The sequence below is a fragment of the Haliotis asinina genome, chromosome 3, assembly GCF_037392515.1.
Source record: "Haliotis asinina isolate JCU_RB_2024 chromosome 3, JCU_Hal_asi_v2, whole genome shotgun sequence".
Lineage (NCBI taxonomy): Eukaryota > Metazoa > Mollusca > Gastropoda > Lepetellida > Haliotidae > Haliotis > Haliotis asinina.
The window spans coordinates 56,658,779-56,730,867 of NC_090282.1; the positions used below are offsets into that span (position 1 = coordinate 56,658,779).

At 38.9% G+C, this 72,089-nt stretch overlaps 2 protein-coding genes across 2 annotated transcripts; one reads left to right on the forward strand and one right to left on the reverse strand.

The window, feature by feature from the left end:
• Nucleotides 1-10,431: 10,431 nt before the first annotated feature.
• On the forward strand, nucleotides 10,432-45,607 carry LOC137276916 (putative ammonium transporter 2). The gene is given in 9 exon segments (XM_067808565.1): nucleotides 10,432-10,594; nucleotides 27,078-27,344; nucleotides 35,148-35,430; nucleotides 35,942-36,013; nucleotides 37,749-37,808; nucleotides 39,602-39,678; nucleotides 41,657-41,770; nucleotides 44,057-44,178; nucleotides 44,912-45,607. Coding segments are annotated over 9 exon segments (1,848 nt in total). The 3' UTR covers nucleotides 45,602-45,607.
• A 20,760-nt stretch (nucleotides 45,608-66,367) lies between these two features.
• LOC137278928 (uncharacterized) lies at nucleotides 66,368-68,916 on the reverse strand. The gene is made up of 2 exons (XM_067811428.1): nucleotides 68,875-68,916; nucleotides 66,368-66,937 (listed from the first exon to the last, which is right to left on the reverse strand). The coding sequence occupies exons 1-2, from the start codon at nucleotides 68,914-68,916 to the stop codon at nucleotides 66,368-66,370; spliced, it is 612 nt and encodes a 203-aa protein (XP_067667529.1).
• Between the last annotated feature and the right edge of the window lie 3,173 nt (nucleotides 68,917-72,089).

Below are 72,089 nucleotides of genomic sequence, written 5' to 3' on the forward strand. Positions count from 1 at the left end.
TATTTGTAAGAACGTCCGCTGAAGCGTGTTTACTCGACGTATGTATGAATTGGTTTTATTCTCTAAGGACAGGCGTTAAAACCACTTCAATGTGCTGTTTATCTGTAGCTGAACTGTTCGATAACCATTGTCGTTGCTGTCATAGAAGCAACATCAACACACAAGGTGGAAATAGCTCAGCTCGGTTAGGACGGCGTTTTCAAAGTCTGTTTTGTACAAATGACCTTTTGTTTTCTCCAAGAATTGCCTTTAATGATAGCATTCGTTAATAATCAGAAGCGCGGTCCAACTATCAAACAGTTCATTCTGTTTGATCAACCAGAAAACCCAGGAACGTAATAAACGTATCCATAGATACAAGTGATCCCACTGATAATCGTTCTCAATGATTAAAATGTATCGGAACGTTATCATCATCTTATAATACCGTTGCCTATTACAGGCATTCCCTGTACTGGATATACACTAACAGGACATATCTTTGGACATAAAAATAAGAAAAAAAAACAGACGTATTTAGCATCGAAGCTTGAGGTGGGTGGGGAAGGGTGATTAATCGGGTTGTGGTGAATATGTGGTGGGGTGCTGGTGGCTATGGACACACACATTTAAGAGAACTGAACACCACTAGGGGAGCATTTGTTGCAGAAATGTCAGTGTGTCACAGTGTGTCAACTGTCATGCGTTTCAGCACACCTAACAAAATCCAATACGGTTTTGATGTCTTTACATTCATTTTTTGAGATTAAACATTCTCCCTAACGTGCTGCTCACTGGTTGTAAGTGAGTGCGTGAGTTCTGTTTTACGCAGGACTCAGCAATCTTTCAGCTACGTGGCGGCTGATAAATTGTAACATAATCACGTTACCCTGTCTCAAAGACACCTGACGTCTTCTTTCCCGTTTGCTTTCACTGCATATACATGTATTTCTCACGGAAGGGATCGTTTCCATCAAACCAGGGTCTCAGTGCCCTTTGGATATGAAAGGGATAGCGTGATACAATCACTAGGCAAATATCAACGGTGCTGCATTTCTGTGATATGTTTGGTAAACAAAGGGAACGGTCGATAATCATGTCTCATTTCCTTTTATGCCATTGATGCAATGAGAATTTTCTATTTACCATTTTATGTAAACTAACAATGGCTGACGGCCGAGTACAAACTTTAATTGCTTTTTAAAGGAACAGACAATGCGTTACTGAAGCCTTTAACGGATTCTCTTTTAACATTCTAAAAACTAACAAAGATTCTGCGATTCTGAAATAGCTATGTAAATCTAATCAACCATCATTTGCAGTTTTAAAAAAGTATCCTTCAGACCAAATGAAAGTACATTGTGAAATGTCGACATTGTACAATTTGACCGTATGACTATGGCAGCTCATGTCGCAACTTCACATAAAGGCCAGGCGATCTGTCTGTCATAAGGCCTAAAGCAACTAATTTAATGTTATCACTGGCAACATTATCGTGGTATCGTAAAAATATGGATTTGCATCGGATATAATATTTTTATGCTAGCTTTAAATCATTTTGTGATACTTTTACTGTCCTTCGCTGACAGTATTTTACATATGATAAATGTTTTCTGCATTTAGCACTAGTTGTAGTCACGATATGTCTCAAATATTGCCGACGTCACTTTAAATCTTAACTCACTTACTCATTCACTCAGATAAACTCATGGCCAGACTCATGTTTGGACATTATCGACTCTACAATGACACAGCTGATGCCAAACTTTTCATCTTGATCTTATCCTGAGAGAGCTGAAGTTTTCACAAATAAATTAAGCTGTCACTGCACCCAGAGTGTCAGAGATATTCCTCTTCCATTCATTTTGTAAAAAAAATGTAACCTATAACAAACCTGGAGAAATCAACTTGTATTAGCTAAAGAAAACAATCACATTTACATTTTCGATCACCAATACATTAATCTGACTACTTGCAAGTCAAGGTGAAATTGCTGTGATTGTGTCGGTTATTTATTTATTTATTTATTTATTTATTTTATATTATTATCTTTATTCCCATGCCAATGACGCACAGGAAATATTTCTATGTGGACGATGTATCTGTACACGAACTTTATCACACGTGACAGACGAACTGTATTCCTTTTGATGGGCACTGGACATTTGTAACATTCTGGTAAAAACAAATACGTAACGTTATGCCTCGACAAATCATGATTAAGCGCCATCCATGGCAGTTATGCTGAAATATCTTGGAAACTTGTCTTCAAATATTTGTGACCTCTAGACAGTATTTCGATTGAAATTTCACAAGTACTTGAGTACTGATTGTTCTGCTGATGTGATCTTCGGCCAATCCAAACGTGCCTGCGTTCTGTGTGGTTTAAGTGGGATGCAAATGCAGATGCTCCGGGACAGGAGATAAGCCCTCTATATGGAGTAGACATTTTGAACCCACTGCAGGTCTTTTCTGAGAGTGATACCTTCTCCTTGTAGTCAGCAGAAACACGTCTTTCCGTTGCATGATGGAACGAAGGTGACCACCTGCATTTCCCTGAATAGCTGTTTGAATGAAACAAAGGCATTGCACTGACCCACTTAACGTGTAAATATTTCTTTAAAACATTAATAGACGTCCCCGAGGACCCTGTTTTAGGTATGCCATACATATGTGCACCTTTTTGTCATGTGGCATCCAAGGTTTTCAAGTACATGGTGCACAAGACTGCAGACACACGCACGCACACAATGTACATACAAATCCATTATATATTTACCTTTTAGAAAGGATTCTGACCACCATGTTTGCAACATGTTTCCATGAGTAAATATAGGGTTGTATAATGAGATATTTAAAGAACCCAAACATCACTGATTGCGCCTACGTTGCAGTAGTTTGTAATACAAAGATGTTCACATGTGCCAAAACAAAAAAATATAACATATTATACTCTGTTAATGCCATATAGCATATTAAAGAATATTTTACTGCATATATTCGTTAAATAATCAGTGTTTTTCATGTTAATGGAATTATTGTGGATATGTAATATACCTTTGTTCATGTAACTTTGTAAAACAAAGGGAGTATGTTGACCACAGTGAAAGTGTGGCCATGCACCAGGCCCTCTGATGGTGCAGGAGGGGATCCTGGTGGTTGAGGGCAATGGGAGCAGGACCAGTGTTCCTATTGCTCAACACACCACTTCGGCCCTGACTTCACCTAGACGGGTGGTTGAATGGGCCCGGTTCAACCAATCGGCTGGTCATGCCAAGCGTTGTACGTGGATTTTATGTCATTGCACAGAATTTGATTTGGAATTGTTTACATTTTAGTCTTAGCTCCCTTTGTTCATAGAATATTATTTGAACATGAACTTTGCCTAGAGTCTTATGCCCAGTAGGCGGTGGCTCATGGGCCAATCTGGTGGAAATGTGAATATGTTTAATGTTTCTGCTGGAGTATATCATCCGAGTATCTTTGGTGCTGTAAGCTGGAGGCCCGCTTGCTTTAGCATTGTCCTTGTGAAACTCCGTGGTGGGTGGGGTGCTCGGATGACGAACCAATATACCAATAATCATGGATTACCAAACCCCCAACAAAAAAAACCCAAACGTCAAATGGAAAATGATGATCAACATCGACCCTCTATACAAATTGATCACTGGCCACTTTTTTGATTATTGAGACCCTTGACAAGAGTCCTTTGAAATTAAATCCCTTTGCAATTTCAAAAGGTATCTCTGGCATTGCAGGTGAGGTAAAAGATATAAAAATTTAACGCTTGCGATCAGGTTCACTGCTGATTGAATGTAGCAGAAAACAACAAGCTACCAACCTGCTATCAACTGATATGTTTGTCGGAGTCCCGGTATTAGTTTCTGCCCACAGAACACTGAATACAAGCAGAGGTATAGTTCGAGACCGTGAGCATCTTCTAGCAGACATGACTGAGCTTGATGTAATGTCCGAGATGAAAGATCAAGGAGTATCTTTCGTCAAACGTTTCACAACACGGAAAAGTAATGAGACTGTCCAAACCAACACATATCTGTTTTCATTTTCAGCTCCAACACCTCCAAAGTCAATCAAAGCAGGTTACTGCAATCTGAATGTTGACTTATATATTTCAAATCCTCTGCGCTGCTTTAAGTGTCAAAAGTACGGACATGGTGTTAATACTTGCACATTGTCTGTTATATGTGCTCACTGTGCTGAGAATACACATATAACTGAAGATTATGACAGTATTCACCAAAAATGTGCAAACTGTTCAGGAAATCATTCATCCTTTTCGAAAGAATGTCCCATTTGGAAAAGGCAAATGGACATTTACAAAATCAAATTTTCCAGGAACCTCAGTTTTGCTGAAGCAAGAAAGATTGTACAATCTACTGAGCACACTGAAACGTACGCCTCTGTCACAGAAAACATCTGAAACCTTATCAAAAGGAACAACTACGCCAGTACTAACTTCGTCAAGCTCATGTCAGACTGACCTGACATGGGTAAATTCAGATATTCCCCAGTCTATCTCTTCTGATCTTCCACAGTCAATCTCAGAACAGTCTACTCAGACAGATACAGCTCAGTCTACACAAAAGACCGTATCTCCTTCATCAAAGTCTTCTTCCGATCACAAATCATCATCGTCACCATCTCAGTCACAATCAAAGTCTCAATCGACAGCTGAAAGTCAGCCACCTGTTAAAAGTAAACCGAAGCCTAAGCCTGATGCTTCAAAACAACAAAGTGGCAGAGCTCCTACGGGGTCACAAAACAAAACGTCTCTGAAAACGTCCATTCTAGGGCACATAGCTTGTCGCCCTCCAAAAGATATCCCCCTAAAAGATAGTTTATTCCAAAAATATTGTACAGTGGAACTGCAGAGGATTAAGGACTAATTTACATGAGTTACAGCTTTTAGTCTAAGATTTTACACCTTCAGCGTTATGTCTCCAAGAGACATATTTAGAACAAACAGGTACATTTGACCTTCGTCATTTCAATGCATATCATTCTTTTTCACCTCCGGGTGATAGGGCCACTAGCGGATCATCCATTCTAGTCAGACAAGACGTTATTCAAAGCCCTGTTTCACTTAGTACTAATATGCAGGCTGTTGCAGTGAGAATTACTTTACATGTAGCGTTTACACTATGCTCACTCTATATTTCGCCATCTTCGACGTTTGCCAAAACTGATCTTCAGGCTCTATATGACAAACTCCCGAAGCCCTGTATTATAATGAGAGATTTAAATGGGCACAACCCACTCTGGGGTAGTGCAACTACAAACACTAAAGGTAAATTGTTGGAGGACTTTTGTTCTGACAATGATTTATGTATTTATAATGATGGTTCCAACACATATTTACACCCTGGGACAGGGACCTATTCTGCTCTTGACTTGTCATTAACAAATTCAGAACTACTAAATGAATTCGAATGGTCAGTCCACGATGACCTCTGCGGAAGTGACCATTTTCCTACTGTATTAAAAGCTGTAACTCCATCCGATGTTCCTCCATCATCAGGACGAATTAGAAAGGCTAACTGGGCTTTATAGGAGACACTGTGTGCTGAAAAACTTAAACCTGAACGTTTTATTGACGTTCCTGATACTATTAAATGCATTTCTGATGAACTGCATTCTATAGCTGATGAGTGTATACCAAAGGCCTCTGTAGTTCCACACATAAGAAAACCATGATTCAACGATGAGTGCAAACAAGCTAGGAAGGCAAGGAAAAAAGCAGAACATTATTTCCGTCGCCATCCCATGGTGCATAATTTCAATAAAGTTAAGATTTTAAATGCTAAAGCACGGCGTACTTTTAAACAGAACAAACGCAAATCTTGGCAAAATTATGTATCCAAAATAAATTCTCGGACACCCATGTCCAAGGTATGGAACATGGTCCAGGAAATCAAAGGTAAAGGTACTAAATCTACTGTCCATCATCTTAAACATGGAAATCAATTGCTTACTGATAAATCAGATATTGCTAATAAACTGGGTAAAACCCTCGCTAAACACTCTTTCTCCTCAAATCATGTACCAAAATTCCATCAATATAAAAAAACAACAAGAAAAGAAAACTATTAATTTCAATTTCGATAACGGGGAAGATTATAATGAAACGTTTTCTATTCATGAACTCCATACTGCTCTTGATCAAGCTCATGACACTGCTACAGGAGCTGATAGCATACATTATCAACTCCTGAAACATTTACCAGAATCCTGTCTGGAAACTCTCCTAAATATTTTTGATGATATTTGTACATCGGGTAACTTTCCTCCTTCATGGCGTGACGCTACAGTAGTACCAATACCTAAACCTGGACGTGATCATACGGATCCATCCAATTATCGTCCGATTTCATGAACTAGCTGTGTTTGCAAGACCATGGCACGCATGATAAATAATCGACTTTTTGGTACTTGGAAACAAATAATCTCGTAACAGATATACAGTGTGGTTTCCGTAAAAACAGAAGTACTGTCGACCACTTAGTGCGACTGGAATCATTTGTTAAAACGCACTAATTAATAAACAACACGCTGTGTCTATCTTTTCTGATCTCGAAAAAGCATATGACACAACCTGGAAATATGGTATTCTGAGAGATTTATATAACTTTGGCTTGCGAGGTCGTTTGCCTGAATTTATTGCCAACTTTTTAAATAACAGACAATTCCAGGTCCGTGAGGATTCTACCCTGTCTGATCAGTACAATCAGGATCAGGGTGTTCCACAAGGCAGTATTTTGTCTGTCACTGTTTTTAGCATCAACACCAACAGTCTATCAAAAGTTTTAAACGATTCAATTGATGGATCGTTATTTGTGGATGATTTTAATATTTCTTGTCGTGGTAAAAAGATGCATACCATTGAACGGCAATTGCAGATGTGTTTAAACAAGATTAGTAAATGGTGTCTTGAAAACGGCTTTAAATTTTCCAAATCGAAAACTAACTGCATACATTTTTGTCATAAATACAAACCACATAAAGACCCTGAACTGTCTCTAGATGGGACGCTCATTAAAGTTGAAAAGGAAGCTAAATGCTTGGGTCTAATCTTTGATTCACATATAACGTTTTCACCACATACTAAAACACTTAAAACTAAATGCCTGAAAGCACTTGACTTGTTGAAAGTTGTTTCAAATTCAAAATGGGGAGGGGATCAAGCTACCTTTCTCCATCTATATCGATCACTCGTTCCTTCTAAACTTGATTGTGGCTCCATCGCCAATGGTGGAACCTGCAAAAGCAGTCTTAAACTTGATCCTGTCCATCACCAAGGTCTAAGACTTTGTCTTGGGTCCTTCAGAACTTCACCTACTGACAGTCTTTACGTTGAAGCCGATGAACCATCTCTTGCACGACGCCGTAACACATTATCTTTACAATATATCACAAAACCATACTCTAACGAATCTAACCCTGCATATAACCGTGTCTTCAATCCTCTTTCTGAGGATTTATATTGCAAAAAGTCTTCTCTTGTTCCACCTCTTGGACTCAGAATAAAACCGTTTATTGCTGCTGCTGGTATTGAGCTGGACAATGTAGCTCCCTTCCGCCTTCTTTCCTCTCCTGCTACTGGCCAATACCACATCGTCTTTTGTTGCTTACCCAGTCACGTAGGTATTTCTGGGAATGTGATGGCCGATCATGCTGCCAAGGCAGCACTCAACAAGTCTGTGACACCACTTCTTCTTCCATATTCAGATTACAAAGCATGCATTAGAACGTATATCCGTGATCAGATGCAGAAGATGTGGGACACTCAAGTTGGTATCAATAAATTACATGAAATAAAACCGTATAATCGATACACCTACTTGTTTTCTCAGTCCAGATTTGAGGAGGTCATCATGCGACGATGTCGTATTGGCTACACAAGATATACATATAAATATTTGCTTAAAGGTGAGGATCCTCCGTTTTGTATCCCTTGTGATGGAAGAATCACAGTCAAGCATATCCTGCTTGACTGTGTTGAGTATTCCATCACAAGGGATCAGTATTTTTAAAAGAATTAGATTTATTGACTGAATTGTAAACAGATAAATATTTTATTATTGGAAGTTTAAATTCATAACTGTGCTTGTTAGTGGCTGTATCCTCAAAGAGGGTTGAAGTACTGTAAAACTATTGTCCTCCTGAGAGGGTACGTAAGACCACAAACAATCAAAGTAAATTCAAACTTTCCACGTTTTTAATCGTAGCATAAGTGTCTTTTTATTTGCATTGCAAAGGTACCGTAAGTCCCCAGGGTCCCTAGTATGGTGATCTATCTTCAGTTGTTAGCAATCTATAGCCCATTTTTATCCCAATGTCCTCTGTAGATAAATTGTTTTAGGTATAGTTACTACTTTTATGTTCTCATCTGTGATATTCTAGTTGTTTTGCTGTCCTTCGTTGACAGGGTTTATAATAGATATATATTTCATTTCAGTATTAAATGTTCTCGTCACGATATGGCTGCTCTCTGGTATTTACTGGATTCATTTAATACTGCAGAGTATCGGAGATGACATCAGCAGCACGTAATATTGGAATAACATGCAGATGATCATTGAAGAAAAAACACTTGTTTATGGAGAACCGAATGAGAGAATGTTATACGAAAGCAAACGATTTTTTGTAATGTGTCAGATCGGTTATAACTTAGTTCAAAAATCAACTTGTCAATATGTTTTTATGGGAACAAAATACCAAGACATCGGGTACACAGTTAAATAGTCAGCAAGGTATTGCCAAGTATTTACAGGCAGGCAAAACCGTTCTATTTGTAGCGCTGCGGAGTAAAATTTCCTCCGAATACAGCTGTAAGCATACAAGGACCAGTACTGAAATACGGATAAGCAAGGAATTGGCATGAAATGTCCTATTTGTCTGAAAATACATATTTGATATTTCACTAGAGTAATAGTCCAAACGTCCCTTCCGGAGACTACATATCTGGCGACCCAGATTCCTAGCGGACGCCTGAAGTTGAAGCTAATGGAAAATCGTCATCCCGTGGCTTCATAAAAAAATGAACCCTTTAACATCAGTTTGTCTGTTTACTCTGTGCAACAAATTTGTCCTGAGATACGAAGATACAAGTATCTTCCATAAATATTCCACTCTTCTTTTGTGTGTAAGCTATCAAAGCGCAGGCGTTAGCTTTACTATTGGTTAAACATTGTCAAAATCGATGGTCGCTTTGTTTTCAGTTCTGTGATGATCTTGATGGTGTGATGTAAACAATTACCTTGTTACTGGCGTTTCACCACATGTCGAAAGTATGTGATTGACGGTACATATCAATTCAGCATGCTGTCTCGATCAGCAGAATTAGATATCGACTCGACAGAAAACATCGTCTTGCTTTACAAGTGGCGTGTGATATTACCTACAATTTCTTTTTAGAACTAAATGAGCATCCTGCTACACAACAATATGTCATGAACTTTATCTCGTACACATTCAGACATTGATGGCGTGTTTTAAGGATACGCCAAATGTTCGACTGATATGAGAATCCCCCAATTCAATCATCATATCCATTTTGAAGTTTTGTTTTGTTCAGAGAACCGTAATAATAATATCATCTGTAGCAGGTCATATGTAATATTTATACTCGTCAAATATGAATTGAGTGATGTCATGACATAATCTAAACTACATATGTGAACCGAGAAGTACCATTTTAATAGGGATGGTCATCAATATGTACTTGTCTGCAAATGTCACCTTCACTGTTTACTAAAGGTCATGTAAATAATGAACATCTAAGATTACCGCAAAAGATTCTCCTCAAACTAGCGGCATCACACCTTCCTGAGTTCTGAGGGGCAGTTCCTGAACTAGGTCGGGAGGTGCAGGCGGTGGTACAAATGACTTGGTTTGCACTGGAATAGGCGTGATTCTTAGAAACAGCTGACTCTTGAAGACAGTAATCCGCACGTGATCAGTCGCAGTAGTGGCCATACGTTTATCACTAATCGAGGAGCTTCTCGTGTGAACTGAGATATCAGCAAGGGCTTCCCTACAAGTGTTGCCTTACCTAAAGGTATTTTCTACTCAAGGGAGGATCTGTTTCAAAGGAAGGAGAAGGCCCTGGCACTAACTCGATCAAACGTTTCTGAGAAGAACATGTGAGAGGACATTTGTGAGTGATGTCATAATCCAGACGGATATGAAATACTTATAAATGATAATTGCATGTTAATGGAAGCCGGTACCAAACCAGCACATCAATAGCATCAAGTGTGAATATGTGACGAACACAAGTCAGCTTGTGTTAACATGATGGCTCATGAAGATAAGCACAAATATCAAATGTTTTAGTTGCTAAAAGCATTCTGGATCGTCATAGCTAAAGGTGACAGCTGTTTTTCAACAATCTATGCTTTCGTGACGGAAGGACAGGTGTAATAAGAGCACATGTGACACACCTCCAACACCATGTCCAATGCAGCATGGGCCAATGACACTTTTAGAGATGTGACAACACATTTATCCCTAGGAAAGAATTTTCGGGTTCAGTCTCATGACGATGCAACTTGGATACTTAGCAGCGCTTTTGTGGTTTTTACGATGCAGTCAGGTAAGTGATATTAATTACTTATCAATTTAAAGCAGATTTATTTCTCTGTGCACTATTCATTCCAGCATGTTACAACACCTAGTCATTGTTTGCGTAACCGTAGACTGTAGTGTGTACCTAGGTGTATATTATACCTGTAGTTTAATGAGTGTATTGTTTAATTATTCAAGAAAATGAAGCCATGGAACCCTTGTCAGAAGAGCTTAATTAGAGATTACACTCTCCATTCTACCTGGTTTCTGAAGTAGACTTAGAGTAGAATTGATCTGTCAATTTCTTCATAATTCGTTATCGTTTATTTCAAATTCTACATGTAATTAGTCAAATTGGTCCTAATTGTATATATCAATACTCTTAGTGTAATCTTTCGCCTCATCAACCCATTTGACTGCATATTGATTGCGAATTAACAAGACACAATTATTGCCATACGTATTGACAGAATATGAAGTATGTTTCTCTTCACTAATGACCAAGTATTTCCATTCGTGTTGCACTGCTTATAGAATCCGATTAACACGCCATTAGCTACTAATCAAAGCACATACAATCAAATCTTTAGAATACACGAAACCAAGGAGGTTTCTTAGGTTACAATATGAAGAATGGGTACGACTGTCAAGATTAATAGCAATCGAAAATGCAATTATGTATGCTTACCGCGTGTCCAACCCTACTAAATGATCGTGAAAGATAACGTTACGTTTTCAGATTGACTTAGGCTCTTAAAATATAAGAGCTATCGCTTGGTGTATGTTCCTGAACAATGGATAACTCCGCTACTACGCAGATAGGTCTGTCGAGGGGCGATCCTTCTCATGATGAAGACCCTTCATCAGATAGTATATGGATACTTTCAAGCACATTTGTCATCTTCGCGATGCAGTCAGGTCGGTCTTTTTTTTGGAAGGTGTTTCCGCATAAAGTGTTGGGGGAACTACACTTTTTGACGACTTTACTGTGACCGACTTTTTATTGAATAAGGAGATCTGCAATATTCCACTTGAATTTGTGATCATGTACTTTGTGAAGAGGTTTAAACTAATATGTGAGAACTGCACATTATCTGGCGACTTATAAATGGCCGAATTGTAATTATTGAATGGGGATGTACACGTTTATCATTTTTACGTATACCATAGTCGCAATGTTCCATGAATTTGTGATTACGTACTGTTTGAAGAAGTTGCAGTTTGACCCTAAATCTTACAGCATTTATATTAGATTATGTAAGTGATGAAACTGATGTGTTGTTAGTGTTGACACCTTAATGAGCTGGCATCGTAAAGAGAGGAAACATGACCAATACGCATTTGAAAATAGCCACCGATAGACGGCCTAGTTATAAACGACTGAAAGGAAGTTATGCTGATGGTAACGAGTAATTCTAGCTACTGAAGGCTGTAGCGTAATCATAAATGTCACTTCCCGCGTGTCTTGGAAACAGATTAAAGAGTCTTGTGCGTGCAGAGAGGTATACATTGCAATAGATGAGTCTCAAATGTTGCTTTTCTGTAATCAATACACAGAGACAGTAGTTTTGATACGAAGTAGTTTAGTCTGAAGGAATAGTTCTTGTAGGAATGCCTCTTCGTTGTGATGATGATGACAATTTTATTTATTTAAATGTTTGATGCAAAGGACAAACTATGTTGATTAATGATGTTTAATAAATAATGTTGTATTCGTAATGGAGTTACTTTGTCTTGACACATCAAGTTAACAGAAGGAAAATAAGCACAGATGCGAATTTTGATATTTACTGTGTTTGCGATAGATTTGGGATATATCTTTTCATGATCGCGTATCTGATTGAAAAAATATAGATCCTGTCACTGGTAGGCGAATAATAAGGTGCCCAATTTACATATATTACATATATATTGTTGGTCTCAGCATCTTATAAAACTCTTGCCAAACATAATGCTCAAATGAGTACTTACGATTCTATGTGAACCTTTATGCTTCCAGCAGGTTGATGCCATGCCATGTTTGTGTTGTTCAGATTGCCGTGATTTACACAATGAATCTTAAGTGCAATTGAAAACAAAGCTATCGAACAACGCCCCACTGTCCTTAACATGCTTACGATCAATTTGAGCTTCCCAGGGATTGGGTTTACGGTCAACAGAAAGACTAGCAAATCAATACCATATGCCATTATCGTCTTTACTATTGCTATTCAATATCCCAACTGGAAGTAAAACTAATGCAGAAAGTGTTATATACAGTTAATGACCAATGACATGATGTAGTGACTGATATCCCGTGGCAGCATAACCATTTGTTCCAGAAATCTGGTATCTGTCACCGGTCTTTATGTGGTGTGATGTCTGCGAAGCAAATGCACAATAGAGGTGCTATATGTTCCTGTCTGCCTTCAGGAAAAACCTTGTTAGGACCATTCTGTTTGGCAATTACGATATTACCAAAACGTCATTGGCACAGGCCTCTATGAAAACCACAGGCACAAATACCGTCACCAATTAATCATGCTGACAATGTAAACATATACCACACGTGTAATATTTACCATAAATTGCTAGGTCACACAATCAAATGTTCTCGTCGCGATGTGGCTGACATATTGCTGATGTGGCGATGAATTGTAACTCACTCATTATTCCACCTGTGAGTGATCTCTGTGGTGGTTATCTGTCTCAATGAGGATTGATTTCAAGATCTCACATATCAGTAGGCATAATAGCAGTGCCCAGTTTGTATGGTGAAAAACGCCGAGCTCTTCCTAGTCTAGTCTTTCAGTCTGTATCAGATATCAATAGCGGTTTCAAACTTGAAATGTGTTGTTGTAGTACGTGTAACTGCTTATAGTCTATGGCTAGACGTGGTATCGTCAGTGTGGTAAAACAAATAATTTGTAATATGTTGTTTCTGCATTGACATTTTTACATCGACGGTGGACAAGTATTGATGTTAAGCCTTTGCATTCATTTAGTTGCTAGGGGCAAAACTAAATTACTATGTATACGATTATATACAATCACAAAATGCCCAGGATATCCTCAGCATATAGAAACAGGACCTTGACGAACATTTTCGGAGTGTAAATTCCTTAGTTCACTATGATTTATTGCGGTTCTGGTTTATTGAAGAAGCTCTTAGCCTGCATATATTTTCCACACAGATTGCATCTTCTTGCAAATGAACATTACGTTGATAGAGTAGTACGTTTTCATTTCAATTACAGACAGTAAGTCCTCTCAGCGATTGTCATGTTATGGCATTCAAAGATCTATACAGTTAAAGGCCTAACTGAAAAGGTACACATCTGTTATCTCGTACACATCTTCACGAGATACAGCGCACGATGACTTTGCCTGTGGGAACCTGGTGATTATTATCCGATAATCGTAAATAAGTTGTCAGATTCTTTGTTTTTGTTTTGATGCAACCTTTATGCAACAAACCAACCAAAATACCAAGTGTTTGCGTTGCGTGTGTATGCGCATGAGCACAACGTGCCACTTTACGGACGCTATTACATTTTCAAGCTGCATTTTGTTTTCATGCCCCTCCTAGGTATTTGAAGGAATTTCAGCAAATTTGAAGCAATTGCATTTAAAATGTAAACAAACGCAACCCACACGCGGAACAACTGCAGCGATGTCGGTAGTTTAGCGGTATTAACATAGGCGCAACGCCCGTATCGGAGGCAGTGTCAGTAAAACACGCTCGACCATCTTCGGGGATTTCTAGGCTCCGTTCCGTGACTTTTGGCGTCCGGAAATTCACACTTCAAAAGCATCTGCAGAAGAGTGTCATAAGTCATGCCCCTGGAGGTTAGACGGAATCTGCTAATGAAACCATTATTGGTAGACCGCTGATCTAGTCCGTATTATTCCATATAAAAATCTATGAATTAGTTTATGAGCCTAAAGTATTCTTCCTTTGAAGTACAATGGACACATTAAAACAGTTTCCAAACACATTTGTACAAAAAAATTGATGTTATGTCCAGAGCACGTTCATCATGGGCACGATGCTCAGTTGTAAACAACCTCCAGGAGCATGACACTCTTCTGCAGTGACGAACGTTTCCTAAAAAAAATAATGTATAGCCACAACACCACCTCATACCTAAACGCATTCAACAGGGGTGGTTAAAGATGAATAATTATATAATGAAATATTAGGAACTAAAAACAAAACTCTACGAGATGGGCACCTTCCCGTGACGCCGTGTTTGATGTATGGGTTTCCGGACACGACCGACAGGTCACGTAACTGAGCCGAGAAATCTCAGTGTTTCGAGTATTACCGACAGTGCTTCCGATAGGGGCGTTGTGTTTATGTTATTACCGCTAAGCTACCGACCGACATCGCTGCAATTGTTCCGTGAGTGGGCTGCGTTTGTTTACATCTTAGATGCAATTCCTTCAAATTTATTGTAATCCGTTCAATTACGTAGGGTGGGCTGACTTTATGGAAGTTGTGTTCGTATTATATATATATTGCAAATAAAGCATGAATACTTACCGAGTAATTCTCATTTCTGAAGGTTAAATTGTGTGAAGCCAATGTCTCATGTCTCCCGCTGTCATGTATCTGGAATATTGATAAAAGCGACGTAAGACCATACTCAGTCATTGCTGAACCCATTATAGGTTATTCAGCTTGAACCTCAACTGTAAAATAAAACCTCAGTGATTTGTTAAGTATTTTTCATGAAGGTTAAGCTAAAAACACGTTATCATGTAAAATGGTATAGTTTTAGCATAGTTCTATCTGTTATGGTTTACAGTGATATTTACACGTCATGTCATTGATATATTGAAATCAATGTTGTGGCAGTAGTCCACATTTTAAAAACCTACGAGATATAATTCGAATGTATTTCTATGGGCCTCCAAACGGAAAATAGCAAAATATATAATTACCTGATTTTTAACTGATACGGTACCACGGCTGTAACACATGGCGGGTTATACCGACATTATAAGACAGTATTGCCCACCGCTTGTATACGCACGGTGTTGACGCTGTAGTGGTACAATCAAGTCGGGGGTGAAGTCGATTTTCCACTTTGTGTTTGAGATATTTGTTATTTCAGTGTGCCAGAGTTAAGAGACTCTTGGCATTGTCAACCATATGGGACTTAACAGAGGATAATACTAGAGCACCTTGCTGTATAAGCTGCAACAAACAGGACAGTTACGCCAAGCAGGTCATGGACAATAACCGATTTTGCGATGATCCGAATTTTCCGATCGGAAAACAATATTTTGGTGTGACGAAAAAGTGCAGACGAGGCATGGTAACCAGCTTAAGTTCATTTGCTTTCATTTGACCATTAGAAGTTACTTTTGCAATGTTCACGCACACACACATATAGAGTGCCATAAATATTTTTCGCCTCGGCTTGAAAAACAAGCACCTAGAACTGTGCCAGTACAGCTACGACGTACACTATGTATCACATGCAATATACACCCCCTCAACCAATCTGAACTAATTTGCAATCCCACGTTCTTATCTGAACACAAATGGATAGCAGCAGTCCATATGTCAAGAAATATGCACATTCGATATCCCCCTGTACAATATGTCCTGATGACCTGCATTCGGTACGACTATCTCTCACTATTACTTATCTATGCTCACAAGGTACATGTAAACACAGTATACCAGCGCATCTGGAAATATGACATCTTACTGAATTGATAACATTACCGCCGAGCTGAATATAATGAAATGACATTTTTCATGAACAAATATTTACTGTTCTGAAAAAAAAGTGTCCTTACCTTATATAAGCATTATCAATTACTTTGAGCACATGCATGCATGGCGTGTTGCACTTATGGTTCAATCAATAAATCTTTGATGTACGCTACATGTGTTCAAAACGTAACAAATTGCCACTCACGTGAATTGTTATTGATACAATAGGACTCGCCATTGCAAAGAGTAAAATGTGATATAAAAATATATCAAAATATGACTTTTAATGTTTTGCATTGAATTTAAAAATACCTTCATACGTCATGCGTGTACATGTATCAGAATAGTCATAGAAATGCTAACATAGCGAGACCAGATGCAAAGAAACACATTACGCAGATATCCTAAATCATTTTTTTTCCTTTGGGGACACTAGTTGTAACAGATGATTGAGTGCATGTTATTATGTCTCAAAATCAATGCGTAAGCGGTACGATTGTACCCCAGAAAAAGTCGGGGAAGAATTGGTCTGCAGTAACACGTGCTTACTTCGTAAGAGGTGACTAACGGGATCGGGTGGTCAGGCTCGCTGAAGTCACTGACACATGTCATTGTATCCCTACTGCTCATGCTGCTGATCACTGGATTGTCTTGTCCAGGCTCGATTATTTACAGACCACCGCCATATAGCTGGAATATTGGAGAGTACGGTGTAAAACTCACTCTATCACTAGTCCAGACTCGATTATTTACAGACCACCGCCATATAGCTGGAATATTGGAGAGTACGGTGTAAAACTCACTCTATCACCAGTCCAGGCTCGATTATTTACAGACCACCGCCATATAGCTGGAATATTGGAGAGTACGGTGTAAAACTCACTCTATCACCAGTCCAGGCTCGATTATTTACAGACCGCCACCATATAGCTGGAATGTTGGAGAGTACGGTGTAAAACTCACTCTATCACTAGTCCAGGCTCGATTATTTACAGACCACCGCCATATAGCTGGAATGTTGGAGATTACGGTGTAAAACTCACTCTATCACTAGTCCAGACTCGATTATTTACAGACCACCGCCATATAGCTGGAATGTTGGAGAGTACGGTGTAAAACTCACTCTATCACTAGTCCAGACTCGATTATTTACAGACCACCGCCATATAGCTGGAATGTTGGAGAGTACGGTGTAAAACTCACTCTATCACTAGTCCAGGCTCGATTATTTACAGACCACCGCCATATAGCTGGAATGTTGGAGAGTACGGTGTAAAACTCACTCTATCACTAGTCCAGACTCGATTATTTACAGACCACCGCCATATAGCTGGAATATTGGAGAGTACGGTGTAAAACTCACTCTATCACTAGTCCAGGCTCGATTATTTACAGACCACCGCCATATAGCTGGAATATTGGAGAGTACGGTGTAAAACTCACTCTATCACTAGTCCAGACTCGATTATTTACAGAACACCGAAATATAGCTGTATTGCTGATGGGGGCGTTAAATAGGAAAAAAGAAACTAATATCATTGATATTTTGTACATGTACAGCAGCATTTCTACCGAGGTAGAATGATCTTTTAAAATCTGCCCTGAGCTTCGAAAGAAACGGGATCGATGAGCCACAACAGAACCTCCCAACAGGTCGACCAAACTGCTTTAGCGGAAGACATTGTACTTTCATTCATTCAATCATCCATGTAATGACCGATGTTTTCCAGTATAACCGATGTTCTATCATACCATTTACATTGACTAAGCCCCATACCATGTAGCTATACCCTGGGAGACGGGGAGGGATACAATGACTATTAACACTGATATCAATATATACTACATACAAAAAGTAGGGGAACACCCTAAGATTTGAAAGTTTCGTATAAACTTAAACATGGTGTGGATACGTTGTTATAGTCAGTGTCCCTTATTTCTAATAACCTCCAGATGACCAATCCTCCCAGGGTCACCTAGTTGAGGTCATTATATCGTTTTGAGTACAGCTACTCATCACGTCAAGTTTTAGGGGCCTGAAAGTGCAGTCTCGGGAACATTATGTTGTACGACTCCTCTTTTCTTAACTTGTAACTGTGTAAAGTGTATCTTGGGTTCACGGTTTGTGAAACGTTCTTCCTAATTACCAAAGCTGCCCTGAGGTTAATCGCTCTTAATGGAAAATCCCAGATGATGATTGATCATGGCCGACTGATTGCTTGTCTACATCAGTAAGGTGTTAGCTACTTTTGTTAATAGGGTTTGTAGCGATGCTTAACCGATCATCTTGTATATTGGTTTGTTAGTCAGCAATCCGTGTCAGTGGCGATTGGAGCTTGGACTCCTTGCTCTCCGTGTCGTAAATTAATGTGAACTACTAGCAATAAAACCGAATCTTTGCCACGTTTTAACAATTTGCGCTACTAATTTAAACTTCCAATTATATAATATTCATCTATTTACAAATCAGTTAACAGATCTAATTCTTTTAAGTTCTCAGTGATTAAATGAGAACTGGTACCAGTATTGCTAAAAAGATCCTTGTAATAGTTGCCCCTTGTAAGTTAACTTGAGTCTATATTTACGTTGTATGTAATCTTCATAATGAAGGTATTCAAAGAAATAACTGGATTTCATGCATAGAGATTAAATACACACTTTAAGAAAGAAAGATCAATGTATTTACAAGCTTCCTTTATAAAAAAGGTCAAATATGTTCAAACTTAAATCACTCTTTACATGTAAAAAAATAACTGTTGAAAGTAAATTCTGTAAATATTCCATGCAGACTGTAAAATCTTCCGGCTAACTACTCTTCCACCACAATATCATAATTTATTGTCATTTTACCTCATGTGCCTGAGTGTAATACAGTTCCGTTCTGTTATTTATTTTGTGGACCATTCCTATTTAATTAATTGGTAATAGGGAGGGAATTAACTGTGCAATCAACCAGAGAGTTTGCTGTTTTAGCCTCTCTGAATATTGGGATTTCTGGCAAATGGGAGGACACCCTCATGAGCGCACCCCATTTGTAGCTCAAGTTAAACGTTCCTGATGTGTTGAGTAGTATACATGTGTATAATGAAAACTGACTTTCAATAGATACGGATAATGATTTCACATGGAAAACGGACGTGATGAGTAATCAGCTCCTTATATATCAGGTCCGTTTTAGTTCAGCGATGTTATTGAATAATATTGGAATCATGAAGCCATTCAAGTGACTGAGTTAATATTTAACGTCACATCGGCAATATCTCAGCCATATCGTGACGAGAACATTTAACATTTAAATGGAATGTATGCATATATTAAAAAATCTGTCAACAAAGAACAGTAAAATAACTAGAATATCACAGATATACATGTAAAAGTAGTACTTATATATAAAACATTTTATCTAGAAGGGACAACACAATATAAAAACAGGCTATAGATCGCCTGCAGCTTGAAGCTATTCAAACGTACGCACTTTAAACCAAAAAAGTATTAAAGCCCATGGTTTTCATATAACTCCATTACGCAGGAAATGATATTCTCCAACAATCTGTCATGTTTCGAAGACTCTCGGTGCGACTAACATTCACAACATCTGGAGTAGTTCACGTAATGACATTCTGTTAGTACAAGATCTATTCGAGCAGAACGTAGTCATAATCATACTATTTATCTGTAATTTAAGAAGTCAATAATTTCCAATGCTGGGTTGCAATTACTTCTGTGAGTACTGCTCCCCATTCTGTGAGTACTGGCTTTACAACGCCATCAGTAAAGCTTAGCATTTTGAGAGATGCAATGATCACAATTATCTAAAGATGCATCACTGTTTTGTTCACAAGCTGAAGGGATCATAAAGATCCAAATAATGGTTAGTATATAGGAATGATCAAAGACAAATCTTCTGATGTCCAAAACCGGAACTTGCTTCTGGTTACAGCACTCCTGGATGACAAGCTGCTCATAGTAACTATGTGCGAGGAGGCGGTAGATGAGCATTACTGACAGTGGGCTGCATCCTTAAGAATGGGGCGTGTATCAGATTTCTAAACAAAATATGTTTTCGATCAATCAATGGTGTCGTTCAGTCTTTTCGTGATACCATCCTCGACACTTGCGTGCCTTATCGTTATAAATCTCCTTGAGCAGCAGAAGGAAATCAACAGGCTCCCTCCCACGGTAAAAGCATACGTTCAAGGCACGTCAAACCAAATACATCAATATGGTGGGCATTTGGAAGAAATTCTACTACACACCAGGGATCAATACGTCGGTTTTAGGTATTTTTTTGGAACATGTGAATAACCAGTGGGAGGGATCATGTGTTTAATTTTACAAAATGTAATCTTCAAATGCAGGAAATTAAAAAAACAAAACAGTTTGCGGTGATATGTATCGCTTTCATTCCCCAATATTCCAGGTATAGTTCCCCAATATTCCAGGTATAGTCTTTATACGAAAATCCTCACTCGACAATCTAGTGACGATATAGTATTTACTGATTTTGATGAAGCTAGGCACAATATTGTAACATTAAAATTTGCTTGATGTCTCGGATTGCTTCCATGGGATTTGCGGGTACGGAAATACTTTCAAGTAAAATGTTAGCTTTTCAACACAATGGCAGTTGTTGAGGTTATGTTCAATGCTTGGAAGTTAAAAAACGTTAAAGAATATGTTCGCTTTGCAGCACAGTGGTGACTTTTGAGACGATGACCCAAATTACAACGATTGAAAGGGAAAATAGAATACGTTCAAGTACTATATTCGCGTTGCTGCACAGTGGTGACTTTTGAGACGATGACCCAAATTACAACGATTGAAAGGGAAAATAGAATACGTTCAAGTACTATATTCGCGTTGCTGCACAGTGGTGACGTTTGAGACGATGACCCAAATTACAACGATTGAAAGGGAAAATAGAATACGTTCAAGTACTATATTCGCGTTGCTGCACAGTGGTGACTTTTGAGACGATGACCCAAATTACAACGATTGAAAGGGAAAATAGAATACGTTCAAGTACTATATTCGCGTTGCTGCACAGTGGTGACTTTTGAGACGATGACCCAAATTACAACGATTGAAAGGGAAAATAGAATACGTTCAAGTACTATATTCGCGTTGCTGCACAGTGGTGACTTTTGAGACGATGACCCAAATTACAACGATTGAAAGGGAAAATAGAATACGTTCAAGTACTATATTCGCGTTGCTGCACAGTGGTGACTTTTGAGACGATGACCCAAATTACAACGATTGAAAGGGAAAATAGAATACGTTCAAGTACTATATTCGCGTTGCTGCACAGTGGTGACTTTTGAGACGATGACCCAAATTACAACGATTGAAAGGGAAAATAGAATACGTTCAAGTACTATATTCGCGTTGCTGCACAGTGGTGACTTTTGAGACGATGACCCAAATTACAACGATTGAAAGGGAAAATAGAATACGTTCAAGTACTATATTCGCGTTGCTGCACAGTGGGGTTGTTGAGGTGCAATGGTTGCGAGAAAAGACCAAAATATATCGTATTGCTTTGGGATGTTGGGGTGTAGTACCACGGCTGTGAGTAAATAAAAACGTTAATGAGACTTATTCCCTTTGCAACACTGTGGGCATTTACTGGCGTAAAGTAAAAGTAAAGAAAAACGTTCATGAAATATAGTGGCTTTGTAACATAGCGGGGCTCGTTGAGGTAAAGTCCTGCGGCTGAGAGTAAGGAAACAATACGGTCGCTTTGCAGTGCAGCGGGAATTTTTGAGATGCTGGAGTAAAGTGCAATGGTTGAGTGTAAAGAAAAAAAAACATTAAAAAATACTTTTCAGCAAAGTGGGAGTTGTAGAGACGTTGAGCCGAAATACAATGGTTGAGGGTAAAGAAAAACTTTCACGGAATAGGTTTTCCCAGCAACACCGTGGCGTTTGTAGAGGTAAAGTACAATGGTTGAGAGTAAAGAAGAAAAAAAACCAATCACAGAATATGTTCGCATTGCAACACGGTAGGATTGTTGAGATGTTGAGGTAAAGTACAATCTCTCATGATGTGTATTGATCTGTTACAGGCTATAATCGTAACCTGTACTCTTTATCTTCATGTGTTCAATTGACCATTTGAAAAAAAGAAAATATTTTACCCAAAGAATGAATCCGTTGAAAAACATAAACATTGATAATGTACAATACGTTCATGCATTAACGATGATTATCATGTTTTGGACGTCTATTATGGTGCTGCCATTAGTACTATGACTCCTGTCCCGACCGTCGTTAAATTCCGTATCACCCAAACCCACATGCTCACTGATTGAATTTGTCAGCAAAGGTTAGCTCTGTCTATCTCTGTGTGCATATTGGATCCAGAGTGAACTGGCTTTCCAAGATAACGTATTTAACTGCACATCGTCGGATGTAGCTAGAATGGCTTAGTATTCATATCAGCTGACTATGTATACAGCGAACCGTGGACATTGGTAATAAGGAATATAGATTGTCAGGAACATGAATAGAAATGCAGTTCTTCGGATCAATTCTAGGTGAGGTTCAAGTGCTGAATACACGTAATAGAACACAGTTACGTTGTATCTAGTCAAATCGGAATTGTATTTTGGAATATTTGTGTTTTATAAGGTTCTCGAAAGTCCTCATGATCCCAAACATGGTGACCACGCTTTGACTGCTGGTGATCTCAAGATCACTGGCTGTATATTGTGTCCCCGAATGACTGTTTGATTTTTTACACGTTCTTAAACAATACTATTTTGAAATAATATCTGTGATATTCGAGTTATTATGCTTTTATTTGCTGACGTGATTTTAGGCAGCCGAAATATTTTGTTGTTATTTTAAAAATGGTTTTAACAACACAAGTCGTGGTAATTAAAACGCTTAAAGTGTAGGAACTGTTTCACAATGTATTATCACACACATGGTGAGCTTTGCATATCTGAGCGCTCCCGTCACTCTGTGGCCGTGATATACTACCAATGAGGTGATAATTGTTACTCATCCACTCAACATCATAACTGAAAGCTGATTATTTTCATAAACACGTAAATGGCAGTTGGCATATGTGTGTTTCTTCCATAGTGCAGTTTGAAGACATTGAAACATCTACTGGTCAGACATCTTTGAGAGGGAGAATGAAGAATGCACATCCAAATGCATTAATGCCAATAATATCCCCAGGTCCATAATTTTCATACAATAACTAAAGGTACTAAAATATATGTTGTTTAAAACCCATGTCTACTTGCCTAACCTATTGTTCATATTCCCTTTGAATCATACGATTAATACGATTCTTCGTTCAAGAATTATTTCAAGAAAGAACAAATTAATATATATGTGCCGCGTACAAACTGACATACGTGATATGCTTTACTTTTGGCATTGTTGGTATATTATATATCAGAGACGACTATACTGATTTCCAACAGAAACGGTGCACTGCCAGAAATTAAAAGTTTTCTGAGATTCGACTGCAAATCAATTTCAACACAAAAAAATAGCATTTCCCACTGCTCGCAGAATCTGCAGAACATGAAAACATGTCACCTTGAGATCATGTTGATTTCAAATATGATTAAATGATTCAGCAGATATGGCTCGAGCAGTTCTGCTATGAAAGTTTGTCAATTAAAGTAAGAACAAGTGATAAAATGATAAGATATCTCAACACACTCTAAGTAACCTTAGTCTCAGTACTTTTCATGACACTCCACTACCAGGTAACCTGACGACCTATGACCGTACAATCAAACCTGAGAAGGCTGAACGGATTTAACCAGTCTGATATCGGCTACTCTTTTGGGTTTGGTGGGACTTTAAAAAAATCGATAGTCACTGACAGTGATCCCTCTTTAAACGAAAATCCGCATAAAACACATAGTATATATGTTTATGGCTTTCTGATGACATGGTTACCTATAGCTAATATTTCCGCAAGCTGACATCCTTGAATATTTACAGCGACTGTTTCCTCATTGTTGACACTAATGTAGCATACCCCATGTGAATTACCCAGTAGCAATCGTATGGTAAAATAGCATTCGGAATCCTTCGGGTAAAAACCTGCCGATATAGAAGTTCCAAAGGTATGTGCGAATGTCCACTTTCGCGATTTTGTAAGCTGTGACTGGTCAATCTCAAAGGTTACCTGACGCGACTTCGTACTAGCTTATGTTAGACTCAGTAGTGGACTGTAACGAAAACTATTGAGACTAAGTTTTCTTAGACTGTATCTCAACACAACTGTGCAGAGACTGACTACTAGAAAAGGCTAACTACAAAACGCCTTTGCTATGGACCAGCTTGGCGCTACACAAGAGCATATTGCAAGAAAATTTGGTTTTCTACAGTGAAGTTCATGCCACGTTTACGCCAAACTGGACAGACTACAGACAGGACCACGAGTCACTATAACCTGCTGAGTGTTGATTCTGCGTTATCCGTGGGGATGGTAGAATCCGTGACTACAAGGTGAACGGCTGATACCAAACTGTATTCAAGAGGTTCCACAGCGATACGATCTGGGGAGGGATTTGTGGGGAGGGAAAAAAACACCGACCTCGTGATTATTACAGGGAACGTGAACGTCCGCCCATATGAGGACGTCATTATCCTGTTTATGTAGCAACATTCGTAGGCAAGGAATATACCACCTGTGTGACACAGGGCTTTTGGAGCAACGGCAGTGTTCATGTGATGTCATGGCCATAATGTTCCCCAGATTTAAATCCCATCGAACATCTTTGGGATTCACCAGGCTGTTAGGAGACGACAAATACTACCGATGAATGTTCCTGAGCTTAGCAGAAGGGCACAAAATTCATACGTCGGCTGGCCTCATCGGCTAGGCAACGTGGTGCGACTTGTTTGGCTGCCAATGGTGGTTATTAGACCTGTAATTGTTGTTGAGCACATGCCATGTGATTTTCCTTGTGAAGCCATACTGTCCCGTAAAATGAATTTGACCTCCTACTTTACTTCCGCTTAAACTACTAAGCGTTCAACGGTCAAATGCTGACGTATAACGATATGACATTTTTAATGTCATATAATTTTCAGGCATCGCCAAATCTGTAATATTGTGTAAGTGGTTGACTTTCAGACATCATGCAACGTGTCTTTTGAACACCGGTTAATAACTGATGAGGTCTTTGCCTATCCCTGGAAGGAATCTTAGAACCAATTATCTGTTCCAAGTATTGATATTTATAGGACAAAAAATCTTGATTCCAAAATCCAACATGCTCGCACACCAATTAGCCGTAAATAAACATGAGGTTTAGTGTAGATTTCCACTGCCAGGAAGGTCCATGTTCTTTAAATATTCAGTGGTATGTATGTGATAGGATGTAAGAATGTATTAAGTGAGTTGTCATGGCATCGATGCGAAGATCGATGCCAGTACTTCTAGGTTCTGTGTGCTCAATACAAAGACGTTGAAATAACTCATACAATTAATATGCAATGTAATGTAAAGAGCTTGTCCAACTTCATAATCAATTTTTAGAATTAAATCCATAGGAACTTTTCAGTTTACGTTTTATTTCCTGCTTTCTAAAGGTTTATCACCCGCAAGACATGAATGTAAATCACAATAGCTTTTGCATTTCCTAGTGAAAGCTTTTTGTCTCTTCACGAACATTGATTATTTGGCTGTTAGCATATTATACAGTGAAGTGATTTACTGTATGGAGTTATCGGTTCATTGAAAAGGCCAGGTTCAGCTGAGAGAAGGTTTTATACGTTTTATGGTTAATACGCCGCTTTTAGCAATATCCCAGTACATCGCTGCTGTCGTCCCAATTAAGGTGACAATACAGGAGTATAGTATGTTGTATGCTTTTACAGTACACGAATATCTTCAGGAGGAACTATTATTGCTTCTAGATTAGGACAATTTGGCATTAGGCACATTGGAAAGACATAGTAAACAGCACCAACCAAATCATTTCCATGATATTAGAAATATGCACTATCACTGTTGTGTTACCAACTGTTGCTATGGCAGTGTGTTAGTCCAGGCGTTTCAGAAGCAGTTGTTTCAATGGCAATATCACCGGTGGAACTCATTGAGGTACATTTTAGGGGACATTGACATGAAAAGCATAATCAATTTACCTTTAAGAAGTTGTACTAAACGAACCTTTATCGCTTGCTAACCTACTTGATATAGAGGATATGTAAAGAGGATTGGAGTAACGACTTAGTTTCACGTTGATGAATACCGAGAGTTCAACCAGTACCCATCCGATGTTTCTGTAGCGTTTCGAATAACACTGGATACAACAGTTTCTGAAGTATGTTGCGATATTGTAACTGGAAAGTCTCTTGAAACCCGTCATATTTGTACAGAAATTGGTCATTCACTCAGTATGGGTTTCCGTCGCTTTAAGAGATATCAGGGAAGGGGACACCAGAAAAGGGCTTCACACATTGTAAACGTGTGGGGAATCGGACCCGGGTCTTTGTCGTGACGAGCGGACAATCAGGCTACCCTACCGCCCCGATGTGTTCAGCAAGCATTTCTGGAAAGGGGCAGTTCTAGAAAGACAGATATACGTAATAAGGATAGATTGTATTTGGATTCGTAGATAGAACGTAGCGCAAAAACAATATGTCCTCTTGGCGCCGGGGGGAAAAGTCCACTTTGTGAAGTTATTACATCACACACAAAAAACCAGCACACACACTTTCGCGTGCACCAATACCACCTATCATCCCCCTGACTTAAAATAACGTTCCGTCTGCTGATTCTTGGTTTTGTGTCCAATAACGTCTGTTTGTTGCAGGGTTTGGTCTTTTGGAAAGCGGGTCAGTGTCCAGCAAGAACGAGGTGAACATCATGGTAAAGAACGCCGTGGATGTTATCTGTGGAGGACTCACCTACTGGATGTTTGGATATGGACTGAGTTTTGGTGAAGACGAACGCGGTGTTACCTCTTTCAATGGCTGGGGGGACTTTTTTGTCACGGCAGACGAAGAAAGTTTAGGATATGTGTATTCAAAGTTCTTTTTTCAGGCGTCGTTTGCCACGACCGCCACTACGATCGTTTCAGGTAACCGACATTCATACCACAACCTTTGCTTGTTTGTTTTTTGTTTAACGGCGCACGGTAAACAATCAAGTCTAAACCAGAATATGCATGATACCAAGTGCATCGATGGAGCAATCGGGATATGACATTTTTCAAGCGGGTCAGTCTGACCGTTCCTTCAGTAGCCGTTTAGGACAAACATGGGTTGCTAAAGACCAATCCCAACCTGGATTTTGACGGGTGTCATGTGGCAGAGACATGCCTGGTGTACAGTTATGCAATACTATAATGTCTTTATACACATCACTCGTGAAGGTTCGGGGTAGAATAAGCCTTCCGCAACCAATACTTGCCGAAAAGGCGACGCAGCTTGACGTAAGAGGCGATTAACGAGATCGGGTGGCCAGGTTGGCTGACTTGGTTGACACATGTTATCGTTTCCTAGTTGCGCAGATCAATGTTCATGTTGATCACTGGATTGTCTAAGACTCGATTTTTTACAGACAACCTCCATATAGCTGGAATATTGCTGAGTTCACATGAGTAATGAAGAAGATGCGCTGGCGATGGAACATATGTTCAGATGGGCACGAGGCAAGAATGTCCATTTATAAAGACAATATGAAAGTTTTCAACCTTAACACGTCAATGCTGCTTCTAGTGGTGAAGACTACTTTTCCGTGCAGCCTTCAAGCTCTGTAGTCAGGTGGTAGCGCAAAAATGTGTTCACCAACTAAACGAAGACAAATATTTTCGAAGTTTTAAGATGTTTTCAATCAGTGTCCAAAGTACCGAGTGATTTTAAATATGTCCGTACAAAATTCATTGATTCATAATTGGAACGGCTGAATGTTTTGTTTCAGTAGTTGGCATCCAACACTAAGTTTAACTTACACTGAGAGTTTCCAGTCAACGCAGTATCTTTACTACGACTGTCTGTCTTTGTGTTTGTTATGAATGAAGCCCTGTACATTTCAGTCAGCTGATCGCCAAGTCGTTAACATGATATACGTCAGTGAATTGGTTAGAAAAGGCGCACTTGATTTGTGAGGTATATGACTTTTGTCTCAGAAAGACAACTGTTATCTAAGAAAAATGTGCACATATTTATAAAGTGAAAACAAGAAATATAACTTAAAACTTTGACTAAATGTCACAGTGGGCTTTTCTACAAATATCCATATTGCTTGCTGTACACATCGGGACGGTATGGGTAGTCTAATGGTTTAAGCGTTGGTTCGAGTTCGACAAAGTGCAAAATATGTCTCAGTTTCTTGATTTTATACAAGCCTCCTGTTATAGACTTACTACAATTTTCATTCAGTTGTACTGTTTACTGAACAACCTCACCTGTAATAATTTACTGCATTTATACATGCAGTATCTCACACAGACTACGATCATAAGTATGCGTTTTATTGAATTACTGGCGTTCTTTCAGTAACACATACTTACGACAATCGTCCTGATACAGATATTTACAATCTGTAAATTTGACATGCCTATTCGAACATTTTGTTCACAAAAGGTAAGGTGATCCCTGTTATTTAAACAGTATGCATCATTAAAACAGGTAAACTGTATTTGATTGCTATTCCAAGTGTATATGATAACCTATTTAGTTTCAGTTGGTATGGGCACCCGTGGCGAGCCACCTCCTCGTGGTGGGTGCTGGGTAATGCCAAGAGCTCGCCGACACCCCCGTAGTGGACCCGGGGGGATATTTGGTCCACCAACCCGTTTGCCGTGGGTTGCGGCCCTGTGTCGGTGGAGAAAGGGATCCTGGTGGTTGAGGGCAGTGGGTATCTGGAACCGTGTTCCTGCTGCTCAACACACCACTTTGGCCCTGACTTCACCTAGACGGGAGGTTGAATGGGCCCGGTTCAACCAATCGGCTGGTCATGCCAAGCCCTGCGTGTGACTTATATACCTATTCACTTTTTATATATAATATTTGATTTTGATTGGTCTTGGCTAACGTCTTTCGTTATCAAAATTAATTCTGCCTAGAGTCTCATGCCAGAAAGCGGTGGCTCATGGGCCAATTCGGCGATGTTGACCTCCGAAATCTGTATGTTTCCAATTTCTTGTTTTGGGCGAACCAGCCAGACATTTGATTTGGTAAACTTACGCAGCTTTTCGCGTCATATTTGCTGAAGTATACCATTCCTGTATCCCTGGTGTTTGCATGTTGGAGATCCGATGCAAATCAACACCGCTTGTTTGGCACTCCATGGTGGGTGGGGAGCAGGGATGCTGAATTCAATTCTTTCCACTATGGCTCAACAAAATCCTGGTTCAAACAGATCTAAACGCCGACATGTTGATTCAGATGACGCTGATCATGCTGTATCTCCTGTACTTGATTTATGGCCTAGATTTATTGTCATTGAAGCAGTAGACAAGCAGCCACTTAAGCTCAATCCGTTTGCAATTTCTAAGGTCATTTCCGGAATTTGCGGAGAAGTGAAGAACGTAACACGTCTTCGTAGTGGATCACTGCTTATTGAGTGTTTAAGGAGGCAACAGTCTCTTAACCTCTTATCCGTGAAAACATTTGCAAACATTGAGGTTGTTGCATCTGCACACAAAACATTAAATACTTGTCGCGGCATTGTTCGTGACAGTCAAACGTTTTACAGTGAAGACTCGGGACGGTGATATCATTCCGTCAAATACATATCTGTTTACCTTTTCGCTGTCAACCTTACCCAAATCTATAAAAGCTGGTTATATCAACATCGGAGTGGAGGTCTATATCCCCAATCCTCTCCGATGTTTCAAGTGCCAAAAATTTGGACATGGATCCAAATCATGCAATGGATCTGCTGTTTGTCACCGTTGTGGAGAAGGACATGAGAACGTAGATTGCTCAGCAGATATCAAATGTGCAAACTGCAAGGGTCAACACGTTGCTTCATCAAGGTTATGTCCGGTGTGGCAAAAACAGTCGAAAATATTAACGATCAAACATGAAAAAAACATCTCCTTTAATGAGGCAAAAATACTTGTTGACAATCAGGTACCAATTCAAATCAATAAATCTTTTTCTTCAGTTGTTGCTTTTCCACCTATTAAATGCTCATCAGTTTCTGTTCAGACTGATTTGACATGGATCAAATCAGATCAGCCCTCTAACATGACTTCTGTCATTGAGTCCCTCACATCTTCAACTCAAACTGTAAATCAAGTTCCGATTGATGCCAATGTCCTTGATGTTCCCAGTACACCAGTCACAGTGCAACCAGCTGCTCAACCTTTGTCCAAAAATGAAAGAAAGAAATTAAATAGAAAACAGACAAACAAGAAAACTTCATCTTCAGAGATAGTTGTCCATAACTCCTTTGAAGTACTTGATATGGACACAACACCTTCGTCGCAGAGCGGTAAGAATCCGTCCTACTTCCGACGAGAACGGTCGCCAATTGAGCCTCCATGATGCACTCTTCCAACATAATCCAATGGAATTGTAGGGGACTTAGGAATAATTTTAATGATTTACAGATTTTAATACAGGATTTGAAACCATCTGCAATGTGTCTACAAGAAACGTATCTTAGGGACACAGATAAATGTGATATCAGAAAATATAATGTGTATAATCACTTTTCACCTCCAGGTCTAAAAGCCACTGGAGGCTCTTCCATCTTGGTAAGACAGGATGTTATTCACAGCGTTGTTCCATTAGCTACTCATCTCCAAGCTGTTGCAGTTCGACTTACATTTCACATAGCCTTAACACTCTGTTCCTTGTACATTCCACCCTCTTCAGCTTTACAGCAGGCGGATCTACAAGGTTTATATGATCAACTTCCGAAACCATGTGTCATCATGGGTGATTTAAACGGACATAACCCTCTATGGGGCAGTGTTAGTACTAATGCTAAAGGCAAAGTAATTGAAGATTTTATCTCTGACAATAACATATGTATCTTAAATGATTGCTCTAACACATACTTACATCCTGCTACGGGAACGTATTCAGCATTAGATCTGACTCTAACAGATGCCAATTTACTAAATGAATTTGACTGGTCTGTTCATGATGTGGAAGTGATCATTTTCCTACATTGCTTCAAGCTATAAACCCCACTGATGAACCACCTTTAACCAGATGGAATTTTACCAAAGCAAACTGGCCATTGTTTCAAACTCGTTGTTCCGGAACACTGCAGCCTGAAAGTTTCAAAAATATTCCAGACCCTATTCAACTATTCTCGAAGAAACTGAAAGGTATAGCAGATGAAACTATTACAAAGTCCTCTATGAACCCTCACATACGTAAACCATGGTTTACAGATGATTGCAAACGAGCTAGAAGATGTAGGAAAAAGGCAGAAAAGTATTTTCGTCGACACCCTACAGTTCATAATTTTAATATTGTGAAAATAAACAGTGCAAAGGCTAGACGAACATTTAAACAGTGTAAACGTCAGTCCTGGAGGCATTATGTGTCTAAAATTAACTCACGCACACCACTATCAAAGGTGTGGAATATGGTTCAAAGAATTAAAGGCAAGGGTTCGAAGGCAAGCATTCACCACCTCAAAGATGGTGACGATATATTAACAGATAAATCTGACATCGCAAATAAATTAGGTGAGACTTTGGCCAAACACTCTTCATCATCAAATTCAGAAATTTCAACAAAACCAGGAATGTCAAAAAGTCAACTTCAGTTCGGACAATGGTGAAGATTACAATGAAATATTTTCACTTCATGAGCTCACTACTGCACTTGAGCAAGCTCATGATACTGCTACTGGAGAAGATAATATACATTATCAACTATTGAAACACTTGCCTGAATCATGTCTCCAGACACTTTTGAACATATTTGATGAAATTTGGACATCGGGCAGTTTTCCTCCTTCGTGGAGAAACGCAATTGTTATCCCTGTTCCAAAGCCTGGCCGAGATCATACAGATCCATCTAACTACCGTCCAATATCTCTCACTAGCTGTGTTTGCAAAACTATGGAGCGTATGGTGAATAATCGTTTAGTGTGGTATTTGGAAACCAATCATCTCATTACTGATATTCAATGTGGTTTCCGAAAAAATAGAAGTACTATTGACCACCTTGTGCGTCTAGAATCGTTTATAAAAAATTCCTTTGTAAATAAACAACATGCTGTGTCTATCTTTTTTGATCTTGAAAAAGCATATGACACAACCTGGAAATATGGCATTTTAAAAGATTTACAAGGCTTCGGATTGCGGGGTCGTTTGCTTCAATTTATAGCCAATTTTTTAAATGACAGACAGTTTCATGTCCGTGTGGGTTCTACCCTGTCTGATCATTACAATCAGGATCAGGGTGTTCCACAAGGCAGTATTTTGTCTGTTACACTTTTTAGTATAAAGATAAATAGTTTATCGAAAGTTTTAAACGATTCAATTGATGGATCGTTATTTGTGGATGATTTTAATATTTCTTGCCGTGGGAAAAATATGCATACTATTGAACGGCAACTGCAGTTGTGTTTAAACAAAATAAATAAATGGTGTCTTGAAAACGGCTTTAAGTTTTCTAAATCTAAAACTAATTGTATGCACTTTTGTCGAAAATATAAGCCACATAGGGACCCAGAACTATCTTTAGATGGCACTCCCATCAGGATTGTTAAGGAGGCCAAGTTCTTGGGCCTTATCTTTGACTCCCACTTAACATTTCTGCCTCATATTCAGTTCCTTAAAACTAAATGCCTGAAGGCTCTTGACTTGTTGAAAGTTGTTTCCAACTCAAAGTGGGGAGGGGATCAAGCGACCCTCTTGCACCTATATCGATCACTCGTTCGTTCAAAAATTGATTATGGCTCCATCGTATATGGTGGAGCCTGCAAAAGCAACCTTAAACTTCTTGATTCTGTCCACCACCAAGGTCTAAGACTTTGTCTTGGGTCCTTCAGAACTTCACCTATTGACAGTCTCTGCGTTGAGGCTGATGAACCATCTCTTGAGCAGCGACGTATAAAGTTAGCTTTACAGTACATTACTAAGTTATACTCAAATCAATCTAACCCTGCATATAACTGTGTTTTCAATCCCCTTCATGAGGATTTATACAACAAAAAGTCTTCTCTTGTCCCGCCTCTAGGACACAGAATTAAACCCTTTCTTCCTGCTGCCGGCATTGAACTGGAAAACATAGCTCCCTCCCGTCTTATTTCTTCTCCTCCTTGGCAATTGGTTAGGCCACAAGTTGACCTAACATTAACATCATTTAAAAAGTCAGAAACTAATGAATTACAGTATAAACAAGAATATAATCAATTAAAACATAAATATAGGAATTATAAATCCTTATTTACAGATGGGTCCAAGGACGGTGGCGCAGTTGCTTGTGCCACTGTCATTGGATCCAGAACAATATCTTCTCGATTACCCGATAATAGTTCTATTTTTACAGCAGAAGCTAACGCCATATTAACATCTCTCAAATATATTCAAAGACACCCTAAACGTAAACAATATATAATCTATTCCGACTCTCTTTCTTGCCTTCAGGCTATTAAAAATATCTCTTGTAAACATCCGCTTTTAATAGAAGTTATTGAATTGTATAATAATCTTGCCACTGGCCAATACGACATCGTCTTTTGTTGGTTACCCAGCCACGTAGGTATTTCCGGTAACGCAATGGCCGATCTTGATGCCAAGGCGGCACTCAACAAATCTGTGACACCACTTCTTATTCCATACTCAGAATATAAAGCCAGCATTAGAACTTACATCCGTGATCTGATGCAGAAGAAGTGGGACACCCAAGTGGGCATAAATAAATTACATGCAATAAAACCCTATATTGGTTACACCTACTTGGGTTGTCAGTCCAGATTTGAAGAGGTCATCATGCGACGATGTCGTATTGGCCACACCAGATATACACATGAATACCTTTTGAAAGGTGAGGATCCTCCGTTCTGCATCCCTTGTGATGAAAGAATCACAGTCAGGCATATCTTGCTTGACTGTGTTGAATATTCCATCACAAGGGATCAGTATTTTAATTCACATACTATGAAGGATCTTTTTAACAGTGTTAGTCCTCATTTAATTATTGCATTTTTAAAGGAATTAAATTTGTTAACCGAACTGTAAATAGATAAATATTTTAAAATTGGAAGATTAAATTAGTAACTCAAATCGTTAGTGGCTGTACCCTCAAAGGGGGTTGAAGAACCGTAAAATAATTGTCCTCCTGAGAGGGTACGTAAGTCCAAAAACATTTGACGTAAATTTCAGTTTTCCAGCTTTTTAATCGTAGAATAAGTGTGTTTTTAATTTATGGCTAGATTTGTCTAAATTGCTAACAGCTGAAGGGATGATGTAAATCCAGCTAGGGTCCATGCAGGAAGCAAATGTACTGTAAGTCCCCATGGTCCTTAGTATGGTGATCTACCTTCAGTTGTTGGCAACCTATAGCTCATTTTTAAATTGTACTGTCCTCTATAGATACATTGTTTTAGGTCTATTCACTAGTTTTATATTCTATTCTGTGATATTCTAGTCAGTTTTACTGTCCTTCATTGACAGGGCTTTACAATGTCCGTGCTAGTAATTCATTTGTATTTTTATAATTAATCTTTCTCGTCACGATATGGCTGCAATACTGCCGATGTGACGTTAAATACTAACTCACTCACTCATTCAGTTGGTATGCATTATTAAAACAGAACAACTGTGTTTGATTGCTACTCCAAGTGTATATGATAACCTATTTAGTTTCAGTTGGCATGCATCCCATGTCTGATTGTGATGTATATGACAGACTGTATTGGGCTGAGTAGGTGTATAGCCTGTGTTTGATTGTCATTTCAGGAGCGATGGCCGAGAGGACAAAACTCGAGGCATATATCATATTTTCATTACTGAACACATTTGTGTACTGTTTCCCCGCCCATTGGTTCTGGGGTAAACAGGGGTGGTTATATGCTATGGGTGTGATTGACATAGCTGGAGCAGGACCAGTTCACTTAGTTGGAGGGGTCACAGGTTTGGTGTCAACTCTTCTTCTCAAGCCCCGGCACAATCGCTTTAAGAGCAAGAAAGCCCCTCAAATGGGATCTCCTACGAATGCATTGCTCGGAATGTTTATGCTTTGGTAAGTTCAGCCTAATTAATAGATAAATCAACATACTTAAACATATTGTGACCTAAAGTCTTAAATCTTAACTCACCCACGTATGTATGTATGTATGTATGTATGTATGTACGCACGCACGCACGCACGCACGCACGCACGCACGCACGCACGCACGCACGCACGCATGTATAACACAAATGTGGCTTTTCAATTTAAGGCTCATTGTAATGAGATGTTAATAACAGTTTTAAGACCAGCGTCTCTCTGATGTAATATCAGCAACTTTTGTTAGCCATACAAAATGTATTGTACATGTCTAAAGTTGATGAAGTATGGTATCTTTGTTGATTTATTACAATTAGAGAGCTACATTTCAAGACTTACTTGCTGTGTGAATGTGTGTTTGTATGGATGCATGCATGTATGTGTAACGACATATGTCATATAACTCTATATGTTATATAGCTATGTGTGTATGAATGCATTCAAGTACAGATATGTTAACCCTGTTCGAATGTTGGTGTTTAAGGTGGGGTTGGCTTGGATTTAACTGTGGCAGCACGTTTGGAATATCCGGATTGAAGTGGAAGTTAGCAGCCAGGTATTGTATAATATCAGTAGAATGGGCAACAGTGGTTTTATTTTGAAGAATAAACTACGTGCAGCGTTCGAAATAACAACTAGCCCGGTAGCTCGCTGTTAAGCAAACCTTCCCTGTGCGAGTAAAAATAGTGTGACTGTAGCCCAGTATAAATATTCAGTTTGTGAAAAATTGTCATTTGAAAATGGCGCCACTTAAAGTGATTTTTTCTCAGCCAGGCATTGTATTTTATCTTACAAGTTTAACATCATCTTTAATGCATACATTGATCTGACGACGACTACTTAGTACAATAACATTGGAACAATTCGTAGCTTTGACAGGATACACCGCAAATTTGTTCGAGTATTATCATATTATGCTTTCGTGAACATGTACACGACCGTTACGTTTCTGTTACAATTTCACTTTCAAGGCGTGCTTCACTCGTGTGATGAGTGCTAGATTCAAACGCTTGAACTCGAAATAAAATATTCAGGCAGTGACGATCCCAAGTGCATTTGTCGCTACTATCTGTTTATCTTGTGACACTCGACTCTAGCTAATCGCGAGATTGAACTATAGGGGTTCAGTCACGGGTTGAAAATACATGCTATTAGAACATTACTCTGGGATGACTCTTAGCGCACGGGGATGTTTATGTAAATTGAAGTGTAATCATGATGTAATTAGAATAGAGTGCAACCACACATGTTCACAGTCATACCTTTCGGACAAAACCTTCTTTGGACTTACATGACGATAGTGCCACGGTGCACAATATACAGAACACAGTCATCCTTCAGTAGGAGAGTGTTGCAATAACTATTAATTGAGAAGTGTTTTGATCGTTAACACTACTTGGTAATTAGACTAGACGGTTGTCAGGTGCAAAGCTATGGTTCCGGTACATTGCCAGGACCAGAGGTAGAAAAAACATGGAAAAGTAATGGTTTTCATATCGTTCATTTCGTTTGAATTATTGTATAAAAATAATGAGTGTTTAATGCAATTGTACTGGTTGAGAAACTCGATTAAAAGGAATGTAACAACAACAACAACAACAACAACAACAACAACAACAACAACAACAACACCTCCCCATCCCCAAATACTTACACCAATACCTTTCTCCTTAACGTTATCGAATCCCCCCCAAAAAATGACGCAAATTTTGTGTGGACAATCTGTAAATCAGAGGATTCAGGTATAAAGGGACGTATGACATCGGAATATTCTCTTGTGTGCCCTGATGTCATAACATCTAAGGATGACGCCATGTCTCTTACACACTTGTGAGAATATATGTTCGGTTAGCACTGTATAGCTAGGAAATAAACACTGTTAATTACATAATTACTGAAGGAATCAGTTGTGAGTTTAAGTCACATCGGCAATATTTCTATCGTGTCTACAAATAAGTTATGGTTTTACAATAGATAAAGGTAAATTATAAAATCATGTCAGCAAACGACACTAAAACAACTAGTTGATCCAAGATTTCAAATTGATACTTGTAGGTGACACTAAAACATTTTAACTATAGATGAAAATACAATATAAAACGGGCTGGATACTGCTAACAATTGAAAGGCGGTCTCCATGCCTGGGACCATGGCGACTTACGGTACTCTTGCTTACTGCAGGGACATTGTACTTTCTCAGTAAAGTACAGATCTTTAGCTGCTTAGGTGACGTTGATATGAATATAGATATTGGATAGTCCACGACTACGATGAATCTGTTTTATTTCCAGATCAGCAGTTTCGACTATATGTGCATCAACATCTGGAGGGATTGTTGGACTCATCCTGAGGTAATTAACGAGAGCTGTTGCCAAAGCTGTTAGCTACAGCTAAGTGACTGTTTGTGCTTAGTCGTTGAGATATAAATTCAATCTGTTATCAAGTGGATTCTTACCTAAACTATATTTATTGATTAAGGGAAAGTGATTGGACTTGATATTCGAATAAGAGGTTCGCAAGCATTAATGAACCACTCAGGAAGTTCTGTCTGATAAAACCAATGATCGTCAAACAAATCAAGAGTTGCAGAGGTCAGGTCTGTTTGATGTGCTCAAGATAACGACTTACATGTCGGTGCATGCATTTTGAACTCAGCTCCTTTAGACTGACTTGGCATCGGATGTCATCGAACGGTGGACACATTGCACGCTCATCTGGTCTCCCACGGTGTATTGTTTTGCTTACCATTTACAAACAGACGTCTCTAGCTAAGACTGCATTATTGGTTATGCTTTACTACTTTCCCTTGCCGGTATATGCCGTACAGTGTAGTTCACAAAACACTTAACTGTTGTTATGAGTAAGTATGATGAAAACTCGATACAGCGAGCAGGTTTAGACATCAATACACTTACAAGTGGTGAGTGGCGACTGAGATTATTGTCTCTTCGGTGTAGATATGCTTTGCTCAAACATGATTCATGGAACACATTCATTTTTTGTATTGTGATATGCATTGTGAAAGACACATGAGTATAGGACGGATGATAGGAATCGATAAACGTAAAGTGAAATACTGCAACGTATACAGTGATTTATTACAGGTGGCGCTGTTGTGTAAATATTACAACTATGTGGAAAACTGTATTGAGGGGATGTACACTCGTGAGACATATTTTCTACTCTGACTAAATAGACAGATATGAATGCCTAGATGTACATATAATACAAGAGTGTCACTACAGAACATACGATAAATTTTAAAGTGCATGCATCACTCTGTTGGCAGTGATTATAGGCTTACGAATTTCGAAATACCTATTTGTGATTGTGTGTGTGTGCGTGCGCGTGTGCATACGTGTGCGTGCAGATGTATATCGTCCAGACTGACTTTCTAGTCGAAGTGCATTGAGGTACCATTCCGCAGTTTCACAAAGATATCCCACTCGAAAAGTTACCCCAAGTTGAATGTTGGTAACAAAAATATTCTTACAACGTTTTTCGTTTACCGCACGACGCAAACGAGACAGAGACCCCACTCTTCCATTCAAAGTTCTGTGTGGTTCCACAAAGAGATCATCGACCAGCGTTTGTACTGCTGCTTCAACGTTTACACAATCCGATAAAATGAAACGTTTGTTATGTTAATGCAGAAACGGTGAATGATCTGAATTTTCCAACTGGAGTTAATATTATATTATATCCATAACTGTCATGCCTCGTCTTATACCTACCTCAAATCTATTGAAAAAAAATCGCCTCTCGTATTTCTGAATGGTTCATTACGTGGCAGTAATTGGTTGTCACTAAACCCTCAAGGGATATCTTATAAATGGATTGCAACCAGATTCCAGTTTGAGTAATCACATGGTCAATAACTAATTAAGCCAGTTTTAAGTAATGATTAACTGTGTTCTAACGGGTCGCTGTGAAGCCAGATCAGGTTCCATTTCACATTAATGTCGAAAACTTCTGTAAAGAAATTGAGAATCTGAAGTTTGTCATATGTGTGCGCACGTGTGTGTTTGGATATCTGGGGATGTTAGCATGTATGTGTGTGTGTAGGGATGATAGATAGGTATGTGGATGCCGGGTGTGACAACAGACTCACATATTGTTCAGAACATTGATGTTTGGGTTTCAGCTACATTGTGAAGAAGCGACAGTTTGATGTTGGATATCTGATCAACAGCATCCTTGGGTCTCTTGTTGCTATAACCGGTGAGTCATATGCAAGGAACGGAGAGAGGTCAAGTAGCACAAAGTTACATAGACATTGTAATCGACTTGATTTGCAAATAGGAACCACGTATAAATGAAGGAGTAGACGGAACAGCTAGACAGAACAGCTAGACGGAACAGCTAGACGGAACAGCTAAACGGAACAGCTAGACGGAACAGCTAGACGGAACAGCTAAACGGAACAGCTAGACGGAACAGCTAGACAGAACAGCTAGACGGAACAGCTAGACGGAACAGCTAAACGGAACAGCTAGACGGAACAGCTAGACGGAACAGCTAAACGGAACAGCTAGACGGAACAGCTAGACAGAACAGCTAGACGGAACAGCTAGACGGAACAGCTAGACGGAACAGCTAGACGGAACAAGCAGCCTTGCTCTAATGTTGTACTGAAGACTAACACTAAACTTATGGGTACAGTAATATGGGGACAATAGTAATTCTATCCTTTAAAGAGGCAAGTCTAGATAAGTGAAGGAGAGTCGTCTGTGTATCTTTTATAAAATGGATATGTATATATTTTATTCATTATCATTTGAACTATCAATTATTATCTTAGAGACTTGTGCAAATCTATGATAACAAGACGACCACGGTTAAATACATTGACCTTATACTACTATGAACATATATCTTTTCCGACAAGTGGAATATATTTCGGTGGATAATCGAACGCTATACTCTTGCCTTGGCGATGCATCAAGATCTCAAAATGTGAAGATACATTCCACGGATCATTATATATGTGGAATCCATTACCGTCTAAAATCATAAGTAGACAATGCTTTCTTGAGCAGTTTGCATCGAACTTAGTAAGCCTTATCTGAGACACAAACATCGAATCCTTTATTTTTCTTTCTCTTCATTATTCGCCATGCTTCAAGTATGCTTCACACTAGGAGAGCGAGGTAACTGGCTTGCGCGAGAAGTATGGGTTGCTGATGACCATATTCAAAACCATTTTGCCATGACTCTACCCAGACAATGAACGATCATGATCAGATAACCTTCAGATACAAATTAAAACTTTGCCTTGTTTGAAATTTATGTAAAGAATCCCGTCATGAAGAATCCTAGTCAAGACGTATGAGTCACATGTACATTAATTTTCAAATGATACATAAGTAGAACAAGTATGGTTTTAGTGTTGTGAATGGGAACAAGCTGAGTCACTTTAAAAACATAATTTCAGAAAAAAAAGTTCAGAAAAGTAGCTTCTTAGTTTAAGACTAAATAATGTGTTCTCCCATCTTTCCCCATCCATGTTGTAAGTACGTGAGGACATCGCTACTATTTGTGTATGTACAACACGTGTTTCTCCGTTTGTTAGTTCTTCACTTCCTCTTACACTTCAGCATTTTATGCGCTCTTTCTCTGCAGTTATAATTTTTTTTGGTTGTACAATCAAAATATTATACTGTAAGGTTTTAGTTGCGTGATGCTATATTTTAGTTTATTTAGTTTATTTTTGTGTCACACTAAAATCTGTTAGAACTCTCCAATGGATGGTGTCTTAAATGCGTCGTCTTTGGCAAGACTGCGTCAACGCCAATGGTGGATGCACCCCATAATGAATTTGTGAACTGACTTTTGACAGAACATCTCTTCAAGGACGACAAGTAAAGAAAACCGAGCAAATCACGTTATTACCTTTTATCAATAAAAATAGCATAGCATCAAATAATTCACAAGTACTTTGTTCACACGTCGGTGAATGGACCATTTTACAGATAGCTGCCTACTCATTTCTCAGGGAAGTTATACATCACATACAGCCATTAGCCGCACAGTTTTCAGGGACTTAGGGAACTTAGATATCAGAACGATATATTATTTTCTTAATGATAAAGGTAGTATCAATGATAATGACGATATATCATCAAAGGATACACAATTTCTTTTAATAAGGATGCAAAATTCAACAAGAATGTAAGAAATTGTAATTTTTACATTTCAGCCACGTGTGCAGTAGCTCATCCTTGGGAGGGCTTGTTGATCGGAATAATTGGGGCATGTCTTACAATACTTGGTATTACAATCCTGGAGAAACTCAAGATTGATGACCCCGTTGGTAAGTGTCTACGAAAGCACTCCACAAACTCATCACACTCTCTCTCCCATCCCGTAGTTGCAGGAGGTAGTCTAAGTAAACTTAGTCTCAGTGAATTTCGTTACACGCCACCACTGAGTCTAACAAAACCTAGTAGAAGGTCGTGTCAGGTAACTTTTGAGCGACCAATGACCGTCCAGTCAAACGCGAGACGATTAAATAGATTTAACCAATCTGACAACGGCTACTATGTAGGGATCGGGGGACTTTCAAAATATTCAGGTCACTGACACAGTCAGATTACCGGATAATAGTTCTATTTTCACAGCGGAAGCAAACGCTATATTAACGGCTCTTAAATATATTGAAAGACATCCTAGTATATAATCTATTCTGACTCTCTTTCTTGCATCCAGGCAATTAAAAACCTGTCATGTAAACATCCACTTTTAATAGAAATAATTCAATTATATAATAATCTGGCTACTGGCCAATACGACATCGTCTTTTGTTGGTTACCAAGCCATGTACGCATTTCTGGCAACACAGTGGCCGATCTTGCTGCCAAGGCAGCACTCAAAAAATCCGTGACTCCACTTCTCATCCGATACTATGATTATAAAGCTACAATTAGATCGTATATCCGAGATCTGATGCAAAAGAGGTGGGGCATCTAACTGGGTGTAAATAAATTACATGCAATAAAACCTTATATTGGTTATACCCACTTGGGTTGTCAGTCCAGATTTGAGGAGGTCATTATGTGACGATGTCGTATTGGCCATACGAGACATACTCATAAATACCTTTTGAAAGGTGAGGATCCTCCGTTCTGCATCCCTTGTGATGAAAGAATCACAGTCAAGCATGTCTTGCTTGACTGTGTTGAGTATTCCATCACAAGGGATCAGTATTTCAATTCACAAACTATGAAGGATCTTTTTAGCAATATTAGCCCTCATTTAATTATTGCATTTTTAAAGGAATTAGATTTGTTAACTGAACTGTAAATAGATAAATATTTTACAATTGGAAGATTAAATTAGTAACTCAAATCGTTAGTGGCTGTACCCTCAAAGGGGGTTGAAGTCCAAAAACATTTGAATTTAAGTTTTCCAGCTTTTTAATCGTAGAATAAGTGTGTTTTTACTTTATGGCTAGATTTATCTAAATTGCTTACAGTTGAGGGGATGATGTAAATCCAACTAGGGTCCATGCAGGAAGCAAATGTACTGTAAGTCCCCATGGTCCTTAGTATGGTGATCTACCTTCAGTTGTCGGCAACCTATTGCTCATTTTTAAATTGTTCTGTCCTCTATAGATAAATTGTTTTAGGTCTGTTCACTAGTTTTACATTCTACTCTGTGATATCCTAGTTAGTTTTCCTGTCCTTCGTCGACAGGGTTGTATGTGTTATTAATTCATTTGTATTTTCATAATTACTCTTTCTCGTCACGATATGGCTGCAATATTGCCGATGTGACGTTAAATATTAACTCACTAACTAACTGGCTGACACAGATCTCTCCACAAACAAAAATCCGCATATAACACAGTTATTTGACCTGCAGTATATACGCTCTGGGTTTCTGCTGACATGGTTACCATTAGCTAATATTTTCGCAAGATAACGCCCTTGAATAATGCCAAGACACTATTTTCAGCGACTGTTTTCTCGCCCTTGTCATGGTTGCACGTACGCCGTGTGGATCACCCGGAAGCGAGCATGCGCTAAATAGCATTCAGAATCGTTTGGGTACGAACCTGTTCGAGATAAAAAATTCAAAAGGCATGTTTGGTAAGCTGTGTTCTGATTGGTCAATCTCAAAGGTTACATGACGCGACCTCCTATAAGGTTTTGTTAGACTCGGTAGTGGAGTGTAACGAAAAGTACTGAGGATAAGTTAACTTAGACTGTTGCAGGAGGAGACGCTAGTTTCCCAGGTTCCATGCTTGTACCCTGATGGACACATCGGCGACGATGCCGTCGTGTCAAGACAGGTCCAATTTGTGATTGGTATGATCGAATTTCCACTTCTCCTAGACGATATGTGATGCACTGGATGGTCTTCGACGACCAGTCACCTGTCCTGCAGTGTGGCATTGAATTATTTATTAATTTAATTAATATTCCAAATGCGATGTTGACATATTCAACTGCGAACGCACATAGTAATATTTATTTGTCTTCTTGTGCGGGCACAAAGACATGTGCTACTAAGCACGAATGTTCTCGATGAAAATGGAAAATACAGTGAATAGTCGACAACCACCACCATCTGGGATGATCTGATATCTGTTTTGCAGGCTGTGTAGGCGTCCATGCTGTAGGCGGTACGTGGAGCTTGCTTGCAGCAGGGTTTGTGTCGAGAAAGGACTCATTTGCAAGTGAACTTCAACTTAACAACGCCCAGAATGGTGTCCTCAGTGTAAGTTTGATTGTATTACGTTGCTATTAGTGCCTAGCGACAACACCATGTCTCTGGCAAATAAGGTCACACATATTGATAAGCTTCTGATAAACAGTTTAAACACCACTTGTAAGTACCCTTTACATTATCGATCCTGCTTTTGGTGATGTTATAATTAAAATGAAAATATGCGTTAACTGTTTTAGTTTTCAGCAGTAAAAACACTCTGTTTGTCAGCTAATCAGGAAACTGATTGTAAATGTTAAAAACAGTGTTAAATGAAAAATCTTCGTGGTAATGTCGAATTTCAATGTCGAAAGAAATCTGACACCATGGCAGGTAACTCGCGTGTGATATCTGCAACATGTGTAGACGCGTTTATTGACCTCACTGGATTATCAGGCTGGGTGAATCATTTGGCCTGTCAATGATACTGAATCCATATAATTACCTTTATCAACATTTGCTATCAACGCGTTCACCAATCGTGAGGAAAAGCAGCACAGAAGGGCACTGATTTGAACTCACGCTTGAAATGTAGCTTGCCTATGAAATAAAGATCTACATCCTGCGGGAGTGGATAAATGGCAATGTGATAAAACATCATGTCCGTGCTATTATGCATGTCGAGAGTAATGCATGTCAAATTGAAAGTACACAGGTTAATCATTTCACAGCGCATAGATTTAATGTTATTCAATATTTAGTTTGTTGGAGCAAATAGGCTGTAGTTTCTATCTCTTGTTTACAGGGAGGAGGATTTCACCAGCTCGGTGTTCAAACTCTTGCTATAGTCGCTTTGATCGGATGGTCGTTCATGACCTCATATATATTCCTGAAACTAATTGACGTTGTTGTTGGCCTTCGAGTTCCTCTGTGTGAAGAGATATTAGGGGCTGACTTGATTGAACACGGGATAGGTCAGGGAACGTATAACAAGAAAACCAAGAAGGTTGTGTTTGATGACGAAGATAACTTCCTTGTTGGAGAGTTCAATGGGCACCGCACTCATAGTTTCGGAAAACATACAGACACCTGCTATGAAAAATACCAGCCTCATTACCAAATGCCGAAACGACGCTTTCTCAAAAGATTCCTCTTTTACATGAAAGATCGTTTTTGGAAGACCCATAAACCAGAATCGGATAACAAACCCAATGGCAAAGAGGAGACCTTCGCTAGTGATGCCGATGGTGTCCCCAGAGCCACAGGGAGCCACTATGATGGTTTCCTGTATGAAGACTTTGGATTTTCGGACAGTAAAATGAACGGCAGATTTCAATACAGTACGCCGAGACATGCTGCCGATCGAAACTGTTACAGTACGTGGATCGACGGGCCCAGGGGAACGAAACGGGACAAGAAGACGGAAGCTACAGCACAGTCACTTCATTCGGACCTGGCTGTTCGTCCTAAAATGCCGGAAATGACGTACATATGAGATGTCATTCATGCCACGCACTTGTTCTCGATATTTGTCGTGAGTGTGTTTAGGTTTACGCCGCACTGAACATTATTCCAGATATATGGCACCTGTCTGCAAATAATCTGATGTGGACCAGACAATGACATCTGTAAACATCCACTTAGTCTTTCAGAGTGTAATTCAGTCAAAACAGCGATAATAAAGACATGTAGTCTATCTTATAGTGCTGTACCCATTATGGTGTGATGGTGATGTTACAATACTTTATACTGTACATAACACTTATATGAGGCCTATTGTGAGTAGAGTGCAAGTTTCTAAATTACAATTTTGTTTCAGTAAAGCAATGGGTATACACATTGATACATTTTGCCTGAGAAATAATGGGTTAAATAATTGACTATTGTCAATAAATGCTATTTGTACAGCGTTGCGAAATGACGCTTGGAGATGACACACTTGATCTGAATCATGTATATCCTCTTTTTCGTGAAATTTTGATATTTAGAATATTACTTTGGATCGGCTTAAGACTTATGCAGATGTGCAAAGAATCCATTTTATGTAAACGTCTCCCAGCTAAGCCGTGTGGTTCTGTTAAGTAGTGGACTACTGGTTGTCAAGTGTGTTCATTAGCCGTGCCCCAACACTGTACAAAATGCTTTGCCAATGAATGTGTGATAATTCCATAGGTTAGATAGGCAAGTATAGATGCACGGTCATCACCATTAGGACATCAGGTCGACAACCTAATCTACAAATTGTGATTTAAACTAACAGTTGTTGTGGGGACTTATGCAAATCGAAATGTGGAATTAATGAACACATAGATGTGTTTTCAGCATCTCTACACAAATTGTCCAAAGAAAATATGGCACTTTATTTTGTATGTTCGTAACATGCTTTGCATCTAGAAAAATATGATAGCTTCAAAGTGATAGCTATCTAACCGTCATCCATATCCCTATAAACGGACATTGTGCTATTAAATAACATACGCTGAAAAGATACAAGATAAATAGCAAATATTGCATATGTTAGATATTATGCATGGCCGTTAACACTGTGATAAAGCGATTTCACACTGTGTTATGTATTCAGTTACTGTGTTATCTCTGAATTGTGTTCCAGCTGTTACAAACACCATGACATCTGTTATTTGACAATGTAGGCCAATCATTCGCTTGTGCAGCTGTTTGCCTATTCTTTCTACCAACAATTACGAGCGTGAAAATAGACACTGATTGATTTTAAAACTTAAAATAGGCTGATGCTATGGCCATCACATTTACAAAAACATGATTGAAAAGCTATTTTGTTTTCATCCCCCATACAGAAATACACGCAACTCCACATTATCCCGCAAAGAGTCATATACACGCACGCACATGAACACTGTAGGACAAGCAAGCACTTTCTTATAACAGTCCCGCTAGTGAGCCAAGGCAGAATAGATCCCTAGTGGCCGTGTAATGGAAGTTTACAATCAACCCAACCATATTAGTAGAGTTTGTATGGCTTAATCCCGGTAAAGGCAGTTTAGATACGTCTTATCTCCAAATGTTCTCAGTAATGTCTGTTAGAAAGCAACTGAAGAATGCTGACTTTACAAACTGGAGATGATAGTCTTTTTGTCTGAGTGAACTCCCGTTTAATAAAACCTAAAGAGATCACTCAAGTTAGTTGTTGTTACTTTCGTTACATGCGTTACATGTTTTTAATACAGTATAGTATTACAGTAAGTAGCCTTGACAAATATCAAAGTTGTATTATTTGTTGTAATTAGCGTGTTTGTTGACCATTGAAAATGGCCAAAACACCATTTTTGTCTTTAATTTTGTTGAAGAGTCTGGCATCATTTTTAAATTCAGTAAACAGATCCAAGGGACAGGGGCGGCTCAGTCGTTATGCAATAGTTGGTGTATCATATCTGATATAATCACATGTAAACAGTCTATGCGAGGATGTTTGTTGTAGAAAACAGGCTCCACTGTTTTCAAATTCCGATAGTATGGTCCGTGATTGACTTTACTGTTGTGTTAATGTCAATACATTCACATTTTCTGTAAATATGATTTTGGACTTACCATACCATATACATTTCCGGTTATTCTTTTTTTTGTAACATTATGTTTCATTTAGGACATAAACATACTGTGTTGGAAAACCAGAGGTATATAACGAACTTATAGATATATATCGTGATTTTATACCTCCGAATGACTTTGATTAACCAATCACAATCCAGTATTTTCTGAAGTCATGGTAGAATAATTCATGCATGGGTAAAATCTGTAAACGTCTGTTTGTATCCTTTTTGAAAAGAATCGTTCACACGAGTGGTGTAGCTTTTAAACACTAACATTTGTCACTTTGAATTCTTGTATACAACAGGTGAAAAAACGGTTTTATTTCATACTGCTGGAAGTGTGAATAAAGGCTCATGTATATAATTGATCAATAAAATGATGGTGGTATTTTCTCACTGATTTTAGCAGGTTGTTTATTATCAGGAATGTACATAGCAAATATGATAAATAATTGTAGAGCTGTTAAGCGTCATGTCAAGTCATGCAATTTCCGTCAAATGAGATTAACATTATTACCCAAATCTTGCTGAATTTATATATACATCTGATTGTCAAACTTAACTATCGCGTTATACATTCACCACATCAAACCCAGGCTCTGTGGAAATCATTCACTGCATCAAACAAAGCTATAGATAACGCTATACATGCACAACATCAAATCTAGATCACGGCAATACATTCACAACATCAAATCTAGATCACGGCAATACATTCACAACATCAAATCTAGATCACGGCAATACATTCACAATATCAAACGAAGATCACGGCAATACATTCACAACAACAAATCTAGATCACGGCAATACATTCACAACATCAAATCTAGATCACGGCAATACATTCACAACATCAAATCTAGATCACGGCAATACATTCACAACATCAAATCTAGATCACGGCAATACATTCACAACATCAAATCTAGATCACGACAATACATTCACAACAACAAAACGAAATCATGGCAATACATTCACAACATCAAATCTAGATCACGACAATACATTCACAACATCAAATCTAGATCACGGCAATACATTCACAACATCAAATCTAGATCACGGCAATACATTCACAACATCAAATCTAGATCACGGCAATACTTCCACAACATAAAAAAATCTAGATCACGGCAATACTTCCACAACATCAAATCTAGATCACGGCAATACATTCACAACATCAAATCTAGATCACGGCAATACATTCACAACAACAAAACGAAATCATGGCAATACATTCACAACATCAAATCTAGATCACGGCAATACATTCACAACATCAAACCTAGATCACGGCAATACATTCACAACAACAAAACGAAATCATGGCAATACATTCACAATATCAAACAAAGAACAAGGCAATACATTCACAACATCAAATCTAGATCACGGCAATACTTCCACAACATCAAATCTAGATCACGGAAATACATTCACAACATCAAATCTAGATCACGGCAATACATTCACAACATCAAATCTAGATCACGACAATACATTCACAAAATCAAATCAAGAACACGGCAATACATTCACACCATCAAATAATGTTCACGTGATGTATTCACTGTGTAACACCTAGATCACGCTATACATTCACCACATCAAACCAAGATCATGTGTTACACATTCACATAGAACCTAGATCGCAAGGAATGCATTCAGCACATCAAATCAAGGTATTTTGTAACACTCCATCAAACTGAAATTTCCCATAAAACATTAATAACTCTCCCAGGTTAGATAAGGACATCAGCCAAGAGACACAGTGATTGTTAAACGTGAAGCTACGCAGAAACATTAAAGGTTCATGTATATATTTTCTGTAAACTCTTTGTCCAGAAGTACAAAGAACCGAGCGATGCTACTACTTATTATTCATGTTATTCAACTAATAACTATTAAACTGTGTACGAGGGAGTAATTACGCACTCTCCAATGTCATGGCATACATGAAGATCGAGCTGGATGCATGGTATGCCCAAAGTGTTGTTTCTATTTACAGCATATGAACTGAACTTCATTGTACATCTACAGCAGCAACGATTTGCTGACGATCGTGGCCCATATCGTCACACTCAGTGGGTGCTCCAGCTGAATGACGCGCAGTCATCCTGGTTGGCAATGCCAGGCCGAGTCGTAAAATCACACCCCATTTCTCCTTCAAAGGAGCCATTAATCAATTATTAAAATGTCATGGAAATTTCAGCGTACCTATGAACACAATGTCATATCAGTTAGGGCGGCAATGACAGTCGCAGAGATAGGGGGAGCGTTCAAACGTTCGTGATAGGCGGCTTCAAGAGCAAGAAAGCCCCTGAAATGGGATCTCTGACGAATGCATTGCTCGGAATGTTTATGCTTTGATGGGATCGGCCTAATTCACTCACTCACTCACTCACCCACTCACGTATGTATGTATGTATGTATGTATGTATGTATGTATGTATGTATGTATGTATGTATGTATGTATGTATGAGTGTGTGTGTGCGTGCGTGCGTGCTTGCTTGCGTGTGTGTGTGTGTGTATGTATGTATGTATGTATGTATGTATGTATGTATGTATGTATGTATGTATGTATGTATGTATGTATGTATGTATGTATGTATGTATGTATGTATGTATGTATGTATGTATGTATGTATGTATGCATGTATGTAGGTAAGCATTCGTTATTACCTCAATAGTCAGGAATCGTCCATATATACGCCAGTAAAATGTTGCTTTCCGAATCTTCACTACATTTTTCAACACCTTGACCGCTATACTTAAAGGAACACTAGTCACTAGTCTTTTATACGCCTGTCTATTTATGTCTCCATAAATGCTCATGAGATTTTGAATATTCAGAGCGTTCAATCAGCCTTAAATATCAGTGTAATGTGCTTTAATTGCAAATATAACGGTGCCAGTTTTGAATAACCATGATAATGCTTTTCAGTGAATGTACAAAAATTGTTATGTGAAATTATCAAAAGTGACTACATTCTCATGAAGGTTAATGCGTATTTTCCTTTCGTTTAGAAATTGCAGCAGTCATGCTCTGCTTGTAAATAAGAAAGAATTAATAAATGCCCATGTACAGTCATGACAGCTATTTCCAGTATACACCATGTACAGACAGTATACTGCCAGTAAACACTACCGTTATATCGTTTTGCACTATTGACTGATAAATATGTAAAACTGTGTTCTGTCAGTTCGTGTTCGCGTCAGTCAAAAGCATGCTCCTGTTATACTTGCTGAACCCAGAGCTACAGATATCATCGATCCGTACACTCTTGTAACATTACACGTGAATGACAGCTGTTTAATTAGCATGCAATCGTAAGGGAAGTAATTGTCACGTTAAACATATTTCATCGATACTTTCACAAAATAGAAACAACGCACTTGGTCTTAGACACCGCTCATGTACAAACGCTATGCACTGTAAAGTCAATACACAGTCATATTCCTTAAGGGATCTAAAACGTATCGCAGCGTGCAAATTTTCAACTGTATTCCTGATGTCATATCACTTACATACTTGCAGACAGACACTTAGATAATTACCTTTGGGGTTCAATATACACTTCGGGTATTTTGTCCCAACGGTGAGACGTTTATATTTTATTTACGCTTCATTCGTTTTTTTTTTCAAGTAGGTTAATGAAAGCCATTGCAAACAAACTCTGGAAATATACGGTGCACTGCTAATAAATTGTTTTGAACTATCAGCATGTCTAAAGCTTAACACAGTCATCTGATGAAATAATTTCACTGTTGGTGGTTTGAACACATCTGTTCTTTAAGATAAATTAGACACACTTGGGTAGAAATCCTCATATCATGCCCGATATTTTTCTCCTTTCTGTAAGATCTAAAGTTTTTTGTTTGTTTTTATAGAAACGCATTGTGTTAACCTGCATCAGTACATTTTTGTGCTAACAACAAATGATGCATTGTTCTACCTACATTCTATGTGGCATGGTTGGACAACTGAGACAGTGGGGCACACTTTGGCATAAGGTACAGTACCTCCTCCAACTTTAGCCATAGGATTATCTTCCAACGGTTCCTGCATTTAATTTCTACTATTCCACACATTTTTTAACTATCGAGCGATGCTTGTCTCCGTCGATTTCAAAGAAGTCAGTCATATAACCCTTGCTGTAAAGCTGTTTGTTAAAGATTACTTGCTAACTATGAGAGTAAAATGATCCAGTCATAACATAAACTCCGATACCAGAATGAAGAAACGCACCAAACTGCCAGATGCTTACAAACACAAAGACGTATTTGCAAAGTGGTGGTAATGGGTGGAGTGACATTCAACAAGACATGTTGGCGGTATATTACCAGGAAAGACGATAGGGAATTAACACAAACGGAATGAAACGTTTGATATGGTTTATAACTAGTTTAGTACGTCCGTGTTTGTTGGGTGGACATGGCCCTATTCTATTTCCCAAAGACAACGCAGAAGAGTCGTGCCTATTCCTTGTCAAGCGCTTGACCAACTTAGCGGTCGGCTTTGACGTCAGTGATCTCTCCCCGTATTGTTACAGACCCACCCACATTGCTGTCATCTACTGATGTTCGCATGACGTTCGTTAGGAAGCCTCCACACGCCCACTCGTATTACGTAAAACTGCAGATCACAGACTGAGGCACATTGAACATGTTTTCGTCTCTAGTACTAGCTCTTTGATACATGCCCAAAGTACCTGAGAGATCCAAAGCACTGCATTAGTATGAGTGAAGAGTTTAAGTGTTGCACAGATGTAAAATATGTAGAAAATAAACCGTGACAGTGCCTCAGAGCTATTTGACGATGTTTCTATGCAGTGGTAAGATCAAGAATGACCGCTTACCCAAGAATTTGCTGTAGAAAATGCATGTGTGCATTGTATAACAAACAAATAAGAAAGAAATATTGCATGCTTCACAATTGCATTATATACTTATGATTAACCAGGCTTATTTATTACTTGAAAATATGTACGAACTTAGAACGCAATAGAGTAGCAGTACAGAATCAAACGGCGCTATAACTACAATATTCGTGTAAAACTTGATATGATAAGCATGGCACTAGGTTGGATATCCAAGGTGAGACCACGATCTGTAATGTTAAACGACGACATCAAGCACATGCCCACGTGCATAGAAAGTTCCATACCATACTGCATTAACCTATAACTGTTCTCCACTGATCCCTAAAGCATCAAATACAATGTTCAATTTCAATGTTAGGAGTTCGTGCAGGGGCCACGAAAGCAAAATGGTCACGATGAATGTGTAGATGTTGGCTACTCAGAATCTGTCCATGTTGGCCTCTGAGAACTTCATAGTCAACCAGATTAAAAATATAGTTCACGTGCCAAGTCGACTACATAAAATGTACCTTGAAAATGTACAGAACAGACTCATTCTCGACATAGATTTCAAAATCTTTCATATTTTGATTCTAATGTTTTGAAAAAGCCGCGAGGCCATCTATCAAGCAGTCTTATTATCAGTGCCAAATATTGGCTGCTGTAATAGAGACGTTGAAATTCACAAGTCAACTTTAATTTGTAATAACAAAGAGCTGGAAGAGAAATAGTATCTCATAGACACCATAGCAGTAATACACTGTGTATTCTAACACACAACTTTAGGATCGTACAGATTAATATTTCTTGCTTTCCTATCCCAGTGTAAAAAAAAAAATACACAACAGAATGTTTTGGAATGAGTGAGGGCACACGACTCCGTGGTCACTACTCCATCCCCAACGTGACCCTAAAGACCGGAACTAGAACTATTGAGTGTCTACAATTGTGTGGCATTGTTGATGATTCCTTCACCAATAAGGGGCAATTATCTTTCTTCTCCACTGTCCGAAACTGGCCCTACTGATGTTACGTTGATGTGAGGATAAAATGTGAGGTGATTACACATACCACATTATATGGAATCCGAGAAGTGACCTTGTCGCGTTGTCGCATTGTCGCGTTGTCGTCCTCTCAAAAACAAGCAAAATGAGGAAAAAATTAACCAACGCGCGACAATGCGACAATGCGACAACGTGACGTTTCGCCTGTTTGTCGCATTGTCGCGATGTCGCGATGTCGCGATGTCGCGTGTCGAATAACATTTTCTCTGTTCCTCCAAAGTGCGACACGCGACATAGCAACACTTTTCAGGTTCAAAATATGTCACGTTGTCGTATTGTCGCCCTATCTACGATGTCTTAAAAAACCCTAACCATTTACTAAAACGCAACACGCGACAATGCGACATTTCATCAAAATGTCGCGTTGTCGCATTATCGCGTGTCGCGTGTCGCGTTTTAGTTAATATCTTATAATACATACTGTAGTCAATATTTTAACAAAGCGCGACGCGCGGTAATCAAAATTTTATTAGTTACGGCGGAATGTAAAAAAAAAACAAACTATGACAAGCATGATTATTTTTCGATATTTTTAAAGGGTTCAGATAGCCAGGGATCGACATCAGAACGATGATAAATCAACGTACATCTCGTCGTGAAGTCCAGAGTGGTTGAGTATCGTTTCTTAAACGGAATGGTTCTATACAGACTGACCCTTTAGCTGAATTTATTTTGATATAGCAGCCGTAGGTTTGAAACGATACAGGTACATGTGTATCGCAGGATCTAGTATCCGTATGAAAAAAATATGAGGCATATTGTGAATCAGGCTATGTGCAGGATTAATAATATAGGATTCAAACAGAAGTGAAAAGGGGCATCACAATACATCATTGTAATGAAATATCGTGCTATTTATATCAATAAACCTTGAGTGAGTGGAGTGGAGCGGCGAGAAGAGTGAGAGGAGTGAGGGAGGGAAAGCTGGTTTCTGGCACTACAAGTGTACGCAACTCTACCAAGTGATGTCATTGTTTCTAATATCCTACTGCTAACAGTCCATTAGTAAGGTGTTTTCCCATTATCACGTTCAAAGTCGACCTAAACTGTCATTGAGGTGACGGATGGTTAAGTGATGTCTAATTCGACTTAGTATCCATCCACTGCTGGCTGAACAGAGGCAGAAATCGAACAAATTCATCAGCGTCGGACAGCACTGTACCACGAAACTGTCAGGAGCCACATTATGGAACATAGTGACCCATACGAGGACATCATCTGATGAATTTGCCGATGTGGCTTGAATTTTAACAATATTTTAGTTTTTCACAACCTGTAATCAAACCTGTCATCGAAATCTCCAAAGTGATTAATGTGTATGGTGCTGGAATTCGAACTTATGATAATAACTATCTGGTGTGACTAAGGGACTAACTCTGCTCAGCAAATTGCCCCTCCTTGAATGACAGGGGTACAGTGCGCCGTGATTACAGTGAATAGTTGCGCTACTAATTCGTTTTGCTGCTAGAACACACTTGACTTGCTAAATCCATTTGCAATATGTAAAACAATAAAGAAAGATTTGCATTAAGTTCAAGAAGAGAAGGCCCATTGCCATTTCGAGCACTACTTAATTTTAAAAACCACTGGAGGTAACGAAAGACCAGTGAAGTCTGGAATAGAGTATAACATTTTCTGCGCATGCGTAGATTAATTTACTTTCTACACATGCGCACCGGTAACAAAAAGGGCGACAACGCGACAATGCGACATACATTTTGTCGCATTGTCGCGTGTCGCGTGTCGCGTGTCGCGTTTCAGTCAATTTGTTAAATGCATACTACGGTCAATATTTTAATAAAGCGCGACACGCGACAGTGCGACATCGCGACATTTTGATGAAATGTCGCGTTGTCGCGTTGTCGCGTTGTCGCGCGTCGCGTTTTAGTGAATTCTTACATATCCGAGATTGGGCGACAATTCGACAACGTGACATATTTTGAACTTGAAAAGTGTCGCTATGTCGCATGTCGCACTTTGGAGGAACAGAGAAAATGTTATTCGACACGCGACACGCGACATCGCGACAATGCGACAAACAGGCGAAATGTCGCGTTGTCGCATTGTCGCATTGTCGCGCGTTGGTTATTTTTTGCCTGATTTTGCTTGTTTTTGAGAGGGCGACAACGCGACAATGCGACAACGCGACAAGGTCCCTTCTCGGATTCCATATAATATGGAATGCGTAATATGTCAAGCAATGACCTGTGTACCGTGCTTATTGACCGAATTGAATCGAATGGGCGTGTGTCGTCATTTGTCTTGCAGTCGTTCCATACTGCACAATATTTCGGTTCTGATTGTCATGAGTGAATTTGTCAATAATGTGATTATTGACAAAGGATCTCGAGGACTGGAATTGGATCTTTATCGAAAAAAAATCATCATGTGGCAAATCGATATCATAATCGACAGGCACGGACGTTAATCGTGTCAGATGTTGTTTGCAAGACAATACATTACGCGTGTCCCATCCCTCCGGTTAAGGTACCAGTGTTTAAAGGGAACTGCACATGCACAATCATCACAACTATTTCCTGTATTCAACTTGTACAGGCAGTATGCTTCTAGTAAACACATGATTGTATACACAGGTATCACCGACTGCTCAGGGTATTTTGAGTTCAGGTCTGGAATATATATTTGCAAACGATGAAAAACACCAGAATAGTGTTGTTATATATGTTTGTAAGTGTTAACGTTTACGTTACAACCCAAACAACAGGTAGGTATAGAATGTTAAATAATCTGACCTCAGGTGATCAACCAAGAAGACGTTAATCGCGGACTTGGAGTGAGTGAGTTTAGGTTTAAGCCGCTTTTAGCAATATTCCAGCAATGTCACGAGGGATACACCAGAAATGGGCTTTACACATTGTAGCCCTGTAGGGAATCAAAACAGGGTCTTCGGCGTGACGAGCGAACTCTTTTTACTACCAGCTTGCGTCTACCTCCAAGGTCCCAAGGGCTTGGAAATGGATCTCATCCCTATGTTGGATACCAGTTTCATCGCAAGGGTTACTCGCCAACTGCTGTGTAAGACCATGAGCAGGTTTTCTCCTTTCTAAACCATAGCGAAATATGATGGAAAACGTTTCATGTATCGCTTAGTTTTGTGATGTGTCCTATGTGTAACATATTAATAGAAAGTGGTAAACTTTAAGAAATGTAGTGACGATGGTACATTTAAGAGGATATTATCGAGTCAGAACGTATATTTCTGTAGACGGCATGAGACAGTGTGACTCCTCCATTGCCTGTCTACCATTATATGTTTGCATTCATGACAAAAGGGTGTTTCAAGTGGAGACAGTCACAAGGCAAGCGTTAAAAGTTCTTTGTAATTGAAACCTTCAGCTATTTAAGACTCAATTCCTTTGAGATTCACTTGATCAAACACTGAGCATTTGTGAACAGGTTTCAATAGTTTGGGAAAATTGAAATGGCTTCATTATGACATTAAGTAAAATGGTTCTTCGGTTAATAACTTCTGTAACCACGAAGCGTGTCCCTTCGACTCACTAGCTCTCGCTCCACTGCAAAAGAGGTACATCAGTGTCAAGGTGCAAGGCTTTGCGGATGACCGCGGTGACAGGGGATATCTAGTGCGTCATTTATAATTGATCTCAGACAAACATTTACCAATCTGTCCATTTTCCCTTTGAAACGTATGGAGTGGAACGGCTGTTCGGTTCATCTGAGGTGTGACACTTAGTGTTCATTAGATTTAAGTATCCGTCAAAGAAGAAGAGGGCAGACCACTGATATCTGAGGAACGATAATCGATCGTCTTAGAACATTCTGATGTTTGCGTGTTGTTTCGCACCTCAGTTAGCAATACTCCACTATATAACACGGTCTGGAGCAGACAATCAAGTGATTACCACCAACAGTCCCAATCTACGCAACTGACACGGTGAAATTCGGTCCCCGTCTTACAACAAATGTGAACCGATAGGCCAGGAGCATTAGACATGACGTTGGCAAATAATAACAGAAAGCTGAATTTTTCAGGAAAGATTCAGAACTTCATTGGTTTCATTTGATATGTCACATGGCATAATTATTGACAAAATATATCTGTGTATAATCATTTTGATGATTTTGGCGGTCATCTTGAAATTGGCGGCCATTTTCCTTGTGAGATGAGCTTTCATTTGCTATATTACATGACATAATTATTGACAAAATATCTCTGTGTATAATCATTTTAATGATTTTGGCGTTCATTTTGAAATTGGCGACCATCTTGAAAATGACACAAGGTAGAATGTGCAGAACTTTGTACTTTGCACATGGCAATGATGTTGTGAAGCTTTCCTGAAAAATTCAGCTTTCTACTATTTTTCCAGTGTTACCTTTATGTCTAATGCTCCTGGCCAACAAGGATTCTGATGAAATATGAAAAATATTGGTTGTTTCTGTCTCACAACGTAGATGGCCACTGTCATTCTTTTAATGCGACCCATTTTGGAATAGGTCTTCAGCATACCATGCCTTTAGTAACAGGGGACTCCGTGGCTCGGATGCACAGGGTCGTTGAGATGATTGTTACATGTCCCAGTTGCGTAGAGCGATATTCACTGGATTGTTTGGTCCGATCTCGATTATATGCAAACTGATCTTTCAATGAACCGACACGTGTGAAGTTCCGGGTTACTACTAATCTTTAGCAATCCATGCCTCATAAGAGGCGACGTAAGTTATCGGGTAGTCAGGATCACTGACTTGATTGCCACATGTCATCATATCCCATTTGCGTAGATAGATGTTCATGGTGATTGTCTGGTCGTACGTGGATTATATACAGACCGCCACCAAATAGTTGGAATATTGCTGAGTGCAAAAAAACATTCAACAATGATTCAATGATGACGTTAAAACCCAGACCTGTTCCTAGATTCTTTATTACGTATAGATGGCCATGAGGCCAACAGTACAACATGTGTAAACAGTGAGGTAAAAACATACATGTGCGCCACACTGTAAATGTGGATCTTAGTACAATTAATATGGTTATATATTCCCAACTTCCTTCGTTTCGATCGGAGTACAAACACTTTTTTAAAAAAAGATACATAGTCTTAAAAGCCTATTGTTATCGCTTGTTTTCGTCAATTCAAGAAACATTTGGACATGAGGGTGTGTATGACAATATTCAGGTAAATATCTAGCACGATATTCATTGTAGAGAGGACACACCAGTTTGATATGGAATTCATCTTCTAGTTCAATCAGACAAGAAGTACAAAACGCAGTTTCATAAGTTTTGGAGTGTTTATAAGAATTAACATTGAAATCATGTACATTACAACGAATCTTTGTCAAACATCTCCGTAAATCGTTTGCACCAATAGCTTTTAGATAATTTTCAAGAGAATAATCAGTCTTTACTCTTGCATAGAGTGTCAAAGATTCGGAAAGGACCACGTGTTGATGCCACTCTTGGTTATATACATCTTTTGAGCGCTGTTTAAAATTATCAAGAAAATATTTCACATTACTAACATTTTGTGCTATCCACACGTAGCCGAAGCCATATCTAAATAATAACATTCTCACCTTTGATACCCAATACTCGTCTCCATTATCATCTAGTCTTTTTAACATTTCATAACATTTCCTTGTGTATCTGTATGGAGGCTGGCGTAAGATCCTGATCCAAAACGACAAAAGGCTAATATGGGCATAAATTTCAATTGGATAACGACCACATTCTGCCAGCGCGGCTTTACCTGATGCCCTAGAGCCAATCTGTAATACGTATTTACAAAAACTTGAATGCACCCTTTCAATTGGCTTACGTTTTTCCCATCTCCAGAGTTCAGCACCATATAAAAGTATAGGCTTAATCTTGCCATCAAATAGCTTGAATGCTGCCTCAACTGGGATATTTTGTAGTTTGTTGATAAAGCGTTTGATTGGGTAAAAGGCCTTTCCTGCTCGTTGGGAGTGTCTCACATGCTTTTGCAAACATGTTTTTCCAGGAGAATATAATGCCGAGATACTTGTAATAAGATGTGGTTTCAATGCGTTGTCCATTAATAAACCATTTTTCATATTTCGACAAAAAACCTCCCTTCTTATAAACGACAACTTTGGTTTTATTTTTGTTTATAGTTAATGCCCATTTCTCACAATATCTTACTAAAATATCTATTTTTTTTTGAAAGTTGACAACAGGGTCTGCAAATATAGCTACATCATCAGCAAAGAGCAATATTGACAATTCGGCAATGAATATGCCAGCATCATCAGATTTCATTATTTCATTTACTAGTTCATCAATATACATTATAAATAATACTGGTGACAATATACACCCTTGTCTTACTCCACATGATGTGTTAAACATATTAGTCATGGTTGTTTTACTGCACCGAACTGAAGCCTTAACATTCTTGTAAATATTTGTTAAAAGGTTATGTACCTTACCATGTATACCTCTTTGGAACAGCAGATAGAGCAGACCTGTTCCAATCATGACCGTTTGTGTATCAGCAATAAATGTGAACGATCTGCGTCACCCGGTCTTTCCTCCCACATCACGGTGGCAAGCTATGACGTAGCTCAAATATTGTTTAAATCAGGAACTCACTCATTAGTTAATTCAACAGAAATAAATCCAGACTCCTTGTCATCTTTGATTGCACATGTGGTTTGCGTACTTCTGAAAAAATACAAGGATCGGTTTACATTACTAGATAATATAAATGACAGCAGCTCTCCAACAGTGATTACTATAATGACGACTATTATCTCTTGTGACATTGGCATTACATTGTTGAGGAACCTTTAATGGAGTTACAGTGACATACACAATTATCGCCTCATATATATTCACTTAAACTTTTGCAACAACACATGCGTTTCTTGGTTTTTAGGTGGGTCATAATTCCACTCGGGTATATCAGTTCCATTTATTTCGGTTAAGGATGTTCAATTATGTTATCAGAAGAAGCCTTGAACGATTTAATGACGTCATTAACCAGCAGGGTAGGTACTCAACAAGGAAATGTATTTTGACTTACTTTTCTGTACTCATCATCCATCTTTTGCGTCTAACTGGGCCTTAAGGTACCACCTACATGTAAACGCATTCCATTTCTATGATAAATCCTTATAAATACCTTACATCACAGGGAATGTAACCTTCAGTATCAGGAGGTATATCTTTGTTTTACTACCCAATAGTGGCTGACAGTAAGTACGCTGCAATAACGCCCCGAACCTTGTCATACCACTCTTGTCCTGAACTTGACGACCTTCCGTTGCATATGAGATGTTGTTGTCGTTAGCGCCACTATACTGTTAATGAAACAATAGTGGTAAAAGTCTAAGATGACATTAGGTACACTCACATACTGCACTCAGCTTAATGTATCAGATGCATGATCCATCACACAGATACAATAGAGATACTGAAAGGTTCGCTGGTGACAATAAAACCTCGGTCGTCATGGTGTTCGTAGCAAAGTTTCAGTATGGGATACCTTTACTGTGTCTCATACGAATCAAGTGGTGATTAATAACTACCTACCTACCTACCTACCTACCTACCTACCTACTTTAATGCATTGCTAAATGTCAATAAAGGCACTCTCGGTTTTTGCGCTTTCCTCAAAGAGAAATTATTTCTTTCACGCTGTCTTGGTATTTATATAAACCTGTTTAATGCCAATAGATGCCATGTAAAATAGGATGTCACGTGTAATATGGTGCTTGTTTGGGAACCCATGCATGTACTGTAAGCTTACATGTTTCTTTAGGCCTGCGACCTCGATGTATGACGGTACTTGACACATCCGTGAAATAAAATTCTGAACATATGGCGCCTATTTTATTGTGAAATCCGATTGACATGACATTTAATCAACATATCTGTGAAAAAAAATAGTATTTTAACTTTGATAGTGTTTCAGCGAAAGACATTAGACGGAGGGAGCCGAATAATATTTACCAAAGGATAGAACATTGTATCACTGTAAACAACAAAATACATTCCCCAGGAGATAAATACTCAGGAGAAAACTCCTGGCATCACTTCCGATATATTTTTGGCAACAAGGATATCCAGACGACGTGGTTCAGATGGAGTGGGGAGGTTCATATATGAAACGTAAATGTTATAACAGGTATTTCATGGATGGGATCCAGACAGATTCAAGATTTTAATGTTAATAATTCTGCTGGAAAATGCTTACGGAGATTCGATACACCCTGTCGGTTTTAAAGAAGTAAACAAACCACTGACTTTGGGCTCTCAATTTACTCACAGAATCATCTCTAAGGGGCGTGTCTAGCGCGCAAAAACGGAAACACCGATTTGCCGTGATACCATCATTGCCGCGATACAACGAGGTATATATGTGGGCATCAGTGCTTATGGTTGGTATTGCTTTATGGTTGGTATTGCTTTTAAACATCATCACAACCGCCACCAGACCCCATCCCAGAAATACTTGACGAAGATGTCATTATTCAGTTTGAATGATTATCAGCTTGTATATTTTGATTGTCTGAATCCTGAAACGTGGTAATACTTTGTTGATTAATGCTTGTTCAAAATATCTGATGTAAATTGTATTGATAATAATAATAATGATAATAAGTGTCAAACAAAAGATGATGGTGAACATGACAAACGGCCTCCCATGGATACCAGTGAAAGGTTCTGGAAACAGTTGTGGTCTGTACCCGGCAACTGTAACCGTGAGGTACCGTGGGTCAGTGATTATGACCATGCGATTCATGAGAAAGTAACTAGGTCGTTTGTCATCTCCCCAGATTGTCTAAAAAGTTATAAAATATCCAAATCTAATAAAAAGATCAAAATCTAAGTCCAGGGCCTGAAGGCATTCGAAACCTGTTCTAGAAACTGTTCCCTTGTGTCCAAACACCATTACATGTGTTTCTGTTCTCTCGTGGACACAGCTGGTGTTCCCCATGGTTCTGCAAAGGTCGCACAGTACTTCTCCCCAGTAAGGGACACTTGACTGATCCGGAAAACTTCCGCCCTATCAAATGTTTGAATACATAATACAAACTATTCACATGGCATTTGACAAAGTTCTCGTCATCTTACAGCTCTTCCAGACAAAATTTACAGATATCGGAAGGGAGCAAGAAAGGGATGTTGGGAGTGCAAGGATCAACCTCTTGTACAGAGAACGATTTGGGAAGAGGCTAAAACATACCACCGCAACCCCTCCATGTGCTGGATTGACTTAAAAAAAGGGCATCTGACACAGTCCTTCACGAATGAATTCTGAAATCTCTTCATTGTATTGATCTCCCTTAGTGACTACCTAAATTACTCAAGTCTTTAATGCGTTGCTTTAATCTCAACTTGGGTATGTACAGACTTCAGAATATATTCGAGAAGCTGAATATTTCAGGGTGATTCCTTTAGTCCTTTGTGTCTTTGTCTGTGTTTAAATCCTTTGAGCCTTATACTCAATAAAAAGGAGGCTTATTTGTCAAGATCACAGATGATTTTCTTTATATAATTAGTTAACGGTACTGTAAATAGATGCAGTATGGTGTTGTTAGAGTGGGTTATAAATCGTTGGGGGGTTGTTAGATTATATTCGGTAATACTATGAGGACAGGGTTATGTCCAGGGAAGCATTACCAGGTATGGTCAGAGAGCTGGGGAGTTAATTTATAAACAATAGAGAGGTGTTGAGTAGCTTGTCAGGTCAGTATAAATAGTGAGGAAGGGTAGTAATCTGCACAGTCAGCCAGAATCACCACTGTGTTCAGCTGCATGGGTTCAACTTTCGTATGGGATTGCATCTGACGCTGGATGGCGTAAGTTTTTATTATCGTTGTTACTTTTGTATTTATTGATTGAGTAGATGTAGCAAGAAATTGTTTAAGTGATGTAGTATTTCTAGATATATGTGTACATTGTAACATTATATAGCCACAAAGCCATTCAAAATGTGAATGTTGCCGTTCCACGATAACTGTTCCACTTTCATATATGTAAATCGGAGTAAAGTACTTGTATAAAGTACATGTCTTAATGAGTAACTGTAGTTACTTATATTGTTTTGTAGTGTCCTGGAACTGGTCGGTTATCCTTAAAGTAAGAAGAGGGGAATTATCTCCGCCTGATAGGAGACAGACAAGAGTCTTCCCTGTTATATAAGGAGCATGTATCTCCTAGTAATGTGAGATGTGGATGGCACAGCCATCAACCATTACACAGGCCCCTTAAACTCCGTGAGGGAAACCATCGCCTGGGTGTGAGGGATACCACACAAATACCATTGACGTCATCAAGCGGAACCAAAGTGCACTGACATTCTGATTATATTATAAAGAGAAAGTGTTCCCTCTGAGTGGCAAATTCCTTTGTTGTTATTTAGTTCAATTGTTTAGTTTCCAGTTGGGATTATATGTTATCATTATCTATATTAGTGAGGGTATTAGGATTTTAGTGTAGTTAGTAGTAGTAGTGTTATTATAACTTTAGCAGTATAAGTGGTAGACAGAACTGTATATGTAGCTAGGTTAGGTAATTAGATTAGTTAGTTGTATTTGCACCTGTAGAATTAGTTTAGTATAGGTATTGGGGTTACTTATATCTTAAAGGGAAGAATAAAGGGAAGAATAAAGTTTGCAAAACAAACTGTTCTTCTGTTGTGGTTACTTTGGTATGTGACATTACCATCCCGAACATCCTCAGCACAGATCCTAAACACCTCTTACTCCATTCCATGGATGATATCTAGCTCCTTATCAGAGGAGATACCAATTTGAAAGGACAGATTCTCCTAGTCGAGTCTTTTTCTAATGACATTTACATGATATTTGGACTCGACAAATGTAATACTCTTCATTTGAAAGTTGGCAAGGTAACGTATGATGGATAATTTAGGAAGGAGTTAATGAGCATCTTGTGGAAGATCAGTCCTATAACTATCCTGGAACGCAAGACAAACTCCAGAATGTCAAGATTCTAGATAAACTTCCCGCCGAAATCTTGCTTAAGGGAAAGCTGGAACTGGTAAATGCTCGAAACAAAGTCAAAGTCACCAGTACTTTTGCCGTCCCAGTCCTCTCTTATTCCTGTGGAGTAGTTGACTGGACAAACCAAGATATAAAGGTATCCTGGGTCTTGACCCAGACTAGAAACATCATGTCTGATACAGGGCCCAACAGACTCGTTCTGAGTTTGGAGCTGTCGTCTCTCTGGGGTGTTTGGGAGTAAGAAGTTCTCTTTAGTATTCTGGACCTTTATCTCAGGTATATGAGCCGTAGACCTATTTAAATCATCGTCATGGCGCTTCTGTTGCAGTTACTTGAAAATGTTTGATTTCCCTTCAGGCGTACATTGATTTACTAGCCACTGTATTCCCTGGAAGACTATGTAATTGTAAAGCAATGCCTGCTTTAAAGGAACTCCTGAACTGACTTACTTGTAAAGGACCAACTTGATCTCTTTGAAGAAAAATAGATAATAAAATTCCACCCTCATGACTAGTACAAGTATCACAGAGCTCCTGTAAAGAGAAGCCTAATAAGACGATCTCTTATACAGTTACCCAGCTTATGGTTAATGACGACTGAAAAACGGATCACTTATGTAACTGTGTTTATTTCTTTGTCTAAGAGCTTACAGTAGATGAGCGAAGAAATATTTTGCGGCACATCCTTATGTAATGCAATCAAGCATGGCTGTATTTGTGCATTGTTAACGTCTCAAGAATAAAGAGAGTCTGTTCCTTGTGTTTGTTATTGATCTACAGGATGTAAGAACATTCAATATGCCCTGGAGTGATGAATACACCATTGTCTTTTGTACTTAGTGCCTTGACAACAGAATTGCTTAAAACTTTTAACACAAATGATGTATAACCATAACACTTCTTGTGCGACAGCAATGAAGATGAGGAAGACGTCTCTAATTGTCTTTTATCATGACGTAGCGGCATTTTCTTACAATATATCCCCTTTAACATAACTGTGAGATACGAAATCATTGATTGTCAGTGATTCTTCAGCATTACACACCTTATCCATGTACCACCTACATGTATCTACTTTTCTATATGTACCTTTCTACTTAACTATCTGGATTTATCTACCAACCACTGTTATGTAAGTACCCGCTTACCTAGAATGTAATGAAAATGAAGCAAATGATCCAAACATCGACTTCAAAACGTGGAAACTAAGACCCAATGTAAACCAAGAGGTTGACTGCTATGCACGTGGATTATGGTCGTAAATTAGGGAACGAACGAAAAACCGAATGAAGCATTAATGGATAACAAGTGAAAGGTCTTTAATTTCTTATATTCACGATGGCGTTGAACAGTATCACACGAGACTCGGCGAATGTGACAGTGGGCAGCCCTGTTCGAGTGAAATGTTACAGGTTAATGCATTATCAGACGATGGAATCAGTGTCACTGAGTGAGGTCCTGAGTAACTGGCAAAGAAGGTGAATGTCAGATATATTCTCCGACACAAGCATCACAACGATACAGTAATTGCTATACTGTTTATGCGAATATACCCAAAGAGCTTTACTGAAAAGAAAAACAGTTACTGTTGTTGCATGTTTCATAAGAGTGGTCTGGTTTGTAAATATAGTTTTATTACTCAGGAGAAGATCTAGTCCAGACTTGATTGCACATAGGTACATGTAGCAAACTGCCATTCATTTCGTTATGGGTAGCCTCGTTGTTGCCAAAAGTACATTCAAAGTGAATTGTCACTAGAGCTTTAGACCTTACTGTATTACACTAAGGTGTCCAAAGAGTACCACATGAGATGGAAATAATCCGGCCCGGTGCCAAATCCTGGAACGAAGTTAAGCTCACAAAACAAACCCTGCCACATCCATTTTTCTATGAGACCCGCTGCACTTGGTACGAACTCTTTCACGGGGGCATGGCTCTTCAAACAGGCTTTAAACGTACCAGGAACGACAAACATAAAGTCTCCTCTTCTGTTTAACATTCGCAAGTTCCATCCTGCCCCAAAGTATTGTTCTAGTTCAGAATTATCTGGGACAATGGTGTACTTAGTGCCATTTGCCATGACGTCACTTCCTACATGTCCAAAAACGGACATGTATATGTCCTGATCAACATCAACCGTGATACGGACTAAACGTTTGCTCCTGTTCTGAGGACAGAGTGTTTTCTTTATTTGCACGGCACACTTTGATACGAACGATGAAATCCTGTCTTCCACCTTTGATTTGACAACTTTCGTCAAAACTTCATCCTTCTTAACCCAAACATCCATTGCATCGATGTCCGCAACATGGCGCACCTTGAAACAAAGTTGACTTTCATCTTTCACCTGCAAGATGGTTGCAACACATTAGGGAAAACGTTTCCATTCATTAATCCCATCACATGTCGTGCTGCATCACAAGCGGCCTTCATGTAACATGGGGTTTTACGTTACTTAAAACATACCTTGTCACTGTTTGTGAATTATGATGCTATGTTAAACATAAATGGCCCATTTGCAGAATTAGTCACAATAGGAACTTGACATCATGACTACATGAGGAATGAGCGCACACATACCTTATTCGCATAATCTACTCTTGGAATAACTAAGAGTCATCTATAAATGATCGCACGTGACAATTTGTGGCATGGAGACAGATGGTTACAGTTAATCCAGAACGTTATCCAGCCTCATTGTTGTGGGACTGGGATTTATCAAGGCGAAATAAGTGGCGTAAAGGCTGATTCTAGCGTTTACTAGGGAGAGCTTTTAAAACGTTTGCACGTGAGATTGATCCAAGATGTCTGACCCAAGGACATAACGGTAACGACTGTACAGATCTGTACAGAAAAATGACTTTGGCGCATGTATTTGAAAAGATAGACCTCTTGAGCATCCTTTGTCAAATCCTGTGTTTGCGAAACAAACAGGGCGTGTTTGAAACATTCGAATGAGTCAAGTCACTGTGATAATAGTCAAACCATTATCATGAAATATGAATTGGAACATTTCAAGTGGTTCTATAGCATTTTCCCATGACACGACATGAGGACAAGCCGCGAAAAGACTAAGCGAATAGACCGCATTGAATAGAACAGAATGTGCATTGGAAATGCGTTGTGCATGTAAATATTCCCTGAAACTGATCTGTGAGATTCAATTGAACAAAGATTTTTTTACACTCTATATAATATATAGCAGTGAAAACACATTTGCATGAGAATTCGATAAATTGTTTGCACACGTCTTACATAATCGTTGTTGTTTCCACAGTTAGAATATATACGCGAAATCTGTACAAAATACGGCATTTGTATTGGAAGATGTACTGTCACATGACCGGAAGCGTTTAGGGCGAAATTGCAGTGTTGAAATGACGTAACCTAACCATTGGTCCCTAGAAATTTCAGGCATGAATAACCGAGACTCGTATGTTATTGTCACAGAGACAATTTTAACTTTAACATAGCGGTTGTCCTGTGGCTGTGCATTGGATAAAGTCAGCCTATGCGAGATGGTTGAATACCCTCGCTACGATATATCCTGGAAGCGGCTGGATTTAGACTGCCAAGGAATAACAATGAAGGTACTTGTCTGTTCGTAACAACTAATCAATACCTAATCGTCATGCGTTCAACAAAGGAATTTCTGGGTTGTAAAGATCGTGTCGGCCTTTTTACGTCATGTACTTCAAGTAACTGATTGGGTATAGCTTTACGCGGCTTTTAACAATAATCCAGCAATATCACGGCGGGGGAACACATGACATGAGTTTGTTCTTCAAGTGAGTAAACTGCACATCGACTGTGGAAACTCTCTGCAGCCATTTCTCGTGTAAGGTGATATCATCCAAATCTTTTTTGTAAAAAACACTGCACAAGATGAGGTCATAGAACATTTTGGCATCCTTACTTTCTTGTAACTGTCAGTGTTCACTTGGGGTCGGTCTTACTAAAAAATGTTCACCAAGTACTAAACAAGGCATTATAAGAACTGACTTTCACTTTCTCTCAGTTATTGGAATATGAGCCTTGTCACGTTTCTTGCTCTTTTAAAAACTCATAGATTAAGCAACGCTTTCTATTTACCCGAATCCAGATCAGCGGACTCGACCCACCAAACGTTCGTACCGTTACGAACAATCATAGGCTCACTAATGCAAGGGACGTTTTGTGGATAGGACTCCTGGCCTGGTTCAGTAGTTAGTACGAGACGTGTCGCTTAAGACGAAAATACATTATATTCGCTAGATGTCGAAAATAGAGGAAATGTGTACGTACCAAAACCTCTGTCATGACGTTTGCGGCAGGATCCATCCACATAATCCCTGTGCCACCATTTACCATTTGATGACAGAACTTGTTCAGTGGTATGGTGGCAACACATTTCAAACAGTAGAATAGTTTATGCCTTTACGAACAAAGGTTTTACCATTGTTATTGTTGTAGCATAGGAGTTCAAACTCCGTCTTTTAATAACCGTATCTGACTTGTGAAAGGAACCAGCGAAGGGTCAAATTGCACTTCTACAAAATGCAAAGTAGTGCATTGATTTATGCTAGCTAAATATCATGACACCCAGATAGATATACATGCATGTTCGCATTTCAATGAATATTTAAATAACTTTTCTTGTAACAATACACAGCGATACACTGTTGTGTTAATTTCCCTACCATGCCCCGGCACTCCACGGTTCATGGACAGGAATGGATTTGTTTCAATGTCAGACAACTATTGCTTCTGAAACTATTCCAACAGACACCATAGCATCTGTATTTGAAGTGATATCACGTCGAACATTAAGCGATAAAAGCGAAAAATGCATATTTTCCCTGTATAAACATTCAATGAAGTGTGCGCATTATGATATTACGTTATGCAAATTGAATGACTGGAATTATACACTTCATTTGCATATGCATGCTATCAGTGACTCTGATATGATGAGCTTATCTAAACCATCACACTTGCAATATCATGAATAAATCATTTTTTTTTCAAAATATGTCTCCTTACAGGCATTTCCGAGAATCTAAGCATTACGCAATACCGTTGCACTAGCTGATCTGTGACAACACTTGTTTGGTTGTTATGGAATGTTTTATGTGGACACATTAACAAGCCAATAAACTGGACCAAGTTTGTCTGAAGAATACATTGATTTCACCAGTTTGGGAAGAACAGTTTCTTTCAGACACTCGAGTAAATATTTACCCATTCCCATTCTACTTTCTCCATTTTCTCAGCATCAGCAGCCTGTACTATATCAATTACTTTGCATTTGGAGCTTCCGTTTATGTCCATGTGTTCCTCTGTTACATTATATTATTCAGGCATATACGTAACTATACTATACATGAAAGTGGTAATTCATCCGAAAGTTGAAATATTTTCGCAAAATAGAAGAAAACAAAAACTATTTTAAATGGCATGTTTACTGATTTAGTATCCTATGTCATGCCAACACAACTGACAGCGACATAATAGATGCTCCTTGTCCTCTTATTGGAAGCAGAACAATACGCCATAGCGCACATGAATGCACACTACATCATAATCTGTACTGGTATCAGCTTCATCTAAACAGAAGTGGTCTTGAACTGGCATTCATAAGGGCTTATTCCTGAAACTACACTTCCGAGTAAATGGAAGTACAAGTCATTTAAAGAAATAGTATATCGATTATTCTGAAGCAATGATTATAAACAAAAGCCGTCAACCACAAATTTTACTTGCTTCTGTTCGACGTCTCCTCAAGACAACTTTCTGTTCAAGTTACCACACGGCATGTGAGCGGGTTTTGATAATGCCTAACATTTCTGCAACCTGGACAAACGGGCCAGATTCAAGCATTTCGGTCCTATATTGTGGACAGTTAAAAACATATATACTTCAACGTTCATTGCAATATAACTTACTTACAAGGCGCAGGCTTCAGTGACAGCACTTGAAAGACACGCGAATGAAAATATTTATTGCACATCCTGAGTATTTTAAAAATGGTTGGTTGGTTGTTGTTTACATTGCACTCAGCAATATGCCACGTATAAAGCCACAGTCTATAAATAATTGAGTCTGGAACAGAAATAATCCAGTGATCGACACCATGAGCATCAATCTATGCAGTTGGGATACGATGGCGCGTGCCAACCAAGTCATCAAGTCAGATCCCCCGATCCCGTTAGTCGACCAATTCTAACCCGGATCTTTTTAATTTCTAACCAGGATTTCTCCAATAAACGATACAGGAGCACAAAACACTGCTGTAAACTATTCTGTCTAACACTAAGGCCTCATGAGACGCTAACACCAAAACACCAAAATATATCTTGAGACAATTTATATGTACATATTCGTGCATAATGATTAGTTGTCCGAGTTCTGAGAAGGATTTCGATGCTAACAAGATGTATCTGTTTCTCCAGCTTGTACAGACTCAAACAACGATGGGACACTGAATGCGTTATTCGGCATTTGATAAATAAGAGTACTTTGTAAAATGCAGTTCTTGCATTTTCTTATTTAGGATTTTCTGCGATTCCTTTGTTTTTATCATGTCATGTATCACAAGCGGGGTACTTTTCAGTCTACCTCGCTGTTAATGGCAACTTTGTGGTAGTAGTTTTTTATCTCGAAAAACATTGAATCACACGTGACGAATGGAAGTTACCGACGTTTGCGAATGCAAATCGATAGGGGAGATAACTCTAAATCTGTTGTTCTTGTGTCGTCTGCAAAATTTAGAGATGGATACGAAAAGATTTGCCTCGCTCCAGTAAAGACGTTTGACAATACATTCAAATGTAGTCCCTGTGAATAATAAGAAGGATAATTACACCGTGGCGACTTCGTTAAGATAATACCTGTTCGAAAAAAGCCAACTGCAGGATTCGAATCACACAAGTTGACTGAAGGCTGCGGTCAGATACCCATGCTTCAAACAAATCAAAATTAACATTGAGGTGTTCGGTAAGGCAAATACGTTGTTCACTGGTCCCTCGGGGACCATGGCTTGATGTACCCTCGGGCTCATGGAACATAAACAAACATCAACCCATGTCCCCCTCATGACCTGTGAACGACTTATAATTTACCATCCAAGTCGACATCTTATCTATCTCTCTTCTCCCCGTGATTGATTCGTAAACAGGTTTCTATCCTCTACCAGAAAGCAGATAATGGCTAGGTATGTATAGTTGATCACAACAAATTGAAAAAAGAAATCAGCTGCACAATGACTACTCCTCCTTGTAAGCATGCTGCTTCCATACAGCATTATTGGGTCGGCAGCTTGTCTGTATTCATCATAGTCCCTTCGATGAATGTTCAGTTCATTTCTCATAATCCTTATTAATGCGATACTTCATCGAAATAAGATTTCCTTCGGTCTATTCACTGGCATCATCGTTGAAGCGTTACTAAGCTTGCATGTAAGATTGATTTCGTCGAAGCAAATGATAGGTAGATTAATCCCACACATGCCAAATGCAAGC

Excerpts from the sequence above, each read along its gene's own strand:
- LOC137278928 (XM_067811428.1), bottom strand. The coding sequence starts at position 68,916 with ATGTGGATGGATCCTGCCGCAAACGTCATGACAGAGGTTTTG. Across the intron at positions 66,938-68,874 it reads ACGTCATGACAGAGGTTTTG|GTGAAAGATGAAAGTCAACT; the intron begins GTACGTACACAT and ends ACCATCTTGCAG.